The sequence below is a fragment of the Astyanax mexicanus genome, chromosome 7 (genome assembly GCF_023375975.1).
Source record: "Astyanax mexicanus isolate ESR-SI-001 chromosome 7, AstMex3_surface, whole genome shotgun sequence".
Lineage (NCBI taxonomy): Eukaryota > Metazoa > Chordata > Actinopteri > Characiformes > Acestrorhamphidae > Astyanax > Astyanax mexicanus.
The window spans coordinates 55005362-55076684 of record NC_064414.1 but is presented as its reverse complement, the minus strand read 5'-3'; the positions used below and the strand labels follow the sequence as shown (position 1 = coordinate 55076684).

Sequence of the window (71323 nt, the reverse complement as noted above, 5' to 3'; positions counted from 1 at the left end):
TTAGTTCATTAACTAACTGTAGTAATGAGGAGTGGACTTACTGACCTCTGTGTCTCTAGCAGCTTAGCATACAGTTGTCTTAAATTTCAGTATAACCTGCACTGATTGATCTACAGCACATGTGTCAAACACAAGGCCCTTGTGTTGGCAAGATCTTAGTGTCTATAATAAATAGGTCAGAAGCGTGCTTTGACCAAAAACTACGTTTCCCACAATGCTTGTCGATTGTGTTACCCGCGAAGTTACGGCTTACTGCCACTACACTACACGTAACGTCGCGGGTGGACTTGAGACATACAAATGTTTATCCCATAATGTCCAGAAAAAGAAAAGTTGATGCAGGTGGACGGCTGTTTCAACAAAGTTAATATAACTTGTATTTGATGTCATTTCTATTCACTTGAATAGTTTGGTTCTTGATTGATGGAGTTTTTGGATTTCATAACATGACAAATTAAAAGAATTTATGTTAATAGAGAAACAAGCAAACATTTTTTCCATGCAACTGTAATATTTGATTGAATAAATAATATATTGAGAGTTATTTAACATTAAGGAGTAATTACATTCATTTTATATTACATTTGGTTACATTTTATTACATTTATAAGTTACATCTGGCCCTCAGAGGACAGCCAATATGCCAATGTGGCCCTCGACCAAAATTTGTTTGACACCCCTGATCTACAGTATCTCACAAAAGTGAGTACACTCCTCACATTTTATTAAATATTTAAAATGTTTTATCTTTTCATGAGAAAACACTGAAGAAATGACACTTTGTTTGACTGTAAAGTAGTCAGTGTTCAGCTACAGTATAACAGTGTACATTTACTGTGCCCTTTAAAAATAACTCAACACACAGCAATTAAAGGAGAACTCATGTATATTTAAATGTGATAAAGAGGACTAACCTTTGTTGAATAGCCCTCCTCCGCTCTCTTGCAGCTTTCTGAGATTCAGTATTTTGTGCACTTTGCCCAAACAGGCTTTAGAATGAGTGAGACGGGCATATTTTGCTTTTTACACCATAATTCAGCTCAAAGGAGCTCCACACTTCATTGGTAGAATCTGGAGTGCCCTGACATTTAAAATGAGGCATTTAGAACTGTATTTAAAACTGCACAAGAGGTTTATAAAAAAACACTGTTTGCATTCCATAGCTTAGGTAATAAGGTAATCTCTGATGTGCCGTCTCAAATTTAATACACAATAAATCAACCGTCAAACACAAAAGAATAGGTAGGATAGTTGAGCAGATTGCAAAATTGATTCCATGGAAATGCATTAATTCCAGATGTTCCTGAAAATATCTGTTTACTGTTGATATTAGAATACAAAGAACCAACAACAAATTACAAAAATATTAATCATAAATATATCAAATAGTTTTACTATTCTCGCTCACTTATTGTTTGCATGTTTTCTTTATGAACACACAATTTAAAGAATTTTCAGGAATCTCTGCTTTTTGTCCTTTTAGTTTAAAAAACACTCAAGCAGCGAGTGGTCCAGCGGTCTAAAGCGCTGCCACTATTAGCAGGAGGTCGCAGGTTCGAACGACAGGTCATGCAGCTTTGCCATCAAGCTGCCGGCGCTCAGAGGGAGCAAAATTGGCCCTGCTCCCTCCAGGTGGGTAGATGGCGCTCTCTCCCCACATCTCTCCTAGAGTGATGTCCACAGCACAGGGCGTCTGTGAGCTGATGTATCTGAACCAAGTTGCTGCGCTTTCCTCCGAGCACGCTGTGATGCTGGAGCGGAGGAGGCGTGTGTTAGTCTTCACCCTCCTGGTGTGTTGGGGCATCACTAGCGATAGGGGAAGTCCTATTGAGTGCATTGGATAATTGGCCATGTAAAAGTAAAAATAAAATTATATAAAAAAAAACACACACTTTCAAAGTGAATCAACTTAAATTCTAAATGTGTAACTCTGGTGTTTTTGTGTGTTTTTTCCTCAGAAACAGACCTGCTGTACGCCGCTAAAGTGTACAGGGACGAGCGGCTGCGCAAGAAGGCCGAGCTCATGACCATGGACAACTGCAAAGAACTGGAGAGACTAAACGAGCTGTTCCGCGGCGGATGAGATTCAGGCCCCCACAGACTCTCTTAGAGGATATATATGAGAGATATATATGTATATGTAATATGTAAATGTTTTTTTAAGGAAAGAAATCACAAATGTAGGAGGAAGAAGGTACTAAAAAAAACAACCCAATTTAACATGTACACTACTGTGAACGCTCTCTTACTGTCAGTCCCGTTCCCAGACCTCCCTGCCACACACACCTGCCACACATTCCTCACCTCACTTGGAATATATGCCTTGCTGCGGTTCAGCAAACATAAGTTCATCAACAGAACAGAACCGACTTCCCGACACCTTTTCTATCTCTCTGGACGAGCGACCAGCGACTATATGAAGGATAACGCGGCTGAACTCCGGACGGTTCTAGAAGGACAGACTGGTTCTGGCTGGAAGGTGGACTCATCCAATCCCACATCTTCCTCGTTTCTGCTGCTTCTTCCACATTCGCTCGAATAAATAAAGACTTTCTAAAGACTTCGTATCTCCGGGGGGACGTAGCTACGTAGGCTTCCTCCCAGAAATCTTAGCGGCAGTAGTAACTCGGAGAAACCACTGTTAGATTGTTTGCTATTCCACATCGAAGCTCCAAGATCACGAACGGTATCGGAACGAGCTGCGAGACCCAGTTTTCCTGAAGGCCTCAGAAGCGCGGGTCAGGACCCTGCTGGACGGACCTCTGAAACCATTTTGATTCATGTCGTTGTAAATTTTAATTCTGAATGTTTGAAGTTATTTAAGTCTCTAGAGAACTGAGATATTTCTTGCTTGACTAATCATTTGAATAAAGTTTAAATTATTACTGAGTGAGAGTGAATTTCTGAGTGAACGAACGTCACATCAGGTGAGCTGTGCCCATGGGAATTTTATGTGGTTAAGCTGGTTATTGCTTTTAGTCACCATTTCTGTAACAAAACAAAGGTATAGCAAAGTTGTCCACCAGTTTTTCCAGCGCTGAGACAGATATTTCTCAAAATTCCTCAGTAAGACTCGTGTTTTAATGGACGAGTTGTGTGTATAGAAATCCTGTAATTCACTCCAATAATATTTAACCCCTTTAACAAGCCTTGGCCTATATACAGACAAAAGTGTAAACGATATAAAACCCTTTTTCTCCGCAGAATATTAAGTTATTTAAGTTACATCCTAAAGCCTTTGAAAATCTTACAGGACACTTCGAGAAGTTGCCTATTCACTCTCTACCCCACTTAATAATTTTAAATAGATATAAAATCTAGATGACCGTAACGAAAGGTTTTGAGGATGTGAACTTTTTGATTTGTAGTCAGGAGAATATTGATTTTAATCATATTTTTAAAAAGTTCAGTAAAGTGACAATTTTATGATATTTTTATTCATTATATTATAAAAAATATATATTTTTAATTGCAGTTAGGATTTTTAGACACTTTTTTTTATCAAGCATTCAATCTTTTTATGTAATGCTTAAATAAAAATCAAGATATAGGCAAGAAAATGGACAAAAATGCCTGGCTGTTAAGGGGTTAAAGAAGTTAAATCTCTTGGTGGCATATTAAAGCTGGCTTTAAAACATAGCACATAGCTTGCCAGGATAAGGTACAGCTTTTAAACTTGGTGGAGGTAGTTTCACACACTGTTTTTGCTACGAAGATCCCCAAAATAAGCAAAGAAAACATTATTCCATTATTACAGTACCAAAGGTCAAAAGGTTGGACACACCTTCTCATTTAATGTTTTACTTTTTTACTTTGTGTCCCTACATAGTAAATGAATAGTGAAGTGATCTATCAGACTATGAAGGAACACATAATGAATCATGTAGTAACTTAAAAACAGTGTTAAACAAACCTAAATACTCTGTGAAGTATTTAGATGCTCTTATCTGGGGAGCTGTTAACTTGAGGTTTCTGAGGCTGGAAACTCTGCTGAACTTATCCTGTACAACAGAGGAAACTCTCGTTCTTTCTTTCAAGGGGCGGTCCTGATGAGTGCCAGTTTCACCATGATGTTTTTGATGGTCTTTGCATTGACTGCGCTTGAGGATACTTTCAAAGTTCTTCAACACTACCTGTCTGTCTATGTGATTTTGTCTGTCTATCTGCCTGTCTTGTCTATCTACCTGTCTGTCTGTCTGTCTGACCTGTTGAACACTGCTATAGTGAATAATGGTAAATTGCTCACTGTCGTCCTCTTGTGGCAATAGTTTAATTTATTGCAGTTACACCTTCCTGCCAGCAGAGGCGATAAAAACATCAAAAGCACATTGATCTTACTTTCAGTTTCGGAAAGTTTATTTTATTATATAAATTAAAGCATAAACACTTAAATACGGGTTTTTGTGTGGTTTATTTATATGTAAACTGTGTACGCTGCTATAGAGAGGGTAAAACACGGTAAAACACTGCTCTGTGGGGACTTTTATTTTCTGTAGACCCGGATGTGACCTTTAGTTCCGTTGATGTCATTAGTGATGACGGTGATGATATGATAGTTAAGATGAGCTGATAGTAACTGTGATTATCTCCTGAATCTCCGTTATTACAGTGTATCTCAGTGTGGATGGGAGGCCGCGGGTCTGACCCCGGGGTGGAGTGTTAATGCTGACCGTGTGAGGTGAGGGGACAGTGGGCCGCAGTGCAGCAGGTGCTCCGCTGGAGCCGGACTATGCCGCGCCGGGTCTCCGCGGCTCTACTGCTGCTGCTGCTGCTGCTCTCTCTCGGGGTTCAGGCCGGAGCTGCTGCAGAACCGCAGGACCGGTTTGAAGCAGAAACTCCGGACTGGAGGAAAACCCTGAAAACCATCCGGAACGGAATCCATAAGATCGATACCTACCTGAACTTCGCTCTGGACCTGATCGGGGGATCAGACGGACTGTGCCGGTACCAGTGCAGCGACGGTGGGTCACAGACCTGCTGATCCCCGCTGATCCAGTTTAACCCTGAATTAATACTTTATTATCCTGACAGACAGATTATTGATTGACTGGCTGACTGATTGATAGGCTGGGAAGTAAATAGAGAGACTAACAAACTGAATGACTGGTTGAGAAACAGGCTGACCGATTGATAGGCTGACTGACAGACAGACAGATAGAAATATAGACAAATTTATTGATAGACTGACCGACTGAATGGCTAATTGATTAATCTGCCTGATTGATAAACAGGCTGACTAATTGTTTGGCTGACAGAGAGACAAACTGAATGGCTGATTGATAGACAGACAGACAGACTGATTGATTAATTGATAGGCATACAGGAAGACTGACTGACTGATTGATAAACAGACTGACTGGTTGATAGGCAGACAGACAGACTGATTGATTAATAAACAGACTGATTGATTAATTGACAGGCATACAGGAAGACTGACTGACTGATTGATAAAGAGACTGACTGATTGATAGGCAGGCAGACAGAATGACTGACCAGTTGATAGGCTGACAGACAGACAGACAGACTGACTAGTTAATGTGAGGTAAACCTTCATTAGCCTTCATTGACTAACTGACTAAAGGACTGATTCACTCATTGATTAGTTGATTGATTGACTAACTGCATAACAAACATAACATTATGACCATAATGACTGACTGATTGACAGACAGGTAGATGGATTAATGGAAGGATATATTGAAAGATATACAGATATATAGATACATACATATTATCATCAATTAAGCAGAACATTATGACTATATTATTATATAGTATATAAATTATAATTATAATTTTACAGGATATAAACCGATTCCTCGACCCGGATATAAACCGTCACCACCCAACGGCTGTGGCTCCCCGCTGTTTGGATTTCAGGTGAGTCCGAAAATGGAGGCTGAAGGAAGCTATACTGCACTACAGTTTATTACAGAGCATTACTACTTACTTATTCAATGTTAGTTTTAGGACAGAATTTCTCTTTATATGTTTTAATATCAAGATTTTTATCAGTTTAGGTCAGATTTGGATATCCATAATTTGTACATAAGCAATATTTGAATCATTTTAATACTTTAGTTGGTTACAGTAGATGGCGCTCTTTCCCCTCATCACTCCTAGGGTGATGTGGATCAGCACAAGGCTGCGTCTTTGAGCTGATGTGCTTTCCTCCGAGCGTTAGCGCTGTGATGCTACTCGGCAATGCTACAGCATCAGCTCAAAAAGAGGCGGAGTCTGACTTCACATGTATCGGAGGAGGCATGTGCTAGTCTTCACCCTCCTGGTGTTGTGAATTATATTAAATATATCATTAAATTGGTATCGAATTCTTGGCTCTGATTGAGATATTGGCTTTGGTATTATTTATTTATTTATTCAGTATCGTATGTCGTGTGTAGGTGTGTATAAAGTACTTTGTTCTGTTTGTTCCAGTTTGATATCGGGATCCCGTCCATGACGAGGTGCTGTAATCAGCACGACCGCTGCTACGACACCTGCGGTGAGGAGAAGCGCGACTGTGATGAGCAGTTCCAGATGTGTTTAGAGACCATCTGCAGAAATGTCCAGACGACGCTGGGGCTGGATCACAGTGTACAGGGTAAATAATTTCTAAAAACACACCCCCACCTTTATCCTTACCCACTGTTTATCCTGTATTAGTTTTAAAATTCATCCTTATGTAGCCTTAATAGCCTGTATTGTATACCTGTATTAAGGGTCAGAATGGACCTGAACTGTTTTCTAATGTAAGGATCACTCTAAGAAAATAAATAAACTTCCTTTTTTTATCTGCTGTTAAACATGGTGGTGGGTCATTTTTCAGTGTTAACACAATACAAGAATCAAATACATTGCATGTACAAAATGTGTTTGTGGACACACCTTCTAGTGAAGGCATCCACTGCTGACACAGATGTGCAAAAGCACATTTAAACAGCTTGTCTAGTTCGTGTAGTAGAGAGGAAACACTGCCAATAGAATAGGACTCTCCAGAAGAGATAAACAAACATAAGCCTATTGGCATCATGCCTAATGCCAGGTGTGTGAAGTAATAAAGTACAAATACTTCACTCCCTTACTTAAGTAGATATATTGTTATACTATTCTGGAGTAATTATTTTTACATTTTCACACAATTATCTGAACTTTCTGCTCTTGTTACTTGTTACTCCTGTTTAATTTCAGCTGTTTTTTTATTCTGGCTTCTCATCATTCAATAAAACCCCTATCCAGATAAATCTCTCCATCCAGATAGAGTGAATCTGATTGTGATTGGATGTAGAGAAGTATAAACATATACCATTCCAACTCCCTATTGGTTTATACTGTGATCCATCACACCTGCACCCCCCCCCCCCCCCCCCCCAACAAACACACTCCAGCAAGAACATAGCAGACGTATGTAGTCTAGTATGAAGATGATCCGTGCAGAGACTCAAGAGAACTCCAGACAAACTCCAGCCCAACTAAACTTCTTTAATATATTTACATTCTACTAAAATACATTCATTTATAATTTAAGCATATATGCAGCTGAAACAGGAAACAGCCTAGTGCAAAATCCCAAATTATATTATCAACATTAACATTTAAAAATTTTAACATTATAGTCATTATAGCTTTTAGTAAAATGTGTTTTGGGGAGGGGGGGGCGGATAGTGCACTATAGGACTCTGTGGGCGTGGCCTAAACTTTTGTTCTTAATTGCTTTATTTTTTCTCCTTACATTACTTTTACTTTTATACTTTAAGTAGTTTTGTAACCAGTACTTTTACTCTTTTACTTAAAGAGTAAAAATCCTGAGTTGATTCTTTAACTTCTACAGAAGTATTTTATTAAACTCTAGTATCTATACTTCTACCTACAGAGTAATGAACAGAGATACTTTTAATATTTTTGGATGGGATGGGTTTGGGTTAGTTGGGGTGGTGATCATCCTGAAATATTCTGGCCTCCCACACACTGCTCTTGCTCTTTCTGGCTGAATGCAATTAAATTCTCACAGCAATGTGAGTCTAATCTAATCAGAATATAGTAGAAAGTCTTCTCTGGACAATAGAGACAGTTACTCCAACAAACTATTTGTAATACTTTTGGTTTTTGAAAAAAGTAATGAATTAGAATAAATGGATGAGCAGATGTCCCAAACTATTGGCGAAAATGACAAGCCTAACCTTTTATCAAGTCTTAAAACTAGATCAGATCAAAGGGTAGATAGATGGATGGATGAATGGATGAGTAAATGGATGGATGCTTGAGCACAAAACATAAAACTAGTAAAATACACAGTCAAACCAGTCAGACCCGTCAAACCAGTGGAGATAACCTTTGATAATCTGAGCTTCTGAGAGTTTAAATGAAACTGAAAGTGTAAAAGTTAAACTAGTTTGGTGACAGATGTGAATGAAGGAACCTGGTGGAGAATTTCCCCTCTGGCTAAAAACTGCAGCTTTTAGACTTCCCTATAGATTCATTAACTTACACTATGTGGCCAAAAGTATTGGGACACCTGCTCATTCATAGTTTTTTCCCTGGAGTTAAAAGGAATTAAAAGCGGTTTGCGCTGCTTTTGTTGGAGTAACTGTTTTTACTGTTCAGAGAAGATGTTCTATGAGATTGCGGTTTTGATTTGCATTGCTGTGAGAATTAAATTGCATTCAGACACTCTAGCTCAGGCCTGGCATTAGACATTATGTCAAATAATTCTGTGTGTGTGTGGTTGTGTGTGTGTGTGTATGTTAGGAATGGGCGATATGCCCCTAAAATCACAATATTTCATATTTTCACGATAACAATACTCTTGATTATATGACAAAACACTGAATAAAAAAAAATTCAAAAACACACACCCCTAACTGAGATATAAAAAAAAAACAAAAATACAAAAAATTTATCAGATTTGTAACAGAAGTCAATGATCCAGAATTATTAGTTATGATACTAATAATAATAATGCACTCTAAAAATCTCCATATATCCAGGATTAATGTAAAATCCTGTCTCTAGTAGATATATAATGGGAAATTAGAACAGTGTGAATTTTTCTTTTGATAAAAACAGTAAAAAAAAAAAAAAAGTAGTACCCTGATGTGTTAATTGGGGTGGGTGATATGGCACCATACTTCAGGGTATAATATCATTAACCATATTTAAAAATGTTGGCGATATTATACTCTGTAATGGGTGCAGCCTAAAGTATCTGAATGGATGTATTGATAAGAGAATTAGACACAGATATTTAAGTCCAATGTTGGACTAAATAGTGTTTTAAATAAAAAATTCCCATTGAAAGAAAAACTAAATCTAGGACTAGGCTTAATCTCTCTCTTTAGTTTAAGTTTAGTGCATTTATGACCATATTTAGTTTATTTTACTTTGATTTGAACTGTAAATATGCTTTTTCAGTGTCTGTAGTTGGTAATAATGTGTGTATATATTTTCTGTAATCAGTCTAATGATGATTTTGAATGTGTGTGTTTGTGCAGCGTGTGAGACGGCCGTGAAGCTGCTGTTCGACGCTGTGATGCACCTGGGCTGTAAACCCTACCTGGACAGTCAGAGAGGGGCGTGTATTTGCCGGTATGAGGAGAAGACGGACCTGTAAAGGACCTCGACTGGATCAGAAAATCTCAGAGCACTGAATTCAGAGGACTGCTCAGTTTAGTGCATAATAATAATCCAATTTATTGGAAAATAACCTAGATTATGCAGCACAGTGGAAGCTTCAGCCTGAGCTTCAGATACATCACCTGTACAGGTTCAGTCTAGTTTTAGACCAGTTAGATTTATTATTTTCATTATTAATGAGAACCATGGTGAGGAGACTGTGTATAATATTTCTCAGGGATGAGCAGAGAATGAATGCTATTTTTAATTTTATTGAGTTTTGGGATGAATAATAATGTGATCAGTCTACAGTGTCTCACTGCTCAGTTTCTAAAGGGTTAAAGTTGTTTGTTTTTCCTTTAATGAAGCGACTTTTTTGTGTATGAATATTTAATATCCGAGATATATCTAATTTATATCTAATATATAAAAATAAAATGAACTGATGGGACAGATGAATGTAAATGTAATAATAATAAACATGACAAAGCTTTACTGATGTACTGTAATTAAACATTAAATATGATAACCCTGTGGTCACCAAGTGTATTAATGGACATTACAATAGACATGGATGGACGGAGAATAGATAAACAGACAGACTAACAGATGGTGAACAGATTGATGAACAGTAGGTCAACACTGAGACAACTGGAGATAGCTGCAGCAGTTTCCTCATTATGAGTGAACCCAAAATACTTCTAAAAGGTGCAGAAATCTCATCGACAGTTACAGGAAGCATTTTTTTTCCTCAACAAAATATTAAGTTAATGGTACCATGATTTCTGTCTAGGCCTTTTTCATAAGTCTGAACTGGGTTTAGAAATAAGCTGAGTCTGCAGTTCCAAGCAAAAATATGCTGAATACAACAGGATTACAGATAGACAGAAATCTCTTGCTAATAATAATAATAATAATAGTAATAATGATAATATAATTTATTTTTTGCCTTTTAATTAGATTTTTTTAAGGGTTACAAAATTATAACTTTTATATTTATAGATATAATCAAGAGGAAGATGGATGATCACAAACCATCAAACCACCAAACTGAACTGCTTGAATTTTTACACCAGGAGTAAAGCAGCATAAAGTTATCCAAAAGCAGTGTGTAAGACTGGTGGAGGAGAACATGATGCCAAGATGCATGAAAAAAAAAACTGTGATTAAGAACCAGGGTTATTCCACCAAATATTGATTTCTGAACTCTTAAAACTCTTTATGAATATGAACTTGTTTTCTTTGCATTATTTGAGGTCTGAAAGCTCTGCGTCTTTTTTTATTTCAGCCATTTCTCATTTTCTGTAAATAAATGCTCTAAATGAGAATATTTTTATTTGGAATTTGGGAGAAATGTTGTCTGTAGTTTATAGAATAAAACAACAATGTTCATTTTACTCAAACATAAACCTATAAGTAGCAAAATCATAGAAACTGATTCAGAAACTGAAGTGATCTCTTCATTTTTCCCGGAACTGTATATATTATCATCTGATTTATTTATGGCTGTAAACTTTCAACCAATCAGCGCGCAGTGGAGGCGTGGCTTGTTGGAATGTGTTCTGTCCTGTAGTGCGGAAATGCGGAAGTTGAATCGTATCTTGATTGGCATCTGTATCGGCCAATGAGAGCGCAGCACAGTGTTGGTTTTGGCCAATCAGAGCGCTGTGTTTGAGTTGGGTGGAGATGTGTGTTATGTGGGTTATTAATGTAAAACTCGGATCTCCGATCAGACTGAGAGCACGATGGCGAGTCAGCAGCAGCGCGAGGCTTCAGGTAACTCTGACTCACCTGTTCTCCTGATTAACTCAGATTAACTCAGTTTAGAGCGGGTTATTATCTGAGTTATTGGAGTTTATTGAGCTGTAGAGTAGAGTTAGAGATCAGTGCAGTGACTCAGGTCCTCTCTCAGTCTCTATACAGATCATATTATTACTGTAAGATACATTACTGCTGTTTAATTTGGTTAAATATCAGTAAAACTGAGTAAAACCCGCAGTAAACAGTCTGAGTTTATCAGTGTTAAAGTTTACTGAGAGAGTGTGAGAGTTCCTGAGTCAGTGAGACATGTACTCACCTGTCTGTCTGAACATGGCAGACTACAGTCTTTAAGTGTAGTCTTACAGTGATACAGTATTACAGAGTTAAAGTGTTACAGAGTTAAAGTACTACAGTGATACAGGATTACAGTGATACAGTAATACATTATTACAGTGTTACAGTATTACAGTATTACAGTGATACAGTATTACAGTGATACAGTATTACAGTGTTACAGTGATACAGTATTACAGTGATACAGTATTACAGTGTTACAGTGATACAGTGTTACAGTGATACAGTGATGCAGGATTACAGTGATACAGGATTACAGTGTTACAGTGATACAGCATTACAGTGATACAGGAATACAGTGATACAGGATTACAGTGTTACAGTGATAAAGTATTACAGTGATACAGTGTTATAGTATTACAGTATTACAGTGATACAGTATTACAGTGATACAGTATTACAGTATTACAGTGTTACAGTGATACAGTGATGCAGGATTACAGTGATACAGGATTACAGTGTTACAGTGATAAAGTATTACAGTGATACAGTGTTATAGTATTACAGTATTACAGTGATACAGTATTACAGTGATACAGTATTACAGTATTACAGTGTTACAGTGATACAGTGATGCAGGATTACAGTGATACAGGATTACAGTGTTACAGTGATAAAGTATTACAGTGATACAGTGATACAGTATTACAGTGTTACAGTATTACAGTGATACAGTATTAGAGTAATACAGGATTACAGTGATACAGTGTTACAGTGATTCAGTGTTACAGTGTTGCTGGTGTTGTTTTTCAGGGCGTGTTGAGAAAGACAGTGACTCCACGCGCACTGCTCCCTCAGGTTAGTTTTATTTAAACAGTAAAACATTACAAAGAGGAAAGCAAGTAAAGAAGTTTAAAATGTCATAAAAATGTAAAAGGAAAGAGAATTTTTCTAATTTTTATAATAGTAGCAATAAAAAACTGTATTAATTGCATATAAAATAGAAAAGACGTTATGATAATTATAAATAGATTGAGAAGTAAATATGATATAGGAATAAAATAGATATTCTGATTATTCTGATTATATTGAGGTTGTAAGAGGTAGTCTGCTTTGAATGTATCCATTTTTCTACAGGATAATAAACAAAACATTAGGACTCATATTAAAGGTGCACTAAACCCCCTGATTTTTCTAATTTGAAAAAGGCTAAAAAATTAGAGGGGTAGTTTGAGAGGGGCACTGGGTGATGTATGGGTTTAGGGGCGGGGCAGCAGGATGCAGTATCATTGATTATTGTTTAATGTTGACAGATTTGCGTATTGTGGTGTGTTAGCGTACCAAAATACGAGGAAATATCATCTTCACCTTTAGCACAGTTTAACCTTAGAGGAGCTGCAGAGGCAGAAATTACTGCAATAAAAAGATTTTTAAAGGTTAGGTAAGGGTTTATAACATTTTAAGCAGAACTGATTTGAACCCATTTTAGATATTAATGAAAAAAATAGGGTTTAGGGTTTAGTGCAGCACAGATACTCTGTTATACTCTGCTGAATATCGGGGTCAGGCTGCTGAAACCCAGCACTCCAGGTGTCAGAGGGACAATAGCAGCATGACCCTCGGTGTGAGTGCAGTGAATCAGTGATTCAGGAGAACAATAGTCCTCAGTGTTCTTATATAGTCCTGTTCTACCTGCAGTCAGCTGTTCAGAGCTGAGATCTGCTGAGAGTGCTCCTTACTGTCTCTGAGCTTTACGGAGATAATGCCTGAATTTACATACCATTTATTTGTTAAACAAATGCTGTGTGTTTCAGGTCAGACTCAGAACCTCACAGAGACCGATGCTGTGATCAAGAGGTAAGAATGAAGAGCTGCTCTTTAGAGATGTATTTAGATAAACATCAAATTTAAGCTACTAAATTTAACCTGCGGTTTGAATAAAGCTTAATTAATCTGAGTTATTTTTAACATTCTCAGTGCTTTAAACCTGGATCCTGATGAGGAGTACAAGATGGACCACAAGAAGCGAGGACGCGCTCTCATCTTCAACCAGGAACATTTCTACTGGCAGCTGAGGCTCAACAGTCGCTCAGGAACCAGAGCAGACAAGCTCAACCTCGTACAGAGGTAATCTACGTTTCCACCTACAGTCAGGAACATTAGTATTTAATATGCTGCTGATATTTTACATTTTACCTCCTACAAAGAATGAAGAGATCTTTAATTTTATTGTAGATACACTTGGTTGGTTTGTAGTCTTGATGCGATTCGATTGAGTAGGTGTGAAAACAGTAAGGCCACTAGCAGGTCTCGGTCCAGCTGTTCTGATTTGCACTGAGTGCAAATACTGTTTTCACACCTACTCAATCAAATCATCCCAGACAAACTCTTGAGCGGTTCTCTTGTGTTAAAAATGTGATCCAGCCTCAATCCGACCCAGATATCAAATATATATACTCCTTTGATATATTATCCAGATAACACTAACTACCACAGCTATTAACAAACACTGTCTCTGCTGCTCCATGCTGTTTACACACTAAGAGCACGGTATGTGCAGCGTTCACTACTCACAGCCGTGCATTATGTGCATCACTCCATTTACCATGTGTACATCTGTGCTGCACATCCCTTTGAAAACACTGTTTGAAAGCACAGCATTTTAGCGTTATTTAAAGATCTGTATGGAAGAGTGTGTGCAAATTTGGTCAAGAAATCTTATTTAACTCACTGTATATACAGTGACAGTGAATAAATAACACATAAATTCATAAGAAACACAGAATTAGCAGGTTTCCCAGCACTTTTGTTCATGTACTGAAGCTCTCAGAAGGTTGGTCGGAGAGTACTGCTGTAAATGTACTGATTAATTTATTTTCAGGTTTCGGGAGTTGGGGTTTGATGTGGAAGCTTATGATGATAAGAAGCGGGAGGAGATTATGAGGATAATCACTGATGGTGAGCGTGTGTTGTGTTATCTCTGAATGTGGTATAATATTGTTATTCACTGACTGCGCCACATCATCCACAGTTAATATTATGTATTGTGATCTGATCTTTAAATATCCTGGTATAATATTTGTACCATATCATCCGCCCTGATTGACAGCCCTTGTTTTCTCTTTGAAGTGTGTTTTGTTTTACTTGATTTTGTCCTTTGTCTGCAGCTGCAGGCAGTAATCACGCAGACGCAGACTGTTTCGTCTGCGTTTTCCTGAGCCACGGCGAAAACGGTCACGTCTACGCCAACGACGACAAGATCGACATACAGGAAATGACCTCACTTTTCAGAGGAGACAAGTGTCCGAGCCTCGTGGGAAAACCTAAGATATTCATCCTGCAGGTCAGTTCATTTTTAGAGTCTTTTAACTATTCTGGTTTATCTGCTTATATATTCTTTGAGGGTGAGGCTGGTTTGGGCTCACACTGTACTTTTTTAATATATTTATTTTGGTTCGCCCCACAGCGATTCAGCGAACTTAAGATCTTTATTTTTAAATGCTGTTTTCCACCGCACCCAAAACAAACTCTAACCAGTGCAATGGCTCTTTAGAGTCTTTAAAGTAAAACAGTTCTGGTTGGTTGTGGACTGAGGCAGCCTTTAAATGTGCCCAGCTGGTCTACCCATGGTTCCCTAGCCCCGCCCTGTGAAAATATACATACAGTACATAACCTAAATGCTAATAGTACTTATTGAAATTACTTACTTATATGTTTTTACATACTTATTTAACCTTTATTGCCATACTTAAAACAGAACAACAATGAGTCAGGTGTCAAGTCAGGGGATCACAGGGTTTTAATGTTAGTTAGTTTGGTAATGTTAATATGGCACAAGTTTAAATACCCCTATAGTAAAGGTGGGCCATATGGAAAAGACATATTAAAAATATTATGACTAAAATGTAAATTGAGTTTATTTTTATTAAAATTACATATGGTTATATGGACTGTATTTTAGTCATTTATTAAGTTATTAAATCTACAATGTAGAAAATAATACAAATAATAATAAAAAAAAACATTAAATGAAAAGGGACATGTCCAGACTTTTGGCTGTTACTCTGTGTATTTTATTTTTATTACTTTATGCATCAGATAAAATGGAGTGTTTATATTATTTATCAAACTATCACTTTAAACTTTGTTTTAGTCCCTGTTCACACGTTGAAGTGAATCGATTATGATTTGTGTATAATAATAATCTGAAGTGAATCAGTTATAAACTGTGTATAATAAAAATCTGAATTTAATCAGTAATTAACTGAGCATAATAATAATCACAGTTATGAACTGTGTATAATTATAATCTGAGGTGTATAACTGCAGGCGTGTCGTGGGGATAAGCATGATGACCCGGTCACTCCTATGGACGTGGTGGACAGTGAGATAAATCAGGTGGTGGTGGACGCCGGGGTGGTGTACACGCTGCCGGCAGGGGCGGACTTCATCATGTGTTATTCTGTAGCTGAGGGTGAGTACATCACGCACTCCATCAAATTCACCACCAGCGCCAATCAGGTCCCACTGCAGAGCCCTGCTCACCAATTACACCATCTTTCACCAGCACCTGAGTGCACGAACAGCTGATTCCAGCTTTACACTACAGGACTGTTGTCGTGCAGTGTGGAATAATTTAGTAGGTGTGATTAAACACAGAACAGCTGACTGACGGCAAGTCTTTCACCAGGAGGAACCCACCACTGTTCTACAGAATCATGTTTTATTACGAATACACACGTGTGAAAACATGTTTTTGTCTTTTGAATGGATGTCAGTAGTAAACAGTAGATATCTACATAAATAAATCTACATTAATAATAGATACATAAAATACGTAAAAAAGGCTAATTTAAGAGTAATTTATACTAAACAATGGCAAATTGTTGTTACAATACAGTCCAATGGATCATTTATTACAAACACATTTTTGTGGTTTAAATGGATGTCTGTAGGAAACGATTGATATGAGTTAGATATGAGGATGTGAAAACTGATATAAACACGCTGGCTATTATTTTTTCAAAAATTGTACACACACAATGGCGCACCACAATAAGGTCTGAAACAAATAATAAAAATGACGACAATAATAATTAAATTAAATAAAACAAGCTATAAATTATCACGATCTCGTCCTGTTCTTGTGTCTTTCTGGTCTGTCCCTGTGTTTATCCACCCCTCTGCACCTGCCCTGTGTGTATCCTGTGTCTCCGCCCCTGTCTTCTGTGTGGCTACCTGTTCATTTGTAGCCCCGCCCCCCTGTTACCCTCTCCCAGGTGTTTCCCATTTTCTGTCCCCGTCCGTGTGTATTGTGTTTATAGTCTGCCTTGTTCTATTGTCGGTCGTCTGTGGTTGTACGTCTAACATCAGTCAGGTTATGTGTCACTTTAGTCCCCATGTACTCTGTGTTTCTTTCGTTTTTGGTTCCTTGTTTGGTTGCTTGTTTATTGTCTATTTGCAGTAAATACTTGCAGTTGCATCCACTCTCCACGTCTCCATTCTGCTCCCGCCTACAAAACATTATATAAATTATATAGTTAGTATCAAATTAGAAAGTGTGGTGTGGTATATAAGAAGTAGAGTATTATATCAATAATGGAAATGATAATAATAATAATAACATTTTGTTAAAAAATGCAATTAATAAATAGCAATTTGTTCTGCACACACAGCTTCATGATTGTTTAGACAATTGTTTAACAAAGTCAGTAGCATTGGCAGCAACAAGTCTTCTCTGTACAGTAGAGACAGATACTCCAAAAAAGCAGATTAAGGAAACAGTCATTGTGAGCAGGTGTCCCAATACTTGTGTTCATATAGTTTTTGTATTATACTCATGTTCTGCTTCTGTCTGCATTGTGAGGATGTTACAGTAGCTGTAATTGAGTGGAATGTACAGACAGGCTGATCTGGTTTAATCACTGTAGCTTTAATGATCCACTATCAGTTTATAGCCTGAGGGATCTGAGATGTATCGCTTCATAAAGTTTTAAGAGTTCATAAATCAATATTTAGTGGAATAATCCTGGTTTTTAATCACAGTTTTTTTTTTCATGCATCTTTGCATCATGTTCTCCTCCACCAGTCTTACACACTGCTTTTGGATAACTTTATGCCACTCGTCCATCATCCATCTTTCTCTTGATTATATTCCAGAGTTTTTTTTTAATTGCTAAAATCAAAGAAACTTTTTCCAGAGCTGTATATTGTCAGATATATAAGATATGATAGATCTGGTTTGTTTAACCCTTTGTTTTTCAATATTAATCTACAATGTACAAAATGCCATGACAAGGTGTTTCTAAAATTTTGAATGGCTTTGTTAAGCATAATAATATCATTAAATGAAACTGGTGCATTTTCTATGTACAAACAAGCTAAATAAGTTTAAAAAAGAGCTAATATAAGAATATAATTATAAGAATAATTCATACTGAACACTTGTAAATTGATCGAATCCTTACAATTCTGAAAAAATCTTTTATATCCATGTGTGAGCAATGTTACAATACAATACAGTGCCTGATTGAGTTCTGATCCTTTGTTTTTACCACTGTGCTCTGAAAGTGAGCTCTCTGGTGCCATCTCTGGTCATTTCTTGAGTTACTGCAGTGTTTCCCACATAGCTGACCCACACTCCGCCCTCTCCTTCAGCTGATGTGTGTGAGTGGTTAAATGTGTAAAGTGGTTTTGATATATAACTTTATGTATAATAAGTTTTTATTGATACTGTGTTTCTCTGTGTTCCTCTCCGATCAGGGTTCTACTCTCACAGGGAGACGGTGAACGGTTCCTGGTACATCCAGGATCTGTGTGATATTCTGTGTCGTTACGGATCACAGCTGGAGTTTGCCGAGCTGCTGACGCTGGTGAACCGTAAGGTGTCGTACCGCAGCGTGGGCAACTGCACAGACCGCTCGGCCATCGGCAAGAAACAGGTGCCCTGCTTCGCCTCCATGCTGACCAAAAAACTCTACTTCAGACCCAAGAAATCCCATTACGTCTAAATCACCAGTGTCTCACACACACTACACACACTATACACACACTATATACTACACACACACTACACACTTTCCAGAATGTTGTATACGTGGAGATTAACTTTTATCAAAGCCATGAAATACATGTAAGTCAATTCACATTACAGTTCAAAAGTTTGGAATCACTGTTTTACACTAAATACCTGATTGTTGAAACTGTTGTAGAGGTTTACAGATTATGTGTGCAAACGTTCGAGCTCCCTGCTCACCCTGGATGTACAGAAAATTTAAATATAACATTTTCTGCACATTTTACAGACAGTTTCTGTTTTTTTCCCCTCAGTTTCATTTTGTAAAAATGTGCCGATTTTTGTTTTATCGTTATTAGTCATGGATTCTGCTAATTAGGATGGGGACCGAAATGATTCAGACAAAAATGGCAAAACATCAGTGATGAAACAATAACTATATTATATCTAAAGCCCTATCTGGACGGGATTAGTTTCTCAGGGGGTTCTGGGTAATTTTCTCTTTTATGGGTTTTTTTTATCCTCTGTGATTTTATTCCCGTCCAGAACGATCATGTAGGTGTTTTTCTCAGACGTCCTCTGAGAAAATTACAGGCTGAATTATCTACCGTTTTTCTCTGAACTCCGTGCTCCTCCGGTAATTTTAGTCCCGTCCGGACGCACATCTCTGAGTTTCGTCTCCTTGTGTTTAATAAAATAGATATTTGTCCACTGCCGTGCACCATAATTACACTTTGGGCACGCCACAGTTTCCACGGAGGTCCATGTAAAAAACACAACAGTTAGTGGAAATGGAGGAGCTACTGAACACTACAATGTCATCTGACCAAGAAAAAAGAATAAAAACTCACTGATCCTCCTGTTTTTTTCAATTGCAGTCCAGATGCAGGAGTTTTATCACTGAGTAGAAGTGAAAAATATTTTTCACAGACATCTGGTTAGGGCTTAAGTTATATTACAGTGTTTCTTTTAGCATTAGGACTGCTGTGTACAGTGCCATCAGGCAGTGAGGGGGAGAGTCGACAGGGAGAGCAGAGAAACGGCAGGTTTAAGTTCATTTTTACCTTTGTAAAAAGGTGCTATCTTTGGTTTATCTTTGCTTGAGCTTCATTTACTAATTTTATAGATTATTTTCCATCTAAATTACCCAAATAAACAGCAATTGTGTATTAAAATGTGCAGAAGTGTGTCTCTGTAGAAAATAAAAATAAGATAATTATACTGTTTATCATATTAATCACTCGTACTAACCCCTGAGCCACTGACTAAACACATCAGTTATACTTCATTCAGTCAGGGAGTCTTTTTTACTTTTCACTGGACTGTAATTAGTAGGATGCTTGAAATAACATTAGATAACATTAGTTCTGAATGAAGAGCAGAGCTGTAGATGCTCCTAAACATCTAAAATAATCTTCTAACAACATTCTTTTCTTTTTTTTCCTGATCAACTCTCAGGGCTGATAACTAGAAAAATACTCCATTTAATTCCATATGGCCTATTTGTTTACATGTATCATTTAAATTCTGAATTATCCAGGAAATCGTATAATATTAATAGATGTATATACATCATCACTGTCTCTGGTCTATACTTTTCTCCATAGTGTGAATCTGGCAGCTGTTTTTTATATTGTATTAGAATTAAAAGATGTTTGGACCAATAGAAATGCTCCAAAATGACCTGGAATAAAATCTTTTTATATTGACTTCCATTAAAAGTTAATATGATTTTTTTTATTTGTGTGTGGATTTAAAAAAAATACTTTAGATCAGCCCATTGTACCTTGTCCTAATAAATTTAATAATAAATGCATTTTTAAACACATTTCTAATATATATATATATATATATATATATTGGCACGTGATTCCAAACTATTGAATTCTGAGTAAAGTTGGTAAAACTTTAGCACAATCTACTTTTTTTTTTTGAGCTGAAACAGAAACATTTTGTTCTAGGAGATTTTTAAAGCAGAAAACACTGATCACATAACTGATCTCATATTTTGACTTAAATGATAAATGTATTAAATGTGAGGGACGGAGGAAATCTTTACTTCAGTTTTTTTCTAAACCCATTTTTGTTTTTTGTTTGTTATTTTAAAGAATATTTGGGGTTATTATTTGTTTCTTTGGGGAGACTAATCTTCATTTCTGTGGAATCATTTCCAGGTAGTTTGTAGAAAAGTGTCATTTTTTAAGAGGGAATCTTGTGGGATTTTGTGAGGGAAAATTAATAATATGCAACTGGTGGAAGTAGTGGAATAAAGAGCCTAGAACTTATTTTTATTATTTTTTTTTTATTAGCCAAGAAATTAGCAGAATTTAGATTGATTCAAATAATTTTGACATTTATAAAACTTCTGTTAATACGTTGTAATATTAAATGCAAATGAAATCTGATGCTGTAAACTCAAAATACCTCAGGACATACACTGTCTAAGGCTGCATTCACACAGGTGTTTTTCAGCATTTCATGCATTAAAAACACACAGAAACCAGAGTCATATTGTATTTACAGTGTAAAATGCTGTAATCACATGTGCTCCTCTCACTTCAGATGCTTCTTCTGGATCTCTCAGCTTGTCCAGAAATGCATGTGTACAGCTATAACTGTGCGCAATGTGAACAAATCTGTTCCTGAAACGCCGTCTCACATGCTGCACATTGATACCTGTATAAACGTCTCCTTCACCAACAACAAAAACCCTCATATTAGAGAGAGGAGAGACTCGTAGCTTTATAAAGGGAAATGGATGAGTTAGCAGCTCATATGTGGAGCATCTTTTGCTGGAGTGGAGAAACAGGAAACAGCTGCTCTGAAGTTCATGCTCAGGTTCAGGAGGTGAAAAAAGGACAGGTGGTTTGCTTTTGCTGTTTTTTTGCAGCTATAGCTGCACAGCTGCACCAAGAGATGCAGTGTGGGTAGAGAGAGAAGCATGTAGCGCTAGTGCTAATGCGTAAAAGCGTATAAAAAGACGCATGAATTCAGATTTGACCGTTCACATTCATGTTGCATTCTCATGAATCGGATGCGTATTTGATTTAGGACCACATATGAAAGTGACTCAAATCTGATTTGAAAAAATTGGAATTGGCACGTTCACACAGCCATGAAAAAAATCAGATCTGAGCTACATTAAGCAAAAAAAAACCCCAAAAAACAGATTTTAGTTATTTTAGTCCGGTAATTTGAACGTAGCCTTAAAGCTGCTTTAAACAGACCTTCATATTTGATTTAGTTATTGAAAAAACACACCCACAATAATCAGTCAGCTTGTATGAGTGTGTTTTTTTACGCATGTCAGAAACGTTGTGTGAATGCAGTCGATCTAAAACTGCTAGAAGCTTTAAGAAGTTTTAAGTGTTCTAAGCAGTGTGTAGAACACTATACCATATTTCTGTGTTTTTTATACAATCCGTTTTCAGATCCTGCTAGAAATGCTGCAGCAATGTGTGTGTGTTTTAAGTGTGTGTGTGTGTGTATGTGAGTGTGTGTTTCAGTGGGTTTAATTCAGTCTAACATTTTTAAACTCAGGATACAGAGGAGTGTGTGTTCCTCTAAGCTGTGGTGTTTTGGTAAAATGGTAAAACAGTTGATTTAAAGACACAGCGTGCCTTTATCCAGTCTGTATTCACACAGTTACAGTGTTGTTTACTTCAGTGAATGGTACTCTTCTAATGGAGGCTTTTTTTTCCCTTATCTGTTATAAAATGCTCATCTATAAGGGATGGGACTGTATAGGAATATATAGGGGTAAAGGCAATATTACAGTGTTTTATCATATTGTGAAAACTTTATATATTATGATAAACATTGCTTAAATCAGTACACTAAATATTATATTACAAACCATGAGATTAATTCTGTTTGATTCAAAGAAGTGTAGCAGGTTTTCAATAAAATTCATTATATTATATATGATAGTTATTTAAGAATCTGCTACTGCTGATTGATCAAAATATTGCAACACATACTGTGTATTGTAAAAGTGTTTTTAAACATCATAATATATAATTTTTTACCATATTACCCATTACTATATTACAAAGCACAGTATGAATTGAGTTGTTTTCAGTAGGCCTGTTATTTTTATATATTTATATATTATGGTGCTATTCAAACATTTTACATGCTTTTAAAAACACGATATACAGTTTATATCAGCAGTGGCAGATTCTGTTATTCAAATATTTTAATTGACTTTTTACTGCACATCCAGTTTAACAGGATATTTGACACTCTGTGATGAAATGTTTTTAAGCACTGATGATATATTATCCTTAAAATCCATATAAACATCATTTATCACAATATGATAAAATATTGATTTATTGTCCATCCCTAAACTCTCGGCTCAGAGCAGATTACAGACCACTACTTTATGTCCTTCAGCTGTTCAGATCCTCCCAGTGCATGACTGTGTTTGTTTGATTGAGACTTGTATGCTTTGTGGGTTTAATTTGGGGGCGAGGTTTGCACTATTAAAAAGGTTTTAGATCAAGAGTTTTTTTTATATCCAGTCTGGGATGTTTTGAGCATGTTTTGACTGCATGTTTTAAATTCTGTTTTTGGGAGAAATTACTTGATTTTACTCTGAATAAAAAACGAATGATCAAAAACTCTCTGATGTGTCCGTTTCTGTGTTTTCCTCGATTTTATTTCATTATGACTTTGAGCAGAGCTAAATCCTACACAGATCTATTTTTAGTCTAAAGCGTTGCCACTATTATCAGAAGATCGCTGGTTTAAATCCTGGTCATGCAGCTTGCCATCAGCTACCGGAGCCCCGAAAGTGATAGGGGGATAAACAGCTGAGTAGAAGCTGAATGAGTGGGACAATTGAATTAGCTAAATTGGAAATTGGTTTTAATGTTATGGCTGATCAATTATAAAATTGTATATAACACACAACACCTGCCTGATGCACACAGAAGTAAAACTGCAGTCAGCAGCATATATGAAAACACCAGGGTGATCTCCCGGGAGAGAGGAAACCTCTATAATTAAATACAATAACAATAGATCATCACTCAGAGTTTCACTGAGGAATACGACTATTATTAAACTGAAGCTGCGGTACAGCTGGAGTCTCTACATAACCAGGATCCAGCTGCTTAATACACACTCAGGATTAATCCACAACGCTTCCGGAAGTTTTATAAAGACCAATAACAGAAAATGACAACATTTGTCCATTTTCACTTAGAAGTGTATTTACTTTTGTTGCAGTGGTTTAGACATTAATGGCTGTTTTAAGTTATTTTGAGGGAACAGTAAATTTACAGTTATACTATGACTAATTTACACAGTAGGAAAGGGTCATATTTTCATAAAAAATATATAATAACATATTTACAAACATGTGAGTGGTGTACACACTTTTGTGAGATACTATATATATATAAAAGGAAGAAATGTTAGATGGGGCAGTGATGAACAGAGCTGCACATTCTTCTAAAATGACTAAGAAACTGCATAGATTATACTACACAAAAAGTAGTAAAAGAGATCATTACAGTGTAATAATTAGACGTCATTCTTAAAAAAAAAAAAACATTTAAAAAAGGCCCATTGGTAAATTGTTTGTAAAACATAAATATAAATTGAGTTAATTTATGAACTAATAAAAATGTTTATATGTCATTTTAGTGATTTTAAGCTTTTTAATTGTAGTGGACAATATGTAAAGTACAATGTGATATTCACATTAAATTCTATTCTATTCTAATATTATTATGCTGTTTGGGTTTTAAGTAAGTAATGAATAAATGCAGGCTGCTGTGATCAGGTCTTCTGATATTTCTAATTAAATTATAATGATATTTTTGAATTTGAAATGTAGAACTGTGCGTATTTTAAAGGTCCGGATTTGTAATGACTGTGTCCTGTACGATATCACTGATTTATAGATCATATTGATCGACCTCAGTCGTTACTTTTCCAGCACCATGTTTTGAGGATCAGTAAGGTCCCGCCTTCCTTTGCTGTAATTGGCTCAAAACTACTAGCCAATCACTAATACTCAAAACTACTAGCCAATCACATCGCTTAATGCGGTATTCATATATCCTGGTTGGCAGCAGATCACACTAGAATAAAATGAATTTGAATGCCTCGTATAAATAATATTTACAAGTCTAAAACCTGAAATTATTTATTAAGTTTTTCTTTGTTCTTCTTATGATCATAAGACGCTGGATAATATTCATAAAGTAAAACCTAGCTATGCACAAAAATAATATTAATAATAATCATCATAAAATATAAAGTAAGACATAAAAGTTTCGTTTAAAAAAGCTCATTTAGCTGATTTTATTTGTACAGTATAAATGATATACAATTACTATTTTACAGAATATACAATATAGACTAGTTTATTTAAAATGAGAAACGTTTTAAATTTACTCAACTAAACACTACTAATATAATAAATACAAATAAATATTGGGACAAGGGTATTAAAAAGAGTGTATTCTGCTCTACATACAAACATATAAACATTTGGTATTATTTGGGGAACAAAAAAGTGTTAAACAATCTGAAATATTTTTAATTTTGTACATTTTTCAAAGTAGCACCTCTTGCTTAGATTTTCTCAGTCAGTTTTATGAGGTAGAATCGCCTGGAATGGCTTTCAGTGAACAGCTGTGCCTCATTAAGAGTTAATTATTTGAATAACCATGAGTAAATTTTGCATTTCATTTCGAAATCAAGGGACCAGAGTCTGGAGGAAGAGTGGAGAGACAGTCTTGAGGTCTACTGTGAAGTTTCCACCAATCAGAGATGGTTTGGAGAGACATGTCATCTGCTGGTGTTGATCCACTGTGTTTTATTAAGTCTAAAGTCAGTGCAGTTTTGTTTTCCTACAAAATCTTACAGCACATCATACCTCCCTCTGCTGACAACTTTTATGAAGATGTGGATTTCATTTTCCAGCAGGACTGGGCAATGTGCCCACACTGCCAAAAGTACCAATTGGTCTTATATAATATTCTAATTTTCTGAGACACTGATATTTGAGTTTCACATTTTGAACATAGTTGTTGAAATAAAATAACTTTTTAATGATATTCTAATTGTTTGAGATGCACTATTATATACAGTATACAGTAGTGTATTATAATTGCAATACCGCGTCTCTCCGCTAGCTGCCGCTACTGGACCTTCTGTTTTTTTTCCTCCGCTTTGGGTTTTTTGGCTTAAAGGAGACGCAACAAAGACGAGCCTGAGGAACGAGCGGGTTTTAGAGGCTCGCCGCTGTGGCTTTAAGAACTGCAAACAGTGGCTGGGTCTTTACAAATGGATTTTTTGCATAGTTATAATAAAGTAGACTAATTAAATTTCCAATTAAGGATTAAATATATGTGTGTGTTTGTGCGCAGACCGTGCGAGAGTGCGCGCAGTATGTTTGGCCGCTGGATCCCGGCCTTTACCCAGCAAACTCTCTCCATATTTTATACCTCCATATCTCAGGACATTTGCGGATTTTTGTATGATATTTAGGCTGCAGGGAGACGCGTGTTTGGTGGGTAATACGAGGCGATGGAGCCGCAGCACGGAGAGGCTCAGAACGCGGACAATAACAAAGAGGAGAAGTGTGGTCTGGACAAGGCCGCGCTGGGATCCCCGGACCACAGTGAGCCGGGCACGCCGAAGAAGGCGCTGCGAGGGCGGGGCGCGAGTCGGCTGAAGGCCCGGGACGGGGCGGGAGAGGCGGACACTAACACGAACGGAGCAGCCGGTGGTACTGCTGCCGCTTCTGCTGCTGCTGCTGGATCCGGACGAGTTCTGCGGGACAGGTCGGCTAGACCTCCTCCAGCGTGGAGGCTGAGCGAGGAGAAGGAGGAGAAGGACGAGGAGGTGGTGGAGGAGAGCCGGCGGAGGAAAGCTGCCACACCGCGGAGGAGTAAAGCTGCTGAGGCGGGCAGGGAGAGCGGCCCGACCAGACGGTACGAGCTTTAATATTATAATATTCGCTGGTTACCCAAATATTCAATGAGAAACGGCGGTGTGGGAGAAGCTGGTGAGCTCCCTGAAGGCTTTCTCCAGCTGAGTGTTTTGGTTGGAGAGGTTAGGGAGGTTGGAGAAGTTGGGGACGGGCTGTTGTGGGTGTAGGGAAGCCCCAGAGTCAGCACAGCTCACCCCTAAACCCGGACAGGGGCTGCTGAATACGGGCTCCTGGTGTCAGTGCTTTAGGGTCATTAGCTATGTTTATACACAGATCTGGAAAAAAATAATGTGACCACTATAGTCAGTTTCTCTAATTTTTCTATTTATAGGTATATGCTTGAGTAAAAGGAATATTGTCGTTTTATTCTATAAATGACTGACAACATTTATCCCGAATTCCAAATAAAAATATGGTAATTAAAAAAAAAAAAAAAAAGATTCAGAGCTTTCAGACCTCAAATAATACAAAGAAAACAAGTTCATATTCTGTAAGTTTTAAGAGTTCAGAAATCAGTATTTGGTGGAATAACCCTGGTTCTTAATCACAGTTTTTATGCATCTTGGCATCATGTTCTCCTCCACCAGTCTTACACACTGCTTTTGGATAACTTTATGCGTCTCCTGGTACAAAAAATTCAAGCAGTTCAGTTTGGTTTAATGGCTTGTAATCACCCATCTTCCTCTTGATTATATTCCAGAGGTTTCAATTTGGTAATTTTTAAGTGTGACCCAGGGGTAACCCCAGGGTCTCAGGTCTTCTGGAGGATCTCCTGCTCTCTCTGCACATTTACATTTACATTACAGTGGTCCAAAAACAAACACTTTGTCTAGATAGCTAATTAACAAGTTCTTATTAAGTTTAGTGTACAGAGATTGTACCAAAAAGTGAAGAGTTTCTCTGGTGTGAAATGGTCTTTAGGTGTAGTGAAACATAAGTACAAACTTTTGTCAAGTACAGCACTTTTAGCTGATGCTCCCAGCAGACTTACAGTGCTAGTGATGGGGGCATTATGTTACTCAAAGGGGCATTATGTTGCTCAAAGTAGCTCCACATTTCATTGGTAGTATTCTGAGGGCCTTGGCACGCATGCAAAAAAAGGTTTATACACACAGTACCTTCAGCTGGTTTTCCAGGCACCACATTCTTAAAATTAAGTCATTATATGCTGACTGAACGAGCACAAGTTAATAGGTAGGTTAGGGGAAAAGATTGCAAAATTAGTTCAGTGGGAATGCATAAGTTCCAGCTGTTGATGAAAATATCTATATCCCTTTAAACAGTGTTTTTAATTGACTAACTGAGCACTTTAAACGTTTTCAGTGCCTCGTTTTAATTGTCTTCTAATGAAGTGTGGAGCTACTTTAAGTTTGTAGATAGTGTAAAAATTGCCATTTCTTTGCATGAGCAATAGGGCTGCATCTACTGTTTATTTTAGTAGTCGACTAATCTGCAGATTATTTTTCCGATTAATTGATTAGACAACGATTATTTCTGTCATGCCCTTCCTCTCTGCTTGCTGTGGCTATGGCTCCTGTTTCTGGCTTTCACTATTGGTTTAAAATAATAGAAACAGCTGAAAATGGGATTGAAATGCCTTTCAAATCTCCAGAACATTGTCCTAAATGGGGAAGGTGCTGATATTTAGTGAGGAAAGCTGTTGTGATTGGGCACTTTTGGAGAGACAGGCCAAGTTGAGTGTTACTCATCTAACATTTTGGTTTTGTCCCCAGTAATTTGTTTCATTAACAACGGAAACTAAAATTTTTATAATCGACTTTATTATATCGACTAATCGTTGCAGCCCTAATAAGCAATGCTAGCATTGTCGTCCTGTTGGGAGCATCAGCTAAAAAGTTTGTAATCTTTATCATATTTCACTACAACCCAAGTCCATTTCACACCAAATTTCTCTATTAAGCCAAGGGTCTCAAACCTGATCCACAAAAGGAGCTGGTTTGGCTTCAGGTTTTCATATCAGGCAAGCAGAAGCTCATTTACTCTTTGTTTTTTTTTAAGGACTGACCAGCGGATTTAAACAAGTGAAATCAGGAAGTTTAGCTGCTATGTGTTTTTTGTTGAATCAGAACTTGCAGCCAGGAGCCAGTCCTTTGCAGATCAGGTATTAACCCCCTGTTGGGAGAGCCCAGTGTTGGTTGTCCAGGGGCAGTTCCCTTCAGCTCTTTATCTCTTGGACATAATTGACTTTGGTCTGACTAAACTGACAAAACCTGTAGAGCAGGGGAGTCTAGTCTTATCTGCAAACGGGTCTAAAGACTGACCAACTGGTTCAAACAGTGGTTTAGCTGCTGGTTGTTTAGATTAAAAAATGGAAGCCGAATTGACCCTTTTGCAGATAAGATTACGCATGATTGATTGTATAACTTTGCATTAGGACCAAGCTGTACACTTACACATTCTTGATAAGATGGGGATTTAAGGTTGTGTAGCTTTTTTTATTTGCACGTTTTGTTCTTACATTTTGTCACAGTGGAGGAAACCCCATACCCAGTTATTAAGTGGCACATAGCTAGATACTTTATTGATCCCAGAGGGAAATTCTAGACATCCAGTAGCAGATATACATAGTACACGGATGTTGCAAAAGAAGGATAAGATACAGTAAAAGATAAATTATAAAAGTCTTAAGTTTTTTTGTGTAATGGCGGTAGTGCTGTTAAACACAATAAAACAATAATGAACACCAGTTATAGTGCATATAGAGAAAATGATTGATGTCAGTGCAAGCACGCAGGTATATAATAAATTAGCAGTTCAAATTTGTAAAGATGTAAACAGTGGACAATAAATAAACTAGTAGTGCACAATAGGGTAAAACTATACAAATATTATAATAGGTCAGGGATGGGCAACTGGCGGCCCGGGGGCCGCACACGGCCCTCGTCATCACTCAGTGCGGCCCGCGAATAGATCAAAAATAATTTCATAATTTCATAATAAAAAAAAAAAACAAAACAAAAAAAAAACGTAATTCTACTTTTGACCGCTAGAGGGCGCTGCCAAACAACCACGAAAATTGACATTGACATCCAGTCCATTGTGAGCCAGCAGGCCAAACCACAGCTCTCTCATTAGCTTCAATAAATGTTGGGCCTCTGTGGTCTAGTTTTCTGCTATTATTGAATGAGCTATTTGCAATCAGTTTTTAAATCTTTTTTGTTCTTTGTTATAAATGAGTTCAAATGCCTTTTGCACTTTTATAAGCAAATGTTTTGTCTATGTTGCTTATGAAGGACTTGTTATAATGAACTTATTTTACACAGAGGAACTACTGTATTTGCAATCAGTTTTTTAAGCAAACTTTTTGTTCTTTGATATGAAGGACTTCCTTTTTGCACTTTTTTGAAGCAAACGGTTTGTCTTTTGCCGTATTAAAATGCATTAATATGCAGAAAATAGTTGTTGATAAATGTTGGTGCTGTAAACATACAGATATAAATTCATATAAAATTTGTTCTTATTGAAAATCATTTGTAGCGTTTTTCATATTCAATTATTTGAAGTGCGAGGTTATGTGGCCCTCCAATGGTCATGCTGAAAAAAATGTGGCCCTCTCCATCATGGAAGTTGCCCATCCCTGTAATAGGTCATCTCATAGGGTTTGTCTATTGAGTGACCAGAGTGGCTGGAATAAAAAAGTGCAGGTTAAAATTGTGATGTAATTTTTTAAAAAGAAAAATCTGTATTTTGCCTATCTGCACAAAAACACTGGAACCAGACGGCTCGAAAACCTTACTACCTGAGTGTTTTCCTAAAACACAGTTTTCAGGTTCCTAAAAATTCTTTATATAGTTATGGAGTGCTATTTCTGCTCTCTCTGTAATGAAATGCACTGTTGCTCTGTGTTCTATTGTTCTAGTATCATATTATTGTTAGAAAAACATTGATCATTACACTAACAATGTTTTATCTCAAGAATGATTGTCCGGTTGTCCTGTTGTATTTACTGTACTAATTTAAAAAAATGAATGTTGCAGGTCTGGAGAAAGCAAGGATGCTGCCAGCAACACTCGAGGTAATGAATTTCATTCTGACAGACAGTCCTATATTGTTAATATGAACCACACACTCATTCTGACAGTCTGTAATACACTAGAGAAAGTGTAGGGGGCGCTCTATAATGCTCTATAATGTTAATATGATCCACACTCTCATTCTGACAGACTGTAATACACTACAGAAAGCGTAGGGGGAACTCTATAATGTTTATATGATCCACACACTCATTTTGACAGACTGTATGACTGTAGGGGGTGCCATGCTGCACAGTATAGAAGTAATCAGTTGTTGTACAGTCTGAACTTTGGGGTAACGTCTGCCGTTCGTCTCTGGCAGCGGGCAGTGGCCGGCGGACCCAGGGCCGCGGCAGGACCCCGTCAGCAAGGACCCAGAAGAGTTCAGCCAAGGTCATCTGCAAGAGTGAACCAGAACCTGAGACCGTCTGTGGTACGATAAGTGTTTGTCCTTTAATTCTTACAGTAAAGCAGAGTTTTAAAGGCTGGTTGAAATGAATTTGTCTTTCATAATTTTATACCTTTTTATTGTGTTTTTCCACAGTGGAAACAGAGGATGCAGCTGGGAAGAGGTTGGGAGAAAGGTGGTGGACTCTATATATTCACACACACACTCACAGTCTCTTTCTCTCTCACACACACACACACACACACACAGTGGATTAGGCATATGCCAGTACCAATATCAGTAATTGCACTGATCTGATCCTTTAGTTCTAAAATACTCTGATCAGCTGTATGGCAACCAGTGTTTTATCTGGATTGGGTTCTCTGTTAATCACATGAGCTGTGATTTTATCCAGTATGAATTAGTAGTGTGTAGTATTTATTGACTGACGCACATACTGTGCTGATGGCAAGTTTAAATGTACTCATCACTGTAATGTTGGATAGAGTTTAGATTATCTGCCAATGCTATTTTTATTTTATATAAAGCTAGTTTTTTTTTGTTTTGCACAAGTTAGAATGTTATGATCACGCAGCTCTGAGGCTCCTCCACTTCTCTGCATTATGCACTTGACTTGCTGTGCTGTGTGTGTCTGTTCTTAACAAACATTGTTCTTAAATAGTTCTTTGCATCTTCAGTGTTATAATGAACAGATTTCACTCATTCAAAGAGCCTCAAACTGTTTTTAAAAAGCTCAGTTTTAAAGCTCTCCTTATTAAAAAAAATGGGTTTAATTCGGGCTTGGGCTTACAATGAAAGTTTATTGGGAGGTTTGAGTCGGGCTGCGGTAGAACGTTCTAATAAGCTCTAATACTGGACTCGCACAGTGATCTGTCAGTTCAGGCTGTGTATGGCAAAATTACAAATATACAGTATATTGTACTTCTTTGACCAATCAAATCCTACTCATACATCCAAACAGTACAAAAAATGCAATACAACCGCAATTAATAACTTCTAACTTATTGTCTTAATCTTAATTGTATAATGTTTAAATATGAATTATATTTTGAGTGTAGTTAGCACTAGCAGGAGTAAACATGAGGTAACTACATGGCCGCCATCCACATGGTTGGGCACGTGCTTGTAAACGCACATGTGGAAAGCGGTGCACCTCAGTCCAGCACAGTTTTGTGCGTACATTTCCAGTTGCAGCCATATTCACACTTTTAATCCCATACTCTTATGTTTATTTTATTTAAAACACTATTATTTACCTTTTAAAAAGCCATTTAAATGTCTGAGGGCCGATTACAGTTGTTTTGCTGTTTTGCTCGAGTTTTGAGAGCTCAGGGCTGACTCAGCTCTTGATCGGTCCGGACGTGAATCAGCGCAGCTACGAACAGAGTAGTAAAGGAAACTATTTTAACTGTCGGAGTTTTTATAACCAAACAGATCCTATTTTCTCCTCCTCTTTAACTCTTTAAAATCTTTCAATAAACCGCAATAAAAATTGGAACTGTGGTATAATCACAATAAAACATGTATGTTTTGTATGTTGTTGTATTGCTAATCTGTTGTATTGCTAATCTGATTAAAATAAATACAATAAATGTTAATCATGAAGGTCAGATATTTACCATCTCACTTTTTTACTAATTAATAAGCCATAAGGCATATTATCACAATGTTCTGTCTATATTTCTGTCCTACTTTAACACTGCCTACGTTTGGCTTGCTTTGTGTTTCAGTTCTGAGAGGAAGGTGGAGGGAGAGGAGGGTGGTGATGGAGCTGAGGTAGATCCTCTGTTTGTAGACGATCTGAAGGATCAGAACTTCCGGCTGCAGGTTCAGAGGTACAGTACTGCACTGTATACAGCACTGCAGATTTTACTCTTTGATTAAGTGAATTTAACAGGGAGCAGTGACCAGCAGGTGGTGCCAGTCAGTCTTTATAATAACACTGAACTGTGTAGCAATAAAACTGCTGCTATAATTTAAGTTTTTAATTTAAAATGTAGTTAACAATTCACCTTATTGCAAAAGCTATTAGTTAGTATTTTCTCCCACTTGCACTTCTAGCTGTGTTTGCAAAATACATTATACATAAATGATATTAAATTTACTATTCAAGATTGTGATTAAATGTAATTCCTGGCTCTGATTTTATAATGTTGGTTGGTGTTTCAGTGATGAGGAGGTGGGAATCAGCAGTGATGAAGACGTTCCCTTTAGAGATGACCTGAATGACCAAAGCTACGACCCCAAATCTGAGAGGTAGATATGTGCACGTAAATTAGTGCTAAACACTCTGAATTCTGCATCTTTATCAAACAGAAACCATTACTGATATTCTGTAGCAGGGCTGCACAATATTAGACACAAATTACATGGTGATTTTTAGTTTTTAAGCTAAGTATATCTTATTATATCTTAAATACAGGATTTTTCACTAAATTATGTCAATGGTCCAGCATGGCATGATATTAGTAATATACCATATTTTTTGCACTATTAAGGCGGACCAGATTTTAAGGTGCACTATCAATGAACGTATATTTTCTAGTCTATTTTCATACATAAGGTGCACCGGATTATAAAGCACATTAAGCGACACTGGTAAGGATGCCTACATTGAAGTGAGCAAGAGTGTCGCCATGTTTCTCCTTCTAATGGGGAGTCTGGGGAAGCTAAGTAAACAAAACTGTAATTCTTGAAAAAAAAAAAAACATGGATGTTAATCTATACAGATTTCTCTCCTGAAAAATGTTAACTTGGGTGAGTAAAGCGCTTCAGTTTATTTACAGTTAGCATAGATTTTAAATATTTTCAACAGTGCAGTTAGCAGCAGCACTATCCGCAGTTAGCAGCATTTTAAAAAGCTATTAAATACCACCCGATAACACTACACTGAGGAACCCTGAGTATTCCAGTAACCCAGAGCGATATAAGCTAGAAGTTTGTCCCACATACTTTGTTTTAACACAGTAAATTAGCAGACTATAGTCTAATATACTCTGAACGAAACCTCTTGCGAAAGAGCTAGTGCTGCCGTTAGTGGCTAATGCTAATACTGCTCCAGTATCTGTGCTGGAGAAACTTCACTGAAAACTCACCCCAATAACATTGTACTTCAGTGGAGTGTCTTTACTGCTCCTTAATACCTAACTGGTAGAATTCATACATAAGGAGCACCGGATTATAAGACGCACTGAAGATTTTTGTGAAAATTAAAGGATTTTAAGTGCAAAAATAATTTTTTTTTAAGTAAAAAAATAGATGGCATTGAGTAGATATAATAGTTAATTGGTCAATACTGTCATGCCAAAGGAAAATGCGCATGTGTACATTAAGATATTGTGCAGCTTTGTTAGTCAGTTTAAATTAATTTACAGCTCACCGTTTCTGCCTACTAACAATCATATTACAATAATCTTATACATGTAATAACAGAGCATTTAGTACATTATTAAACTAAACTGTTTAACAGCAGGAGTGTAAGGGAAGTATTCTAACTAACAAACTGTCAATCTCTTCTCCCTCTCTTTCTGTATCTCCCTCTCTCTGCAGTAACACTCCTAAATCCCGGCGTAAAGCTCCTCCCAGGCCGAGAGAGAAGAAGGAGAAAGCAGCCGTGGTGGAGAAGGAGAAGCAGGTGCAGGCGGAGGTGAAGAAAGAAGGAGGAGAAGGAGTGGATGTGAAACAGGAGGTAGCAGAGGGGGCGGAGCAACCCAGGAAGTGGGTATCATTTTCTATTATCATATGAATAAGATTTAATATTTTATTAATAGTTTTGTTGTTGGGTAATTCAATTTTACATTCCTTCAAAATCACTTCATGTGTGACGTACAGTACTGGACTAAAGTCATTTTTTTTATTCTCCTTCACATAGTAAATGAATAGTGAAGTGATCCAGATTATGAACACAATGAATCATGTAGTAACTTAAAAACAGTGTTAAACAAACCAAAATACTTTTTTTCTTTTCCTTGGGCGCTCCTAATTAAAGCCAGTTTCATCAGTATAACGTTTTTGATGGTCTTTGCGACTGCATTTGAGGAAACTTTCAAAGTTCTTTCAAATGTTTAGAATTGCCTGAACTTAGTCATTTTTTTTTATTTAATTACTGGAGAATTTATTCTCATAATCTATATTAGAACATTACTCAAATATTCACTATTCACTGTATACCTGTAACTCTACCTCTTCACTACTTTACTTTAACTGATGCTCTCAAACTTTAACATTAAGCTGACTGAGAAAGCTGACACTATTAATGAATATCTATTTTCTGGTCTATTTTAATACAAAAAATACGGTATCTCTATTTTTTATTTTTTATTTTTTGAATTTATTTAATTATATTTATTATTTTTTTTAATAGTCACCTCTTTTTTTTTTACTCACCTCTCTCTGTTTTGCTCTGGTCCTGCAGGAGAGGCAGGCGACGGAAAGATGATAAAAGCCCCCGTCTTCCAAAGAGAAGGTATAAACTCCACACTGGACACATTGGCAAACTGGTTCTTATGAAAAAAATGTCTATTTTTAAACTTTACAATAAACAGAGAATTCAATTTTGGCCTATTATTAATCTATTTCATTTATTATCATTTATTATTTTCCAAACAGAAAACTGATATTTTAATATGCTTTAAAGAAAGCATATTAAGCATATATTGTATAATATTAAATATCAGTGTTAATTTGAAACAACAAAAACCCAGCATGCCTCATAATGAAATATCTGTATCTAGAATATGTGTAGGATTTTTTTTTATTAATAAACATAACAAAACTGCAGTGGATTAATTAGTATGAGATGCTGAAATGAAGTCCTCATGCTGCTTTAATTACGGTGTTTCTACAATATAATTGTGCCTGACTGTAACTGAAACCAAACCATTTCCACACAGAACAACCCATATGTGTTCTTTTTATAAATTTAAAAAAAGAAACGGGTGGTAAATTGTGTAGCAGGAATTATATTACAATATTTATATCTTATATTTATTATCTCAATATGTACAATATATTGCCCAGTCCTAGTTACAAAGCTTTTTTTTATTATTATACATTTTTACAAACCCCGAACCTGTAATACATTTAAACAATGCAAATTAAATGATTAAGAATCTGAAGCATTAAATAAAATAATATGATATGAAGAATCAAGACAAATATTAAATTATATTTTATATGGAATGTTTTAGTAATTAAGTAAGTAAATTTATTTATATAGCACCTTTCACAGACAGAAGTCACAAAATGCTTTAACAATATAATTGATACTACGCAATCTAAAATAGACAAACATAACAAAACATATAAGTTAAAAAAAGACCACAAAATACAAGACAGTAAACCTGATACATTATACAAAAGCCTGCTTAAAAAGATAAGTCTTTAAACGCTTTTTAAAAGACTCCACTGAATCGGCAACTCTTAGAGTTTGGTAGTGTTTCCCACAATTTAGAAGCAACAACCTCAAATGCTAGATCCCCACAAGTCTTCAGTCGGGAACGAATGAAACGCATCCTCATTTACTGTCCTGCCTTTAACCGTATAAGATAATTTTACTATCAAGAAAATAACATTTAAAGACCTTTTATGGAAGAAAAAAACCCACCAGGGAAGATTTTAAAGTTTTTATCACATCTTAACCTCAAACATCAAATTTAATACATCTAGTGAATTACATTTCACTTATCATACGATAACCTTTGAACAACTGTACTCTATCTAGACATATAAAATTAAGTATATGCCACAAATAGCCAAATTTGTGCTGAAGTGGAAATAAAACTCAAAAAAAAAAAAAAAAAAAACCAACCAACCTATCGGGAATAAGGAACAGACAGCATGTTTAAGTTACTTAACCTAAGAGAATATACTGAAACGTGTGGGTGAAGTTAATCAGATATATACATGAGAGTCTGGCCATGTAACGCTCTGTAAGTAAGGGTAAGAATTTTAAACTGGATCCTTTGCTCCATCGGAAGTCAATGCAGTGATATTAGTTAATAGACTTATATGAGATTGTTTATTTGACCTAGTTAGCAATCTAGCCGCAGCATTCTATATTGCCCGCAAGTGATTTCGAGCAGACACGCTAAGGGAAGAGAAATGTACATTACGATAATCAATGCGAGATAAATAAAAGAACAAATAAGCATCTCTAGATTTTGTGCCCGTTGGATGAGTGGTACTGTCGTTCTGTGCTGCAGGAAGAAGCCCCCGGTGCAGTATGTCCGCTGTGAGATGGAAGGCTGTGGGACGGTTCTGGCTCATCCACGCTACCTACAGGTTTGCATCATCAGATCCTTTACAGAACCTTAATTTGTCAGATTGACTGGAAGTGATGAGGCATTTTTAACAGAGAGTTTTAAATAGTTTTTACAGAAACGGTTCTTATTGTAACTCATCACTCCTGTTTAGAATGACCGCTGTGATGATGGGTGTCTGTCTCCCTCTGTTTACCATCACAGCCCACAGAGTCAAGTCAACTTACCAGAATAATGCTTTAAATAAAGCCAGAGGGGGCGGAGAGTTTTCTACAGCAAGCTCTGAAATTTAGCCCAGCTCATGGCTTTAAGGAAATGGGTTTTTGTGTATATACATACACTAGTGCATCTAAAAAAAATTGGAATATCATTGGAAAGTTACTTTATTTCAGTAATTCAGTTCAAAATAAGCAACTTGTACAGCTCTGGAAAAAAAATAAGAGAGCACTTAAAAAATTATCTTATTATTATTATTATTAGATATATTATATATTATTAGATAATTATCTAAATTATCTAGTTTCTTTAATTTACCAAATTGTAAACCTCTGGAATATAATCAAGAGGAAGATGGATGATCACAAACCATCAAACCACCAAACTGAACTGCTTGAATTTTTGCACCAGGAGTAAAGCAGCATAAAGTTATCCAAAAGCAGTGTGTAAGACTGGTGGAGGAGAACATGATGCCAAGATACATGAAAACTGTGATTTAAAAACCAACCAGGGTTATTCCACCAAATATTGATTATTTCTGAACTCTTAAAACTTTATGAATATGAACTTGTTTTCTTTGCATTATTTGAGGTCTGAAAGCTCTGCATCTTTTTTGTTGTTTCAGTCATTTCTCTTTTCTGTAAATAAATGCTCTAAATGACAATATTTGTATTTGGAATTTGGGAGAAATGTTGTCTGAAGTTTATAGAATATTTTTGTTTCAGATATATTCTATAGATGTATTACGCACAGAGTGATCTATTTTAAGCGTTTATTTATTTTTCTTCAATGAAAACCCAAAAATCAGTGTCTCAGAAAATTAGAATATTTGGCAGTGTGGGCAGTGTGCCAAGTCCTGCTGGAAAATGAAATCTGCATCTCCATAAAAGTTGTCAGTAGCAGAGGGAAGCTGTAAGATATGAAGTGCTGTAAGATTTAGTGGGAAAACAAAACTGCACTGACTTTAGACTTGATAATAAAACACAGTGGATCAACACCAGCAGATGACATGTCTCTTTATCCAAACCATCACTGATTGGTGGAAACGTCACACTAGACCTCAAACAGTTTGGACTGTGTGTCTCTCCACTCTTCCTCCAGACTCTGCTCCCTTGATTTACTTTAAATGAAATGTAAAATGTACTGATGATCAGTGATGGTTTGGAGAGACATGTCATCTGCTGGTGTTGATCCACTGTGTTTTATTATCAAGTCTAAAGTCAGTGCAGTTTTGTTTTCCCACTAAATCTTACAGCACTTCAATGCTGAACCTCTGCTGGCAACAATTTTCTATGGTAATGAGCTGTTTGTCACTAAAACACAAATGCTTGTTTCATTTAGTAATTAAGTAAATAACTAGTTGCAACATAGCTTACACATAGCTTAAACACAAGCTCAGCAAATAGTATTTAATTATTACACAAAACACATTGACTTTTATAAGGTTTCCACTATACTGTAAAATTCCCAGTTCCTCATCACTGCACAACCAGGTCAGAGTTTGATTTCCAAGTTTCCTCAGTTATAGTTGTTTTCAGGGCCTGGCAGGGATGACAGGGGAGACGAGTGTGGATCTAGTAATGAGGCTTTATTAAAATGGGACGATACAAAAAGAGGCTAAAACGGGCAACAAGATCCAAACATACAGCAAACAGGATCATACCAGGGGAAGCTAAATCAGTCCAGGGTTAATAGTGATGTTAAACTTAAAACTGAGATTCAAACTGAAACGATTCATTTAAATCAGTGTTTTGATTCACTGCTTCCAAGTCCGTATTAAAACAGAAAAAGTCAGGGGATCATCCCAAAACAAGTTTTGTTACGTCACAAGTTTAAAATCTTTTCCTGCTTTTATCCCCAAATGTTTTTAAAATTAGAGTTAAAAATCGAATGTGTTTGCTGTCAACATGACACAACATTGCAACACTTTAAAAGTAATGCAAAGCCTTTTAAAATGAACTTTTTTTATCACACACACGTTGCATTTGCTTTATTATTTATTGATATTAATCATTTATAACCATTAACATGTGTGAAATGGAATGACTTCAAAAAAGACCTGGGTTTGCTGTTGGGATCATATTAAAGTAAATCTCACAAGTAGTACATTTCACAAGATCGAATCTTTTTCTGAATGAATTGGGTTATTTAATCTCTCAAATGCCCCACTTTTGCCATCACTAAGGGTCGGGACATGGCAAAACAAGGGTAAGAGCTAGGCAAACAATTGTAAATGGTAAACAGGAAAAAGATCATACACAGAAATACACAATAAAATTTAATGTGCTGTATGTCGGACTGAACCATAACAGTACTCAGCAGGGATGCAGTGAAATGAGGTGCGTGTATATATATATATGGCTTGGAACAGGGGGAGGAAACAAAAATCAGTTGATGCGGATCAGGGTAGGGTCATGATCATGTGTGTGCATGGTATCAGAGTCCAAGTAATGCATTCTGGGTAGTGGAGTTTATAGGTAGTAGTTTGCTCCCAGAGACCATGACAGGTCTCATAGGCCTGACCGAAGCAGTAAGAGTGACTTTTGTCCTGTTGAGTCAGATGTAATAATGTAAATAACATGTTATAATGCTCAGAATGTTTTAAACTGCAGCCGAAACCATAGAATGATCTCAGTAAACCCAGCCTCAGACTGTAATTTCTAAAGCAGCTCTACAGTACCTAACTGTCCGTGTGTAGGAACCTCTGAGAGGGTTTATAGACGTCGTTCTTCTAATCCTCTAATCCTCTCGTTTTTTTCCTCCCTCTCTCACAGCATCATATTAAATACCAGCACTTAATGAAGAAGAAATACGTGTGTCCTCATCCCTCCTGCGGCCGACTGTTCCGCCTCCAGAAACAGCTGCTGCGCCACGCCAAACACCACACAGGTTCAGCATCACTTATCACTTATCACTATATTCACACTGATTAAGTATCTACATTTCTGGAGTTGTTTTACTTCAACAAGATGTTAATCTGGCAGCATCTGAAGATGATAGAAGTCAAAATTGTAACACGCCTCTTTTCGTTAATTTTTATTTCATTGTAAATTTAATATTAAAGACTAAATTAAAGCTCTACAGAAACACATGCTGAATTATTTTTAATAATAAGCCAGAATCTGTTTTCTACTTTAGATTTTTCTAAGTATCAGATTTCTCTTTGAGGACAGATCTGAAGACTCTTATCGGGTATTTTAATCTCAGGGTCTTCATGAGGGAGAGTCACCTGGAATAGTTTTCTCAGCGTCTTGAAGGAAGGAGTTCCTGGAGGTGCTGAACAATAGTTGCTGCTTTTCCTTCAAGCTGTGAAGCTCCAGCTCATCCCAATTAAATCACCTCAAACCACCATCTCAGTTCATCAGGTTTAGATCAGGGGATTGATGTGTAGGAATAACACTTTTTTACTGTTTAATAGAATTCGTTTTTATCTCTTTAATATTAATCTACAATGTAGAAAATGCATACATTAAAAAAATAAGAAAAACATTGAATGAGAAGGTGTTCCAAACTTTTGATTGAAGTAATGTCAATGGTACTTCTGGGGTGTGTGTGTGTGTGTGTGTGTGTGTGTGTGTGTTGCAGATCAGAGAGACTACATCTGTGAATTCTGTGCTCGTGCTTTTAAAAGCTCCCATAACCTGGCTGTGCACCGCATGATCCACACCGGAGAGAAGCCCCTGCAGTGAGTTAATCCCCCCCAGTACAGTAACACACACACACACACACACACACACATACACACACCCCAACGCACAGCACATAATGCCTCAGCTTATCCCCCAGGAAGCACTGATGTTCTCAGTCAGTCTGCCTGCTGTAGCTGTGACCCGCAAATCTGTTCACCTCAGCATTTTACTGCCTGCAGCACACTCTCACCCTGCCTGTGGGATCAAATCACAAATAAATTATATTCTAATAATTACAAAGGAAGTGGAAGAGGACTTTCACAGGCCTTTTTTTACCAAACAAACTTAGGAACTCTGGTTGTGGAACTGTTTCTGTTCAGGCTGATAAGAACCTTGGTGCTTTTCAGTGAATCGGCCCAGGTTTGCACCAGTTTTAGTGGTGTCAAGGATACGTTACTTACTCTTTCTGTTATATCAGAAAATGACTTCAAACTAAAAGAGGGAGACGCAATGTGGGTGAAGGGGTGTAAATTTATTAATTACCTTTAATTTTAGAAAGTAGAATGGTGTATTTCACTAAAAAGCTAAAAAAAGGACCTGTATATTTCCATTTCCACACAGTAAACAGGGGTTTGGGCAGTACCGTTGTTGTGCAGAATTCAGCACCCCCGCCAGGAAATGCACCCCCTCTCGGGAGCACGCACTCGCATCTTTTTGACTTTAACTTTTTTGAGAAAATGAAAATGCGTAAGATACTTTTCTAAGCTATGCTGATTCCTTAAAAATAATGAAAAATATTCATGTCACCTGCAGCCTTTCCTGTGCTTTTCTTGGCGAGGTGCTGAATTCAGCACCATAGTAGTCTTCTTGATAAAAGCGCTTTAACTTTAAGAAATATGCTTCAAAAGGGGGTACTTTTCTTAGCAGAGGTGCTGAATTCGGCACAACACCGGTCAAACTTTTCACTGCTTTCTGCAATATCTACATTTTACAATAAACTACTTGCCTAACTTTAAGTACAAAAATTAGAATACTTTTGTACTTCTATTTAAGTGTGGAGCTTAAAGAACACTTCAACTTCTACTCATGTCTGGGTCTCTAGTACTTCATATACATGTCTGCTTTAGTACAGGATTAACTATATTAAAAAATAGTCTGATTCTGTTCTGTCCTAACATTTTTCTCTCCTCTTCTCCCTCCAGGTGTGAGATCTGTGGCTTCACCTGCCGCCAGAAAGCGTCCCTGAACTGGCACATGAAGAAGCACGACGCCGACGCCACCTACCAGTTTTCCTGCAGCATCTGCGGCAAGAAGTTCGAGAAGAAGGACAGCGTGGTGGCGCATAAAGCCAAGAGCCACCCGGAGGTCCTGATCGCCGAGGCTCTGGCGGCCAACGCCGGCGCCCTCATCACCACCCCCGGAGCTTTACTGGAGGCCTCCACCGGCCACCTGCGGACAGAGCAGATCCAGGAGGTGCAGGTGGGCTCCGTGCAGGTGCCGGTGAGCCAGGTAGCCTCTCTGGCGCAGGTGGGCCACGTGGGCCCTGTGGTTGTGGTGGACACGGACCATTCCCTCCATAACATGCAGCAGGTTCCTGTTACTTTGGCCCTGACCACTGCGGAGGAGGAGCTAGGTAGCGGAGCTACGTCTCTGCATACGACCTCCACCACGCACGCCACGCACACCCTGCAGGCCCTGCCGCTGCATTTCGTCCCCACGCCTGTTTCCCAGCAGCAGCTGGCACCACAGCTGCCACCGCCACAGATACAGCAGCTGCCACTTCAACACCCGGCTACCGTGGCGCAGCAAACCGCCGCACTAGTGCAGCCGTTACCGGTGCAGTCATATTCCACGCAGCCGCAGATCCTTCACATGACCTTCCGGGCTGTTCCTCAGCAGCAGCATCAGCATCAGCAGCATCATCAGCAGCAGCAGATCCAGCATCAGATCCAGCAGCTGCCGCTGCTCTCTGTGGCGCAGCAGCTGCCTCAGCCACAGCAAAGCCAACAAGCTCTAGTTAGACCCCTGAACGCCAGCTCGAGCCCTGCTGCCACTGCATGCACCGGCCCGATTCTCACCCAGAACCTGCCACAGAACCTACCGCAAACTTCACCGTCTGGCTGCAGAGGAACTTTACAAGGTTACTCAAGTGAAGCTCCTCCTCCATCCTCTGCTGCCGCTGCCGCCGTTTCTCCTCCACCTCCTCCTCAGGCTCCTCCCACTGCCCTGAGAGAGGTGAGAGAGGGCGGAGTCATCTGGGAGGGAAACGGCCCCGGGGAGAACGGAAACGTGGGCGGCGTTTGGGAGGCGGGAAGAGACGGTGGTGACGGGCAGGTTATGACGGACAGCTCGGGCAGGCAGATGCAGCACGGACTGATGTAGCAAAATATTATTAATTATAATAATAATTAAATAATAATAATGAAGTTCACCTTATTATATTTAATAATAAAAACTGAGGGGGAAAGAAAGGGGAGGAGACTGCTGCCTAGTGTAGCTCCGCCTCCTCTGTAGAACCTCCCCACAAAAGTTGGCAAAATATATAGGATCATATTAAATATATTGTATGTATTACATAACATAAACACAACATTAAAGCGTTTGGTAGGTTTGTAGACGTGTATGTAATCAGGGAAAGACGAGCTGTGTTTTGCGTTTTCGTTTGTTTTGTACATAATACAGTTTTAGTCCTGTTCAAATATTAATTTTTGATTTTATTTTTTTTTTGTCGTGTGTGTTTAAGTTGCAAAGACTTTCATAACTCAGTTTCATGTTTTTCCATATTATTTTATTATTTTCTTTTTTAAATATTTCTCTAAACACTGCACCCATGTACTGTGTATATACACACAAAAAAACACACACCCACACTCCTAACAAACTATTAATAGAAGTATAGAAGTGTTTTCCTATTTTATAGTGAAACCATATGGGGGGTATTTATTAAAGCAAGACATCTTAGAATATGTAAGACGTGTGTCTTAGTCCCTTTAGTTTGTGAGTCTTTAGACAGAAATGACTTCAGAATTAAATCAGAACATTGGGAATTACAATAATTCTGAATCCTCGAATTTAACTTTTAGTAGTTAAAGGTTACATACACTCATTGACAAAAACTATGAATAAATAAATAAATAACACACCAAGAAGTTGATTTTTATTTTAGTAATTTATTATGTAAATGTAGTAATAATATGTTAGAGTGAAAGGATGAGTTTAGAAATTGGAAATTATTCTCTATCTAGTCGCTGGATATAAGATGATATAAGATTGAGAGGGTTGGGTTTGGAGGTTCTACAGGTTCTGTGTGGATCCTGCAGCACATTTGCCCACAGATGTTGCTACAGCTGGGCCTGTAGATCCTGTAGCTCTACACTCGTAGGTTGAAGCTGAAGCTGCAGAGTCCCAGCTGCTCCATAAATGCTGGATTGGTGATAAATCTGGAGATCTGCAGGACGAGGAAGTGCTGTAATCTGGTGGAGACTGTGTTCCTGGGAAACCCTTGCTGTGTGTGGGTGAACATTATCCTGCTGAAAAATGAAAGTTCTGCAGGAGAGAAAGCAGCAACACTATTCCTCCTATCACTACCAATGATCTGGGTTCTCTCCCCTCTCAAATGTCTTTAAGGCATATCTTACAGTGATTGATCTCTCACCAGGGGGTACACTGCCCAAAATGAGCTTCTAAAAGCCTGTATGATTACAGACCAGATCTGCATGGTGAGTTTTTCAGCAGCATATGGTGTGCTATTTTTTTTATTCTTTATTTATATTTTTGTCAATGAGTGTATGTATACAGACCCAGGCTTTATTAATGACACTCGGGCTAAGGCGGATATTGATACGGATATTGATCCCTATTGTTAATACATTAACCTGATGATGATAAACGCTAAGGTCAGATGCAACCAAAGAGGTCTGGGAAAGCAGCTTCAGGAACCCAGACACAGAAAGAAGTAGCCGCAGCAGGAAAGCTGCGCAGAAATCAAGCACACTGGTACTGTAACGTCTTCACTACAGCCGTTCCTCAAGCTCTCCACACCTCAGACCTGGGCTACAGAACCAGACTTCTTCAGATTTAACACCATAAACATCTGCAGAGTTTCTCAGTCTCACAAAATAAACCCAATAAACGTTACTACACTCCTCTTCTACAGTCTCTCCCTCTCTCTCTCTCTCTCTCTTTGTGAGGAAGGTTAATATTAATATACTCTTTATTTATAGCTGCCTCTTTAATGAATACCTGCACATTTATATAGGGATGTATATAATCTTTTTGGGAATGCACTAAAATTAAATTTTGTTTTCATTTAGCTGCAATGCTAAAAGCTGGGTTTAAACAGGTTAAAAGCCACAATGCTAACAGATACAGCTGGATTAAAGCAGTTTATCAGTGATGGTTTAGGACAGGTTCGAGTTCAGGTGCTTGTTTTCAGCAGTCATGAAGCTATAGGGAATCCATTTGACCATTTTTGTGTATTTTTGCTGCCACTAGAGCTGGACAATATATTGATTTATTTTTATCAACAGTATCATCAGTGCTTAAAGAGGACTGACTCAACTGTACATTTCATTAGAGTGTGGAAAAAATTGTGTTTCATTAGAAGCTATGCATTAAAAAATTTATATAAAAGTATTCATGAGTAAAACAGCAGAATCCGCCACTACTGATGCACTTTTCTGCTCATCAAAATACGATAAATACTGTATATTTTCTTAAGAATGTCTTCAAATATTGTGATATAACATTTTATTATATCACGCAGCAACATCAGTGTACAAGGGCAGTGGCTGTACTGTTCATATTAATATCAGAATTGTATAAATCCATAATAATATTATTGTGATTATACCATAGTTCCATATTATCACTGTTTACTGAAACATTTTGAGTTAAAGAGGAGGAGAAAATAGGATCTGTTTGGTTGTACAACCCTATAGAACACTACGCCAGTTAAAATAGTTCCATTGCTGCTCTGTTTGTAGCTGCGCTGTTTGGCTTGTAAGCGCTGCATTGTTGCTAGGTTACCTGTATGTAGCGGAGTAATACATGAAGAGCTTTGGTTACAGTGCATTACCGGCTGATAATGGCACTCGTAGAATGCCTCTCAACCAATCACATTGCAGGGTCGGAACTAACTGTGGTATAATTAAAAATAATCCATGACTAAACACTGCAATATGACTTGAAATTAGTGTAATTGTTCAGTATAAATTAATCAGTCTTTCAGAGGTGGGCTATTCAACAAAAGTTTGTACTCTTTATCATGTTTTTTTCACTACACCTCAAGTCCATTTCACACCAGAGTTCTACTTTAATTGCAGTAACAAAATTTCACAATATCACAATACAATAAAATGTTGTTATATTGCCCAGGCCTAGTGCAGCAGATACACAGCTGGTGTATTTAATAAACTGGTAACTCTGTAAATATTTCCACACTGATAATTCTACAATCCTAATCCAGAAATTCCCCGATCTCCCGGGACTGGGTTAGCAGTGTGAGCTCCTGTTGTCCCGCTGCATGGTGTACTGTTTCAGGGCCCGTTTGGGGGGTATGAGTGTGTTACTGAGTCCAACTCTGTGCTTCTTCCTCTTACGACTCTCCTCCTCTTCCTCGTCTGCCTCGCCTCGCTCCATCTCCAGTGTGTGTGAGGAGGCTGGAGCCGGCTCGGTTTGGTCCGCTGCTCCGTTATTGTCTGGTTCAGCCGGTTCGGTTGATAATCCGGTGCTGTTCTGCAGGTCGCTGTCGTGAGCGAATTTACAGCGAATTCCAAATCGACAGCGTCCGTCTTTCCTATAGGCCACGCACATCCTCTTCCCCCCGATCTGATTGGGCCGAGCCTGCTGGGTGAGCGGGACGTGCTTCTGCAGGACGTTCAGCTTCTCCTCCGCTCTGTCCTTAAACGGGTTGGCGAACACGCTGCTGCCCGCCGGGAGCCCACCGGAGCCGGACCGGCCCAGCGGAGGAGGGGGCAGTTTGTGGGAGGAAGAGCTGAAGGGTGGAGGAAGGACTGGAGTCCCTGAGGATGAGTCTATATCTGCAGGATAAGCAGCTTCAGCTGACTCCTCCTCCTGATCTTCTGGTTCAGATTCAGAACTGGACTCACTGGAAGCTGATCCGGATTCCAGCAGGAAATTCCGGGTTTTCCTCTCGCCGCCAGCCTTCACCTCATTCTCCTTCTCGGGTCTGTAAACATAAAAACACAGTTGTGAATTATTATTATTATAAAACCAACTCTGTACAGGGTAGGGGTGAGACAATATATATAAAAGAAATTTTGATATATCGTATTGATTTCGTTTGCAATACAGCATTATTGATTTGTGGCATCAAATATGAATATTTTTATTAAAACATAACCGTTCTATAGGTGCGCCCAGTGGTCTAAAGCGCTGCCCCTATGATAGGAAAATCGCTGGTTCGATTCCCAGTCATGCAGCTTGCCATCAGCTGCTGGAGCCCTGAGAGAGCACATTTGGTCTTGCTCTCTCTGGGTGGGTACAGTAGATGGCGCTCTTTCCCCTCATCACTCCTAGGGTGATGTGGATCAGCACAAGGCGTCTGTGGCTGTTAAAATGTTAACAGGTTAAATGCTGACTGTTTTCTGACTTTTCAATTAGTATATTCTGAATATTGAATTAGGATTGTGTCTGATCAGTTCTACCGCTTAACTGTATGATAAACTATCTTTTTAAACCATTGCTTATTTTTTTTAAATAGCAAGAGTTTAAGAGAGTTTATGTTTTGTGTTTTTTGCAGTTTTTGCACAGTTTCCTGGTATTGTAATTCTCGTTAAATCCACAGCTGTCATGCTGGAGTATAGCTACAGCTGCAACCCTTGAGCTAAGTCTAAAAACTCAGTATATAAACCTAAAGAATAAAACAATAAACTCATGTATTTTAAATGTAGTGCTAGACTTTACTGTATATGTAGTACACTAGGGTTTGTGCTAATTAATAGGTACTAGGGATAGACTTGAAATTGTATAACTAATCTTAAATTAAAGTTAAAATATGCTTAGTAAATTAGTTTAAGCAGAGATTAATAGGAATTATCAGTTCCACCTTAAATGGTGCAGCAGTTACATGCAGGATCTTGAGATGCGCCCGGATGTAACTGTAGAACTAATGGCCATTTAAGGTGGAACGGATAATTCAACTGAAAGGTTGTAAACTGGATCACAGCTGGCTATTGTTCAGCCTTTAAACATTATTTACACACATTAGGCGTGTATGAAGTAATACACAGTTATCCAAACAGGTAATTACATGAATTTACAGATTAAAATGCATTAATTTACTCACTGTGTGCTGCTGCCGTTCTCTTCCTCCTCCTCTGAATCCGAGGACACTCCATACCCAACCAGCGACCTCACCTCCATTTAGCCCGTTTTAAAGCTTTTAAAGCATACTTCTCTTTAATATGACATATATGATTTATCTACTGTGCACCAAACATCTTAATAATCTGTTTAAATAAGCAGAAACCACGTTTTTTTAAGGTTAATTTTGGTTCAAAACCAGCACTAACCCGCTGTCTCTGTTGATAAGGCGCTGAGCTTCTCCGACTGTTCTCAGCGGTCGCGGGCGCAGCAGCGCCGCTATCCGGCTATGAGTGGAACTGCAACAACAAAACACTAACCTCAATTCAGTATGACCTTATGACCCTTTTCACAATAATACTGTATTACAAAAGATTTTTAAATTTATTCGTAATATATAATTAACTGAATCAATGTAAATGTAAATGAATATTCTTAACGTATTCTTAAATAGTTCAAACGTAATAGAATAGAATAAAATAGAATAGAAATATGTCTTTTCCATTGTCATGGATACAACGAAATTTAAAGTGCTCTCTAGTCAGCGCATCAATTAAAAACCCTCAAGGTAAAATGTACACACTAGGGGTGATATATTTTATTGTACTCAATAATATTGCTAACATTTTTTAATATGGCGAACGATATTATGCCCTGAAATATTGTGCCATTACACCCACCCTTAATTATCACACCATGTTACTACTTTTTTACTGTTTTTAGCTAAAGAAAAATTCACACGGTTCTCATTTTCCATTAAATATCTACTAGAGACTATGGAGATTATATCTGTCCTGTATCATTTATTTTATTTTAATCCTGGTTATATGGAGATATTGTTTTGCAATATTGAGGGTTGATGTTGCAGTTGGATAAAAACTGTCTTTTTGTTCTCATATTAACTAATCAGGTAACTAAAAGGTAACAGTTAGTGAGTGGGATGATAGATGTCTTTTGTAATGTTCTGGGATTTTTTTAAAGACATGCTGAAGGAGCATACTGAACAAGTTAGATTGATATACAGTACCAGGCAAGACACACCTTAAATTTGGTTGTTTTTCATTATTTTATAATTTTCTGCATTGTAAAAAAACATGTGTGCCATGGATCTGTGGATAAATAAGAAGTTCCAGTTGAGTTCTTCAGGAAAAAACAGCTAAGATCAGCTGTTTGTTTTGGTGTCTATTTTGCCTTTAGTTCTCTGAATGTACATTCATTTACTGCACTGCAGGGCGAGGGTCTGTGGTTAAAGGCTAGTTAATTAGTCTGTCTCAAGCTTTTCTGGAAAAATATACAGCAAAACATTTGGTCAGAGATACTTTTCACCAAGACATACATATAGCATTTATATGTATAGGTATAATTAGATAAGGTAAAGAGGTGAATGTCAGTCAATCCCAAACATTTCAGGAACTTTTAAATTATCCTCAAGTGCAGTCACCGCAAAGACCATCAAAAACGTTATGATAAAACTGGCACTCATCAGGACTGCCCTAGGAAAAAAAGAGCAAGAGTTTCCTCTGTTGTACAGGATAAGTTTATCAGAGTTTCCAGCCTCAGAAACCACAAGTTAACCTAAATGCTTCTTCACAGAGTATTTTGGTTTGTTTAACAGTAATTTCAAGTTACTACACGATTCCTTATGTGTTCCTTCATAGTCTGGATCACTTTACTATTCATTTACTACGTAGACAGAAAAAAACTCAAAAGAATCTACAAGGAACAAGGAAGGTTAAATAAACCCAGACATGACTAATGGAGGAAACCAGTGAACCTGAATAGAGAGTTACAGGATGGTGGATATAGAAGACTGTGTGTGGGAGAGGTTTCAGTGTGGGTGGGGGGCAGCATCACACTTTCCAGAAACAGGTTAGGAGGTAAGTACAGGTTTGGGTCACCAGTTTAGACCTTTACAATGCTTTCTCTTAATACAGTGAACTAAAACAGGTTGGTATTTTACAAAGATCAAGCGGAATATTATGTCCACTTCTTTGTTTCTACACTCACAGTCCTTTTTATCAGCTCCACTGATCATAATATAGTATATCATAATGTACAGAATATACTGTATATATAATGTATATGTTTCTTCATATGTATGTTTCATTATTCTCCTACTTTCACTCTGTTCTTCAATACTCAGAACCCACAGGATAGAAAACCACCACAGAGCAGCTTCTATTAATATTTGGGTGGTTATTCTCAGCAATGCAATGATTAACATTGATTAGCATGGTAGTGGTGTATGTGGTGTTATTGTGTGTTGTGCTGGTACAGTGACTGGATCAGATACATCAGTAGTTTTCTCAGCGTCTTGAAGGAAGGAGTTCCTGGGGGTGCTGAACAATAGTTGCTGCTTTTCCTTCACACTGTGAAGCTCCAGCTCATCCTAAAGGGGATAATCAGGGGATTAGTGTGGAGGAATAACTCGTTTTCATCTCTTTAATATTAATCTGGAATTTAGAAAATACATTAAATAAAGACATAAAGAAAAACATTGAATGATATTTCTCAATATTACACAGAGCTACTCATCTGAGGTTACCTCAGGAGCTTGGTAAATCCATTAATCCTGAATTAATATCAGTGACCTGCTGTGTGATTCAGGTTTAATGCAGACAGTAAACGCAGCAGTGTGTCAGTGAATGACTCTGGTGTTTTGAAGGGATTTAGTTCATGTTGGAGCAGGATCTCCAGCCCAGCCACCAATCGGCTGGACCCGTGTGTAATCCTGCGGGAGATTGTTCCGCTCTGTGAGCCAGAGGGAGGACACACATTCCATTCAGCCTCAGTACCGGCCTGGAAATGTGAGCATTTGACATTTACCCAGAAATTAAACACAACTGACCTCAGTCTGCACTATATTTACTCTATACACACACTTCCATCGGACAGCAGCATGTATATTCATTGTAAAGTGATCATTTTACCTCAGGGGATGGCTTGGCTTGAGAATGCCCACACCTATATAAGTTGTGAGGTGTTATCTAGTGAGTGAGGCTGATTAAACACTGGTCAGTGTGTTTATGGTAAGGCCAGGTGAATTAATGTATGATCGACTGTTACATTACATTACATTACATTTGGCAGACACTTTTTTCCAAAGTGACTTACAATAGTAATGTGCATAGAGTAGTAGAAGTTAAAGTTAAAAAACATTTTAGATAGGTGTAGCGCCCCCTGGGGGTCGGCTGCAGGTATAAATTTAATCCCAAAGGATATAGAGAGAAAATGGACCAGTCTAGGTTCGCTCGTGAAGCAGAAAGGATAAAGACACACAATCTGACTTTAGAAATTTTCAGTAAATGTATTGACACTGTTAAAATAGAGGCAACTGATGTAGAAAGGTAAATAAAACAGTAGATAAAACAAAACAGAAAAATAGAAGCAAGGTTTACAAATAAACAAATCAGGTAGTTACTCCCAAAAGTAAACAATCAGTATATAAAACAATATATTCACAAAAATATAATTGGTTTTCCCTTTGTGGTATGTCTCAAGCTCTATTATATTCTAAAGGTTTCCTATTTTATAACTCAGTCCTGTGGAATAATTTTAGTACTTTAAGGATTACTATTATTTTAGGTTTAGTATTATTTAGTTACTATTAATGGTTATCTTTCTTTTAGGTTTTGGTTTGACAATTAAGGTAAGTATAATTATTAAGGTAAGTATAATTATTAAGGTAAGTATAATTATTAAGGTAAGTATAATTATTACGGTAAGTATAATTATTAAGGTAAGTATAATTATTAATTAGGGAATTAGGATAAGTATAATTATTAGAGTAAGTATTGATTAGAGGATTAAGGTAAGTATTCACTTGTCTATTTCAGTTGGTTAAGAGGTGAGTATTGAACCTGTAGGTATAATTCTGGAATGTCACACACCAAGGTACCTTTTCTCCCAACACAATATAAAACCCAATAGTTCACAAATTCACCCAAATAATAAAATAAAATAACAAAACAGTGCAAAATTCAGTATCAGCTTATTAGAATTAAACCCACAGTATTTACGATGTAAATCAATTCAGTTCAATTCACATTAAATGTGACTGGACGAAGCAAAGTCTGTTCTTTAAGTGTTTCAGTCCGTCCAAGAATGGGTTTATCGGTTTCTGTTCCTTATGCAGGTAACGCAGTGTAACTCACTTGGAACGAGGAGGAAAGAAAAAAAAGGTCCAACCGTAAAAAAAAAGCCTAAAGGAGTTCAAAGGGAAATAATGGGAAAGAGGAGGAAAGGAGGGGAAGAAGGGGACTGTACTCTCTCTCGGACTCCGGCCACTGAAGGAGATGCGGTATAATCAGGGATTTGATTTGAATCAACATTATGACCATTATTATGCTAAATCACATTACCTAGACCTTTTAAAGTCTAGCCTAAACAGGCCACATCCAGCAGCTCGACTATCATGAATAGATGTGTTTCAAAAAAAATTTTTGCAAGGTGAAACTCAACATACATAAAATCAACAAAACACAAAGAAACACAGCAGAATAAACAGGCAAGTCCAGACTAGCAGGCAGAGAAATACGAAGGCAATGCTATTACCAACAGATGGGAATATAAATCACCTGGGACTGGCACACTGGTGGAAACTCTAATAACAAGACGGGACTATGATAATAGTAAATGAGTCCTGGCTCAGTGCTGGGCCATCGTTCATCTCGCCCACATACCGCTGTGGAATCTGGCTGCTGGAACACAGCTATGACTGAGCCAGTTTTGGACTTTAATACACTTATCATTGCAATAAGTAAAATAAAAAGAATAAATGCTTTATAAATGCTCTAACTGGGCCGTATTTGTCCCTGTCACCAGTTCAAAGAACAATGCCTTTACAAGAAGAATGATTTCATTTTCAAAAAAGATAAAAGCAGAGAATAGATTTAAAGAACTGGAATATACTTGTTTAGTTTATGTCAATGATATAGACATTCATTAGACACAACAAAACATTTTATGTACTTGGACTTGGTTCAAAACAACTGTCATAAAAAGTGTTGCACATCGTAGATATGTTTTATTAATTCATCAGCCTATAACACTGCAATAAACATTTTGTGGATGCTACACAAAATATATATAGTGCAATTTTGCTGGACTTGTGAATTCTGAAGCCAACTTGTAGAAACAAACAATACCTTAATTTGAACCCTTTCAGACCTTGTCTCCATTACAATGGACATTGTGTTTACTTCTTACTTGTGTATTCTTGCACTTAACCAAGATTGAGATCTATTGTCTGTCCATAAAAATAGACATTTATCAGCCAATCAGACAACAGTTCAGCTCTGCCACTTGCATTGAAAAACAAACAAACAAAAAAACAATTCAAACAAGTAAAGCATGGCAGCATGTTTCCCATCATCATGTTTTTTTTACTGCTTAGGAATGATTTGTGAACAAACACAGTTATATAACATTTAAATAGAATAAAAATAATGATTTTGTACAAATTATTCAACTACAATTCACATATCAAATAAAAATAATAATTATATTTTCACTTATTTTCTATATATTATTGTATTTATGTATTAACTAAATATTGTTTTTGAGTGCATAACTGACAGAAAACAGCATTCTGATATTTTTTCATCACTGGAACATAATTCAGGGCGCAAAGGGTTAAATAAAGATATGGGAATGGTGTTTATTTGAATTAGATTGTTTAATGCATGTCAGTAATATGGACACTGAGTAGGCAATACCAAACGTGTATATATATAAACGGTAAAACAATCCACGTGAAAAAATATTGTTTGCTTAATTTTACATTTGTAGTACAAATTATTTAATGTTTTATTATACCAGGGCTATTTATCCTACTTAAACAACAGGTCTTTTTTAATGTTACAAAAGCTTATAAACTCAATTGCACTTCGATGAAAACTGAAAAAAAAACGATTTATTTCAAAATAATTATGTTTTGCTTTTTTACTATACATGTATTGTTCATTATATATAAATAACAGTCTTCTTTTAAATGTTACAAAAGTTTATAAACTCAAAAGTTGGACAAATGAATTGGTGCGAATAATTCCATTAATCGATTCACTTCACTTCACAACAGAATTATTTAATTTTAATAGTTTAAATGTACCTTTATAATATAAACGTTAGAATGTTTTATTATACGTGTATTGTTGATTCTACATCAATAACATATAATAATAATCTATATATTTTGTAACTGTATATGTATTGTATTTTAAATGTTGCAAAATGTTATAAACTCGTGAATAAATTCGTGAATCGATTGGATTAACTGACGAATGATTCCGCAAACGATTCACTTCAGCAGTTTGTTTTAATTTTAATACTTTAATTTTACATTTATTAGTAAAAAAAAGTTATTTTTTTTATTATTATATCTGTATTGTTTGTGCTACACTAATGCAGTATTTTTTTAAATGCTACTAAAGGTTCGAGTCAGTTCGACTCGGTTCAAAAGATTCAGTGAATCAGCCGGTTTAAATGAGCGGTTCTCTGGATGGTGGGGCGGTGAATGCTGAGTCCCGCCCACCGGTTTAGGGCTGCTGACTCCGTGGTCGGGAGGAGATCAGACAGCGGGACTGTAGCGGGTGGAGGTCTGAGTAAACAGAGCTGCTCTGCTTCATTCATCAGACACAGCGCTGCCGGGGATCCTCGGCCGGTATGGGGCTCCGGGAGAGGACCGGGCAGCGGCAGTAGCGCTGTGTTTGTGCTGCGGGACGCTGAGCTGAGTGGAGCGGCGGTTGGGGCGGTAGATGGCCGGCAGCAGGCAGCAGGGCTCCGGGGGCCAGGCTGGGAGAGCAGCCGCTATAGCCCGGCTCCTGCAGGAGGAGAGCTCCCAGCTGCTGCACTTATATGTAAGTTTTTAAACTTTTAATCTAAACGTTTCCTGCTGCAGGAGCTGAGAGAGAGAAATGTGTGGAGATCAGCTGAGTGGTTTTTAATATAATATACAGCTTATTAATTGTCATTTAGAAGCATTTATTCGCAGAAAATGAAAAATGGCTGAAATAACAGAAAAGCTGCGGAGCTTTTTTTCAAACCTCAAATAATGCAAAGAAAACAAGTTTATAATTATAAAGATTTATGAGTTCAGAAATCAATATTTGATGGAATAACCCTGGTGGTTTTTAATCACAGTTTTTTTCATGCATCATATTCTCCTCCACCAGTCTTACACACTGCTTTTGGATCACTTTATGACAACTTTAGATCACTTGGCTTGTGATAATCCATCTTTCTCTTGATTATATTCCAGAGGTTTTCAATTTGGTAAAATCAAAGAAACTCATAATTTTAAGTTGTCTCTTTTTTGTCTCAGAGCTGTATATTATAACCCTGCATACTTATAACTCAGCATGTCAAGATTCAAGTTTTAAGTTTTTGTATGACTGTAATGATAATTATTGTAACAACATAAAGTGACAACATAATTTCTCATTCTAAAGTCATTCAAACTATGAAGAAAAACATGAAATGTTACTGTATTTAGTTACCCAAGTGCTTACATATATCTCTATACACACAAGCACTTGATGTCTGGACCTTTTGTCCAAACCTTTTGCTGTTTTATGTGCTCAGAAAAGCTTGAGTCTGAGGCGTGTTCACTAACTAGCCTTTAACCTCAGACCCTCGCCCTGCAGTGCTGTAAATGAATGTATATTCAGTGAGTAAAAAGCCAAAAATAGACACCAAAATAAACAAACAGGTGATCTGAGTTCCTGTAGAACTTTACTGGAACTTCTTACTCCATCCACAGGTTTATGAAAAACATAGTTTGCCATTTAAACATTATATTTATAGAGCTAAAAACAGCTTTTACCAATAAAACACATTACAGATATAAGTAATCACCCAGATAGAAAAAGAGAGTTGAATCAACATTGAGTTTTTCATCTATAATACACTGTAAATGAATTTATTTATTTACATTGACTTTACATTAATTGAACATTGAATCAACGTTATGGTTGTATATGTATGGTTTGTATTAAAATTATACTTACATTGAATATGCATAATATATGTATTCTATTCTAATAGCCTGTTCTATGTTTGATCTTTCACTGTAGAAAGGGACATTTAAATAACAAATCTTAATATTAATATTATTATTCGTAGGTTTTAATGGCTCTTCTGTACTCACAATTAATGCTTTTAGATGAAAGGTGCTCCCAACAAACAATAATAATAATATAAGTATTAAAAATAAGCATTTTTCAGATATGAGATCTGACATGTTTATTTATCCATAATGTAATTCTTATTAGTCATATGCTACAGTTAATTTCTATAGAATTTCACTCTCTTTTATGTGTAATTTTATACCTTTTACTGGTAAACGCCTACAGATACGTAGAATTACTTTATTACCAGTTCCATTGAACTAGTTCTCTACTGTTAGTTCTTAATAGTAAAAAGTCTAATTCCACATACTGTATCTGTAAAGGTAAAGAAAATGTGACTAATGTGACTAAATGACCAAAATGACCAAAATGACTAAATAAACATTTATTTATTTATTTATTTATTTATTTATTTATTTATTAAATTTATTTTATTTTGCATTACATTTGGCAGGCACTTTTGTCCAAAGCCACTTACAATAAAGATGTACATGTAGTAATAATACACATAGATGTTCAAGGTTAAAAAATAAATAAATATTAAGATAGGGCCTAAAGGAGACCAAAGGGAAATAGAGGGATAGAGAAGTGAAGGAGGGGAAGAAGGAAATGAGGTTAAAGTAGTTAGTTAGTTAGAGGTGTTAGGAGAGTAAGAGCTCTTTGAAGAGCTCTGTCTTCAGGAGTTTATTAAAGATAGTGAGAGATTCTCCTGATCTGGTAGTAGAAGGTAGTTAGTTAGAGGTGTTAGGAGAGTAAGTGCTCTTTGAAGAGCTCTGTCTTCAGGAGATTCTTAAAGATAGCGAGGGATTTAAACTTCTAACGCATTAAGAAATAATTAATTACCTTGCTTTTCAAAGAACATATCATTGTTTTGTGTAAATTATTGGATCTTTTCACTTTTTCAATAATTTTCGGTTGCCAAATATTCAGCGCACCTCTGATTACTAATAAACGTTTCATGGCTGATATCTAAAATGATCTGAAATAAGAGTTTCTACTGGTATAAACTGCATTAGAGAAATTTGTAATTACAGTTTTTTTTAGCAGTAAAACAGGTCAGACAGGAAGTGTGTTAGACTCTATAACTCTGCAGCTCCAGTGTGAGCTGTTTATGTGAACAATAATTAGTAGAGCAGTTCAGAGACTGTGGGCTGAAGTTAAACCCAGGTGAGGATCTTTCGTTTTGGTGAAAATAACTGGGCTGAGGTTTTGCTCCAATCCGGCTGTAGTGAATGGGATTGTTCTGGTGATAAAAGCAGATGGTTAGGTAACAGTTCACCCCCTTGTTCACTTCTCCCTGAACAACAGCCAAGTTCTGCTCTATAAAGTAGACGGGAGTGAGAGAGGGAGCGGCCTGGAATGCAGCTCTGGGCTACTGGAAAGATTTAGACCTGAATCTGTAGGCCTGGTCCAGTCAGGACTTGAAGCACAGAAAGATGCATCTAAATATTAAATAAAATATCCTGCTGAAAAAAACAGTATAAACCAGCTTACATTCATGTTCTATCTATCAGTATCCAGAATTGTACCCTAAAACATCAAATTTAACAGCCCTGCTCCCCCAGTCACACCTGAAACTAGTGTTTGAAGATATGACTAACATACAGGGGTTGGAGAATGAAACTGAAACACCTGGTTTTAGAGCACAGTAATTTATTGTGGTGACGGACAGTTCTGGTGGAAACAGGAGAGTTGAGGTGCACATTGAATTCTGCGTGATTTGATCAGCCGTGGTTTTATGTTTTTTGGATACAATCCGGGTTAGCACCCGAACATCCCTTTCAGACAGCTTCCTCTTACAGCGTCCACAGTTAATCCTGTTGGATGTGTTTGGTCCTTCTTGGTGGTATGCTGACGTTACCCTGGATACCGTGGATCTTGATGCATCACAAAGACTTGCTGTCTTGGTCACAGATGCTCCAGCAAGACGTGCACCAACAATTTGTCCTCTTTTGAACTCTGGTATGTCACCCATAATGTTGTGTGCATTGTAATATTTAGAGCAGAACTGTGCTCTTATCCTGCTAATTGAACCTTCACACTCTGCTCTTACTGGTGCAATGTGCAATTAATGAAGATTGAACACCAGGCTGCTCCAATTTAGCCATGAAAACTCCCACACTAAAATCACCAGTGTTTCAGTTTCATTGTCCAACCCCTATATTTATCACTATGTAGGTCTTAATTTCACTCTATAGAATGTCATTTTGATACGATTTGCCTGTGGTGTAGGTAATCACACACTGACACGGCCAGCCTACAGTATTCTATAGTGTTCTGCCCTTTGTGCTCAGCTTGAATCCAGTAAACTGGCGGCAGCTCACTGTAATGAACATAAGGCCCACAATAGTGATTAGCGATAATGGGTATCTGCTAACTATATTTCCGAGCTGAATTAATCACTGTTTGATGTCTTTGTGCTGATTGGAGTGGGAAGGTCATGTGGTTTGATATGATAATCTTTAGGTATTAACCTCACAACACCCGAATGCAGCTGTTTGCCTAATCCAAGCTGTTTATACATTAATATGTGTGTGTGTGTGTGTGTGTTTGTTAAGCTTTTTTTAGAAGATTAGTAAATCTATACTGCTATACAAGATGTACATGTGCCATGAAAATATATAACATATTTGCAGAAACGTAAAATGTGTATAAATGTGTATATACTGTATACCTCATTTATACAGGGGTTCTGTTTAAAAAAGGTGTCATATTTATACACACATTTTTGGCAACAGGTGTTTTAAGATACATTGTTTTTTGTATTTATTAACTATTGATTTCTAAAGTTTATTGGACTTGTTTTTTTTTGCGTAACAAAATTAAGTAAAAGTTTGTGTAAAATTACAGAAAATCAATGCATACTTTTTTTTTCTGCAAAAACTCACAATTCTATTGTAAAATCATGAAATCATTTCAATAATCAGTGTACTCTTATTTTAATCTGATTTTCTAGAAAAACAAAATCACAGGAAAAAATACTGTAAAATATGAACCATCCCTCCAAAGTTTAGAGTGCACTGATAAATCAGCAACCAAACCCTGTGTTCCTCTATGTGTTTTCTCTCCTAACCCACATATCATTTACTTTACAGACCAAACAGCACATTCTGACCACTTACTTTACGTTTATTTGGTTTTTTTTTAATGTTATAAAGAGTTTTACATGAAATTAAATATTTTACATCTGTTAATAGCTTCTCTGCTCGGAAATAATTATAATACTTGTTATTTATTGGTGTAACTGAATGGTTGGTGCTTGGGGGTGAAGCTTGGCGCCCATGTGTGTAACCCAGCCCCTGATCAGGAGGCTCTAAATTCTTAATCAGTGACTTACCGTATCCCTCTCCCTCTCCACGCTTCCCTGCTCTTCCATAATCATCCGGCTCCAGACCCTCCAACCTGCAGGTAGAGATCACTGCTAAAGCAGCGATTAGGAGAATTCCTACTCCCTATTAAACCTTCATAAAATACACACTGTCATATTTGGTTGGAGCGTATTTTGCTTTGATTACAGCATGCATTCACTGTAGCATAGTTTTCACAAGCTTCTGCAATATCACAACATTTATTTCTGCCCAGAGCTGCATTAATTTCTCTCTTAATGATCTTGTATTGATGATGGGAGGTTAAGAGCACTGCTCAAAGTCTTCTCCAGCACGTCACAAAGACTCTCAATAAATATCAGTCCAAATAAGTTTTTTTTATACAACCCTACCTTAGTAAAAGTAAGCACAGTATGGAAAATGCTAATAAATAAATGCAGGTTATCCTACATTTCCTGTCTTTTATTTAATTGCAGACAGTAAAAACCAATATATTTATGTTTAATCTGATCAATTTAAGTTTCTTCGATTGGACCAAATTGAAAACCTCTGGAATATAATCAAGAGGAAGATGGATGATCACAAACCATCAAACCACCAAACTGAACTGATTGAATTTTTGCACCAGGAGTAAAGCAGCATAAAGTTATCCAAAAGCAGTGTGTAAGACTGGTGGAGGAGAACATGATGCCAAGATGCATGAAAAAAAAACTGTGATTAAAAACCACCAGGGTTATTCCACCAAATATTGATTTCTGAACTCTTAACACTTTATGAATATGAACTTGTTTTCTTTGCATTATTTGAGATCTGAAAGCTCTGCATCTTTTTTATTATTTCAGCCATTTCTCATTTTCTGCAAATAAATGCTCTAAATGAGAATATTTTTATTTGGAATTTGGGAGAAATGTTGTCTGTAGTTTATAGAATAAAACAACAATGTTCATTTTACTCAAACATAAACCTATAAATAGCAAAATCAGAGAAACTGATTTAGAAACTGAATAAAAGCTGTATGTTACTCAAACAAAGACTTAAGGGATTTTCACATTTCTCCTTCTCCGTCTTCCCATAATATTATTAAATCGTTAAAGGATTGGGGAGGAGTTTCTGTGTGTAAAGGGTCAGAGCGGCGGCCTAAGCTGAACCCTTGTATCCATGTTTCCTCAGATGCACTGAATCACGAACCATCATTCAACAACCACATGATAAAGAGATTGAAGCATTTGTATTGATTTGACCCTGATATTATCATTTACTACTAAACAATACCACGTTGTTGATTCACCAGCACAACTTTATTATACTTTAATTTTTTCAGTGCTACTTTTTTACTGTGGTGTTCTGATCCAGCCCAAGTCGGGTGATCTGCTCGGTTCTGCAGTGGGAGTTTACTCATTCCAGGCATGCGTTACCTCCCACCTACAACAGCAGAGAGCCAGGGGGCACCGACTGTTCCAGACAGCCCAAAAAGAGTAACAGCAGAGCAGAACGTGCAACTTAGTACATCATTCAGCGTCCAGAGACTTAAGGAGGATTTTAGAGGAGTTTGGCCTCAGATGACCTCGGGACATTTTGCATTAGTAACATTTTATTACAAAATTCTCTAAACCAAACAACAAAAGGTTCTTTAATCAACAATTGAAGTGATGTTTTTGTGATACATAATATATTGTATTGATATTTATTATAGGATTTATAGTTTAATGGACTTGAGATATGAGGCAGATTAATAGTAAGTAGATTCATACTGAAGTCAGCCAAACTATAAAGAAAAACATATGGAATTATTCAGTAAACAAAAAAGTGTTAAGCCAAACAGAATATGTTTTACGTTTTAGATTCTTCAAAGTATCTCCTCTTGCTTAGACAGTTTTGCACATCTCTGCTGGATTTTCTCAGTCAGTTTTATGAGGTAGAATCACCTGGAATTCAGGCTTTCAGTTAACAGCTGTGCTGAACTCATCAAGAGTTAATTACTTGAGTTTCTTGTCTCTTAATGTTGATGTTTGAGAGCATCAGTTAAAGTAAAGTAGTGAAGAGGTAGAGTTACAGGTATACAGTGAATAGTGAATATTTCAGTAATGTTCTAATCCAGATTATGAGAAGAAACAACTACTCAACTAAATAAAGACAAAAAGCAATGTTATGATGGAACTGGCACTCGTCAGGAACATACCAGGAAAGGAAGAGCAAGAGTTTCCTTTGTTGTACTGGGTAGGTTCATCAGAGTTACCAGCCTCAGAAACCGCAAGTTAACAAACAGCTCCCCAGATAAGAGCGCCTATAAATACTTCTTCACAGAGTATTTAGGTTTGTTTAACACTGTTTTTAAGTTACTGCATGGTTCCTTATGTGTTCCTTCATAATCTGATAGATCACTTCACTGTTCATTTACTATGTAGGAAAAAGATGAATAAATAAAAACATTGAAGGAGAAGGTGTGTTCAAACCTTGACTGGTACTGTATTTAAAAAAATAAACTACTGACTCTTACAGTCTGCAGTTTAAATTATGGAATTCTGGACACATTTTAATGGTTTTGTTTTTATTAATGTGTATGTGTTTTCCATTGATTTTCCATTCAATTGATGCTAAATGTAATGTGTTTTTATAATTTGTATACTTTTTCTAATTTTTAATGATTAGGTAAGTCTGTGACTGTTCTTGCTGAAACTCCTCCTCTCCTGCTGAGCAGTTCAGCACTAGTGAACTGTTATTCTACTGTTAATAATGGGTACTGGGCCAAATCTGCTGAAGTGTACAGAGTTCTGAGCCCATGCCCGCTGAGCACAGGAACAGCGGCGGTGGCAGGAAATGCTTGCTGTGATGTGATAAGGAGGATGCCTCTGGAATAGCTGAGGCTCGCCCTCCTCGCACCCGGGCGAGTCAGCTGGCTTGTCAGGAGAGGCTGTAACTCTTGATTTATAACCAGCAGAAATCACAATTTAACACTCATTAAACTGAGGCAATATCACTCTCTCTCTCACACACACACACACACACACACACAGATAAAACCGCACACACACTCACGCAGCGTCATTTTTTGACACTCCCCAACTGACAGCTTTAGAATGTGTTGATGTGTTACAGTGGATATCTGTTTATTGTCTACACAGTACCATAAGTCATGGGACATCAACATATATAAATTGATAATCAAGTGTTAGAGTGAGGTCTGTTAAAAGTGGGTGCATGTGAATTATGGGAGTTGTAGTGAGGGCTAATAATAGTGGGTGCAGGTGAATTATGGGAGTTGTAGTGAGGGGCTGATAATAGTGGGTGCAGGTGAATTATGGGAGTTGTAGTGAGGGCTGATAATAGTGGGTGCAGGTGAATTGTGGGAGTTGTAGTGAGGGGCTGATAATAGTGGGTGCAGGTGAATTATGGGAGTTGTAGTGAGGGCTGATAGTGAATGCAGGTGAATTATGAGAGTTGAAATGGGGGCTGATCAAAGTGGGTGCAGGTGAATTATGGGAGTTGTAGTGAGGGCTGATCAAAGTGGGCGCAGGTGAATTATGGGAGTTGTTGTGAGGGCTGATAATAGTGGGTGCAGGTGAATTATGGGAGTTGTAGTGAGGGCTGATAATAGTGGGCGCATGGTGAATTATGGGAGTTGTAGTGAGGGCTTATAATAGTGGGCGCAGGTGAATTATGGGAGTTGTAGTGAGGGGCTGATAATAGTGGGTGCAGGTGAATTATGGGAGTTGTAGTGAGGGCTGATAATAGTGGGTGCAGGTGAATTATGGGAGTAGGAATGAGCTCCCAACAGGCTTACAATGCAAGTGATAGAGGCAAAGAATTGCCCATGAAAATAAATGGCTAATTTTACACCATTAATAAGCTCAAAGTAGCTTCACACTTCATCAGTAGAATTCTGAAGGCCCAGATATTTAAAATGAGGCACTAAGAACTCTGTAAACACTTCAGGTAGTTCTCCAAGCCCCATAGCCATTATAGCCATTCTTTGCATGTCCAGCACTATGTCCTGCTGAGAGAATTGTGTAAAAACGCTGTATTTTGGAATGCTGGGGGTGAACAGAGGTGGGATCATTGACAAAAGTTCATACACCTTTATTTAAGAAGAAATAAAATAATTCAAAATAAAAAATGAAAAGGGGACACACTAATATTTAAAGCAGTCAAATGAAGAGATAAATAATTAGAATAATAAAGAGTAATAAAAGTAAAAAAAAAGGATAGAAGAGAAAAAAAATCTAAATAAGATAAAGATTTATATAAAAAAAGAAAAATGTAAAAATTAAATAAAATCTGTTAAAATATAAATAAATAAGTTATTGTTGTTTACAATCCAGTATCAGTATAATGAAAATGTTTAAATTAGATTCAATTATACTCCATGGTGACACTAGTAGCCTCAGCCTGATCTGCTGTAAGTCTCTGTTGAGCTGTTAAACTGGTGTTGTGTATGTTTTAAAGTTTATGAGTTAATATGGAGCAGTTGTATTGATAATATTGTGATATTATCTGTAATCTTTGATTATTTATATACCCCTCTCTCTCAGACTGAGCGGGAGTCTCTGCCCGTCTCTGCTGCCCCCGGCGGTCAGTTGGTGGTACTGCCCCCGCTGGGCGCCGCGCTCTCCCCCGTGGAGCGGCTCTGTTTCCTGCACGCGGCGCTGAGCGAGTGCCGCCGCCTGCTGGACGAAGCGGTGAAGCGCGAGGACGCGGAGTTCAGCCCGGAGGAGCAGTACCGGACCCAGCGGAGAACCGTCCTGGACCGCCTGGACCACCTGCTGCACAGCACCGAGCCCCTCCTGCAGGACGGCAAGAGGTGTGCGGCCAGTGTAGCTGAGGTACTTTACCTTAATTTACCTTATTTACCTTTATTTATCATCTTTCATTACCTTTTTACTTTCTTTACATTCTTTATCTTTATTTACCTTCTTTGCCTTTATTTATCTTTACTTATCTTCTTTACATTTATGACATTTTTAACTTTATTTATCTTCATTACCTTTTTTTACATTCTTATCTTTCTTTTGAATAATGTTAAAATATACAATATCAGTAAGTTTGTACAAAGCTTCTCATTCAATATTTTTACATAGTAAATGAATAGTGAAGTGATCCAGACTGAAGAAAAACATAAAGAATCATGTAGTAACTTTAAGTGTCAGTCTGTATTCTTTTGTTTCCAGACTAAAAGCAGAAGCATTTCTGAGTGGAAAAGAATATGGATTAAATTGTGTTTAATGGTACCAGTGTGCTGGAACCACCATCCCTGCTAGGCCTAATATATTCATTCTAAAAACTGGGGTCTCAGGTCACTTTTCGCGGGAGTTCTTCTTCGTCTGGCCGCGTCTCGCGTCTTTACGTACTTACGTCACACGTACAGCCTATGAAAGAGGATCCAGCTCAGTTTTACTGAACGTGAGCGGCTGGTGGAGCAATGGAGACTTCAGAAGGGAAAACTCAGAGCTCAGTAGCTCAGCGCTCTCTCTGACTGAACGCCAAGCTGACTGAAAAAATGTCAAGATGTGCAAATCTGTCATCTAAAATCTGAAATCTGAAATAATTTTCTGGTTTAACACTTTTTTGTTTTCTGTCTGTGTGTATGTCTGTGTGTATGTCTATGTGTCTGTGTGTATGTGTGTATGTGTATGTGTGGGTGTGTTAGATACCTGATGCAGTAGACGGTGGTGTGTTTGCTCTGAAGAAGTGGATTCTGCAGGTGCTGCAGGATATAGTGCATTGGTCCAGTCAGACGTCAGAGGTTCTGCAGACGCTGCCGGTGGAGAAAAGCTCGAGGAGAATGAGGAGAGCAGCTCGCCGACACCAACCCAGACTGAGGAAATGATCCGCTGTGGATAACGTGTGTCTGTATGAGTGTGAGTGAGGGAAAGGGGAAGTGTGGGAAGACACGAGGAGCTGTGAGCATCATATAAAGAGGAGAAATAATTGAAGGAACTGCAGAGAGAAAGAGAGAGAGAAGGTCATTTACACTCAATACTGAAAGAAGATGATGGTATTCTGACTCGTGGAGGAGAGTTCAGGAGCATCCTCTACATGATGGAGTGTATTTTGTTCAGATTTATGATAAATATGAGTAAAATACCCTCTAAAATATCATTTTTGTTGTTTATCAGCTTAAAAATCTGAAACGAGGCGAAATGAAAAATAATATGATAAGTTGCTTCAAAGAGTTCTTTAAATAATGCCATAGAGGAGCTATTTTTTATAAGTGGTGTGTGAGAGAGTGTGAGAGAGTGTGAGAGAGACCTTTAAATTGGAGGTATGGTCAAACTCAACAAAAGAGGCAATGAAAATCATAATTTTTCCTGAGGGAGTTGAGTCAAACTCAGAATCAGCATTTAATATTAATATGATGTTACTATTAGAATTAATATAGAAAATCTTATAATCTTATATTATTATTTAATATCTTACTACTGAAACTCAAAAAGTAAGAGTTTCGATGTGTGTGACTAGGCCTGTCACACTGTATTGTCTCAGAAATACAGTAACTCCAATAAACTATATTATATGTCATTTTAACACCTTCAAAAGTTAGTAACAATTAGTGCAATATGCCTATATCTGACTTCTGTTTCTGATTTCAGAGAGTGTTAATGTGTGTTTTCGGGTGATAAACTTGTTTTTTCAATAGTAATTTTCCACTTTATTACAATAAAACTACACATTTAAATTAGTTTTACCTTGGAGAAAAGCTGAAAGCCACACCCATCTCTAATTTATTAGTAAATAATTTATTAGTAAAGTTATAAACATTACAGACGAGCTGTGGCAAAACAACATATCCCGCCTCCCCATGCTAAATCAGTTCTGTCTGTGTAGTAATTATGAAATTGGCCTGTTTATCTTTCAGATGTATGACTGGTGTTTTTTTTTATGTACGACCTTTGGAGAGAAATTAAAGACTGGGATGTGCCTGGTTGAATATAAATATAAGAATATTCGATTTACAATAAGGGTACATTTATGAACAGAACTTATGGCAGAATGTCTCAACTAATTATTAATTAACACTAGTTAAAACACTATTAATCATTACAACATATTTTTGACTAATCTCAGCTAGTCAGCTAGTAAATCATTATTATTTATAACATTCCTAAGAAGTAAAATGTAGTAAAGTTTATATTAATAACTACTTTACTATTTTACAATGTTTATTACTATTGTAAGTACTAAATACTTCTGTTTGTGACCCTTATTGTAAAGTGCTACTGATTTTTTGTATTATTTTCAGTGCAGGATAAAGCTGATAAACAGCAAATATAATTTTTGTGGGCTTTTTGCTCATATTTACCGAAGGTGCCAGTAATACTGGAGGACAGTGTATTTATGTGACTGATATTAGACGAGTTTAACCCTAAAAAAGAAGAATGTTTCAGTGCATTATACTGTGTTTTCCTTCTAACTGTACTAAACCTGGGTTTCATAAATGATCTATTATAAATGAACCGAACTGTACATTCACAGATAGAACACTAATGTGATTAACTAGTGATTTGTTCTCTAATTTAATGGCAATAAATAACACTTTTGCTGTTCTGAACCTGACATGTGCGCCCCCTAGTGATTGAGAACTCACCGTTCCTTTGATGGACAGGGTTGCATAGCAACAGATGGGCTAAAGTCTGTCAGGGTATACCTACAGATGTGCACCCAAACAGCAGGTGTTTCTGATAAAACGGCCTATAAATGAAGATACAAGCTTGGACTAATAAACTGGCTGCACAGTGGACACTGCATGGGACAGAGCTTCAACAAATTCAAAGAGTCAGTACCAGTCAGAAGTTTAACTTTTTACATATAATTGTTTTCCTTTATTTGTATATTTTTATTAAAGCTGTGTATTGGCAAGAACTTGGCAAAACAGTATGTATAACAATACAGGGCTTATGATTCGATATATAAAATATTTTATGTATTGCAATACTGTAAACAACACAATATCTAAAAAACACACCATCATATTTCTAAAAGCTGAATAAAAGGAAGGTTTTTTTTTTTATCCAATCAGAAAAGTGGAATTTAATGACCGAATACATTTTTAAACAATTGGACACACCTTAAATTCAGTATTCTGCATTATAGATCAATACTAAAGTCATCCAAACTATGAAGAAAATAAAATTGTGTTAAACAGACCAGAATATGTTTTATATTTTAGATTCTTTAAAGTATCTCCTCTTGTTTAGATGATCAGTTTTGAACATCTTTGCTGGTTTTTCTCAGTCAGCTTTATGAGGTAGAGTCACCTGGAATTCAGGCTTTCAGTTAACAGCTGTGCTGAACTCATCAAGAGTTAATTACTTGAATTTCTTGTCTCTTAATAAAGTGTTTGAGAGCATCAGTTAAAGTAAAGTAGTGAAGAGGTAGAGTTACAGGTATACAGTGAATAGTGAATATTTGAGTAATGTTCTAATCCAGGTTATGAGAAGAAAGAACATGTTTAACTAAATAAAGAAAAAAATGAAGGGCAGTCAATCTGAAAAGAAAAATTTTAACAACTTTGAAAGTATCCTTAAGTGCACTCACCACAAAGACAATCAAAAAATACTATGATGAAACTGGCACTTATCAGGAGCGCCCCAGAAAAGGAAGAGCGAGAGTTTTCTCTGTTATTTAAGGATAAGCTTATCAGAGTTTCCAGCCTCAGAAACCACAAGTTAACAAACAGCTCCACAGATAGGAGCACCTAAATACTGCTTCACAGTATTGAGTATTTTTGTTTGTTTAATGCTTTTGAGTTACTACATGATTCATTATGTGTTCCTGGATCACTTTTCTATTCATTTACTATGTAGGAAAAAAACACAAATAAAAAAATTGAATGAGAAGGTGTATCCAAACTTTTGACTGGTACTGATTTTCAGTTTTTGATGAAGCTTCATCCAGTACAGTGTCCAATGAGCTTGTATCTCCATTTATAGGCCGTTTTATCAGAAACACCTGCTGTTCGGGTGCACATCTGTAGGTATACCCTGACAGACTGTAGCCCATCTGTTGCTATGCAACCCTGTCCATCAAAGGAACGGGGCCACCATAGGACCACCACTGACCGGTTATTACTGGGTGGTGGTGCGTTCTCTGGTATGGTAGTGTGTTCCTTTTGGACACACTGTCAGTGGCCACTTTATTAGAAACCCCTTGTTTGTAGCTTAACCTTAATTACAGTATGTACGTGTAGTCTAATCTCCAGCCCTTTATTGGTGGTCAGTTTCTGGGCCATGGATCTCCACCCTAATAATGTCTGGTCAGCGGTGGTCCTGCGGTCCAGCCTTTCCACTGTTGCTGTGATGGATGGGGTTGCATAGCAACAGATGGGCTGGCTACAGTGTGTAATCGTACACCTATGTAGTCTACAGCTGTGCAGTTACATGGTTAGGGTATATGATAAAATGGCCAACCATTCATTCATTCATATTTTCTTCTGAAATTAAGGATATTCACAATAGTTTATCCTGCTTTTGTTGGAATAATTGTCTGTCTCTACAGTCCAGACTTCCTTAAATCTTGCTGTGCGGATGTGATTGCATTCAGCAATTTAAAAAGATCAGCATGCTGGACAATCACTTCTCCACCTCATCCTGAAAGTATTATCTGGATGCCTGGCATTAGTCCTGTTCTATTAGCAATATTTTTCTACACTCTAAACTTATTAGTGTTTTTGTCCAAATTCAAACAAAATTAAGTATTTTGGCTAAACAAAAACAACACATATTTAATAATCAATAATTCACCATTGCAAAAAAAAAAACTAAATGTACTTTGCGTTTTACTATTATTATTATAATTACAATAATATTATTATTGTTTTTGTTTTTCATGTCTTTTCACCTAAAGTTTTTTGGCCAAATACTTGTTGCATCCCTAGTTTTGCGTATGTATTAAGGATAGTTGAGCAAACTTGAGTGCAGTAATGCGTATTTTCACACTTTTATTTATACTGCATACCTCATACTCAAATAGTAGCTAGTGTAATAATTCTTTCAAACTAATTGGGATGCACTAGAAATCTGGGTTTAATCAAATACTTTATAGAGAAGTCAGTTCCCTCTATGCCCATGTTGGCAATATGGCTGGGTGCTTATCTGTTTAAATGGGGAGACATTAAAATACTCTAAACTCAAGATCTAAGTATCTTTTGAACAACATATTTTACATCTTTGATAAAATCTGACAAAAAAACTCCTTGATTCTATCTAATAATGCACAAAAACGTGACTTTTCGACTTTTCGATATGGCTACTGCGCCTGCACAGCTCTCCACAGCAAGGGTCAGCTTCCCCACAAGCATGCTGATTCCCCTCAGCTCTCTGCACAAGCAGCAAGCTGATTGGCTCATTTTGATAAAGGAGAGGACTTTATCCATAAACATGTGCATAATTAGTGTTGTGAGAAATCCCATTCATACATGCGTAAGTGGCCTATCTTTCCATTCCGTTAATACATTTCTGTTTTATTTGAGGATCTAAACCAGGGTTAATCAGACCCACCTCCCTCAGATCAGCTGCAGTCAGTGCTGCCCTCTAGTAGTTAGTAGAGTTGCACGGTGTACCGAAGGTTCGATTCTTTTTCGATACTACGTCCTCACAAACGATTCGGTTCTTTAGCGTTCGATGCTTTCGATACTGTATATAGCCCAGTCACTAGCTTCAAAAGAGTCAAATTAGTAGGCGCGATTTGATTCAGTTCATAAGAAAACTGATTCACACCGCAGCAGTCGGTGTGGCAGGATTCAGATAAACTTAGTGTTCTGAACAAATGAATCGATTCACGCGCAAGCCAGCAGAGCAGCAGCGAGTGTAGAATGGCGACGGCTAAAATAACAGATGTCTCTCGTCCGCGACTTGTGGACAAAACGGGCGCGAGGAGTGAAGTGTGGGAAAATAGTCTGAGATGTAGGCATCTGTTTTTTATTAATATTTTTATTTTTAAATAAAATAACGAAAACTGAAAGTGAAACTAAACTACTTTATTTATTAGCGCTGTTTTCACTCCCGCAGTTGTACAGCGGGGGGTGTTGTGCCGATTCTGTCCGCGAAGCGGGAGTCGGATTCAGTAGCGGATTCGGCACAAGCGCGGCGGCACCTCGCGGTCCGCGGTGTTAGTTGTAAGCGGTCGCGCTAGCCGCAAAATACGACAGAAAACACTGAGGGAGCTGCAGACTTATGTGTGGGACTAGAAAATGAGCACGAGGAGCTAAAAGAGAACCTTTACCTGTGAGTAGCTCACATCAGAACACGCAAATCTCTCTCTCTCTCTCACTCTCGCTGTGTCTCTTTCTCTCTGTGTCTCTCTCTCGCACGTGAACGCCTCCGCGTTTGACCTGCAGCACTGTGTTTAGCTGTTCTTAAAAATCATTTT

General features: G+C 37.3%; 6 protein-coding genes and 1 long non-coding RNA gene across 8 annotated transcripts in view; 6 read left to right on the top strand and 1 right to left on the bottom strand.

Moving 5' to 3' along the window:
- The window catches only part of dnajb14 (DnaJ heat shock protein family (Hsp40) member B14), a 29386-nt gene extending 26497 nt beyond the window's left edge, over positions 1-2889 (top strand). The window contains exon 8 of the mRNA XM_049481705.1: positions 1959-2889. Coding sequence (XP_049337662.1) covers positions 1959-2083 — 125 coding nt within the window. The 3' untranslated portion in view covers positions 2084-2889. The remainder of the gene's footprint in view (positions 1-1958) is intronic.
- Positions 2890-4506: 1617 nt separating this feature from the next.
- pla2g12a (phospholipase A2, group XIIA) lies at positions 4507-10138 on the top strand. Its single transcript, XM_022685957.2, has 4 exons — positions 4507-4961; positions 5804-5880; positions 6436-6601; positions 9489-10138. Exons 1-4 carry the CDS (start codon positions 4730-4732, stop codon positions 9605-9607), a joined length of 594 nt encoding a protein of 197 aa, XP_022541678.2. The 5' UTR covers positions 4507-4729; the 3' UTR covers positions 9608-10138.
- A 1152-nt stretch (positions 10139-11290) lies between these two features.
- On the top strand, positions 11291-23307 carry LOC103033476 (caspase-6). The gene is made up of 8 exons (XM_022685960.2): positions 11291-11385; positions 12478-12522; positions 13479-13521; positions 13642-13791; positions 14546-14622; positions 14832-15007; positions 15994-16138; positions 18427-23307. Exons 1-8 carry the CDS (start codon positions 11355-11357, stop codon positions 18672-18674), a joined length of 915 nt encoding a protein of 304 aa, XP_022541681.1. The 5' UTR covers positions 11291-11354; the 3' UTR covers positions 18675-23307.
- Positions 23308-25871: 2564 nt separating this feature from the next.
- zfp91 (ZFP91 zinc finger protein, atypical E3 ubiquitin ligase) lies at positions 25872-45332 on the top strand. Its single transcript, XM_022685950.2, has 12 exons — positions 25872-26634; positions 30632-30669; positions 30990-31100; positions 31212-31251; positions 32807-32911; positions 33246-33332; positions 34626-34793; positions 35491-35541; positions 37280-37358; positions 40327-40441; positions 41138-41237; positions 42384-45332. Exons 1-12 carry the CDS (start codon positions 26228-26230, stop codon positions 43561-43563), a joined length of 2481 nt encoding a protein of 826 aa, XP_022541671.2. The 5' UTR covers positions 25872-26227; the 3' UTR covers positions 43564-45332.
- Positions 45333-46419: 1087 nt separating this feature from the next.
- Positions 46420-48781, bottom strand: si:ch211-113e8.11 (uncharacterized). Its single transcript, XM_007240775.4, has 2 exons — positions 48491-48781; positions 46420-47371 (listed from the first exon to the last, which is right to left on the bottom strand). The coding sequence occupies exons 1-2, from the start codon at positions 48565-48567 to the stop codon at positions 46675-46677; spliced, it is 774 nt and encodes a 257-aa protein (XP_007240837.3). The 5' UTR covers positions 48568-48781; the 3' UTR covers positions 46420-46674.
- A 6195-nt stretch (positions 48782-54976) lies between these two features.
- cntf (ciliary neurotrophic factor) lies at positions 54977-67816 on the top strand. The gene is made up of 3 exons (XM_049480965.1): positions 54977-55364; positions 64489-64779; positions 65604-67816. Exons 1-3 carry the CDS (start codon positions 55263-55265, stop codon positions 65781-65783), a joined length of 573 nt encoding a protein of 190 aa, XP_049336922.1. The 5' UTR covers positions 54977-55262; the 3' UTR covers positions 65784-67816.
- On the top strand, positions 61884-64439 carry LOC125802874 (uncharacterized). Of its 2 annotated transcripts, none has more exons than XR_007439917.1 (3): positions 61884-63295; positions 63342-63428; positions 63474-64439. It is a non-coding gene; the product is annotated as an uncharacterized LOC125802874 (long non-coding RNA). The 2 variants fall into 2 exon arrangements; XR_007439918.1 differs by having other exon boundaries at positions 61884-63428; positions 63474-63655; positions 63701-64439.
- Positions 67817-71323: the final 3507 nt, after the last annotated feature.

Excerpts from the sequence above, each read along its gene's own strand:
- pla2g12a (XM_022685957.2), top strand. The coding sequence starts at position 4,730 with ATGCCGCGCCGGGTCTCCGCGGCTCTACTGCTGCTGCTGCTGCTGCTC. Across the intron at positions 4,962-5,803 it reads CCGGTACCAGTGCAGCGACG|GATATAAACCGATTCCTCGA; the intron begins GTGGGTCACAGA and ends ATAATTTTACAG. Across the intron at positions 5,881-6,435 it reads CCCCGCTGTTTGGATTTCAG|TTTGATATCGGGATCCCGTC; the intron begins GTGAGTCCGAAA and ends TGTTTGTTCCAG.
- LOC103033476 (XM_022685960.2), top strand. The coding sequence starts at position 11,355 with ATGGCGAGTCAGCAGCAGCGCGAGGCTTCAG. Across the intron at positions 11,386-12,477 it reads GCAGCAGCGCGAGGCTTCAG|GGCGTGTTGAGAAAGACAGT; the intron begins GTAACTCTGACT and ends GTTGTTTTTCAG. Across the intron at positions 16,139-18,426 it reads GTGTTATTCTGTAGCTGAGG|GGTTCTACTCTCACAGGGAG; the intron begins GTGAGTACATCA and ends CTCTCCGATCAG.
- zfp91 (XM_022685950.2), top strand. The coding sequence starts at position 26,228 with ATGGAGCCGCAGCACGGAGAGGCTCAGAACGCGGACAATAACAAAGAG. Across the intron at positions 31,252-32,806 it reads GGGAAGAGGTTGGGAGAAAG|TTCTGAGAGGAAGGTGGAGG; the intron begins GTGGTGGACTCT and ends TTTGTGTTTCAG. Across the intron at positions 37,359-40,326 it reads CTCATCCACGCTACCTACAG|CATCATATTAAATACCAGCA; the intron begins GTTTGCATCATC and ends CCTCTCTCACAG.
- si:ch211-113e8.11 (XM_007240775.4), bottom strand. The coding sequence starts at position 48,567 with ATGGAGGTGAGGTCGCTGGTTGGGTATGGAGTGTCCTCGGATTCAGAG. Across the intron at positions 47,372-48,490 it reads GAGAACGGCAGCAGCACACA|ACCCGAGAAGGAGAATGAGG; the intron begins GTGAGTAAATTA and ends TTATGTTTACAG.
- cntf (XM_049480965.1), top strand. The coding sequence starts at position 55,263 with ATGGCCGGCAGCAGGCAGCAGGGCTCCGGGGGCCAGGCTGGGAGAGCA. Across the intron at positions 55,365-64,488 it reads CCCAGCTGCTGCACTTATAT|ACTGAGCGGGAGTCTCTGCC; the intron begins GTAAGTTTTTAA and ends CCTCTCTCTCAG. Across the intron at positions 64,780-65,603 it reads GTGCGGCCAGTGTAGCTGAG|ATACCTGATGCAGTAGACGG; the intron begins GTACTTTACCTT and ends TGGGTGTGTTAG.